We start from the raw sequence: 72,089 nt of genomic DNA, 5'->3' as shown, positions 1-72,089 counted from the left end.
TGTTATAAAGTAAGCCACATACTCAGGAGAGTAAGAAAATACCAGTGGAGAAAACCTACTTGAAAAATGTACATTCCAGATCAGAGACAGTTTACAAATTAAAACAAAACAGAGAAATTAAGTAAAGGATGATGCATAAGTTAAGAGTGCCTGGAGGCAGCCTTAGCTTTAATGCCAACAAATCATGCAGGTTTAATATAGTTATTCACTCCAGTGTTCAATAAAAAATGAGGTTACTGTAAGAATATCAAGCATATCCTTAAAGAAACTCACTCAATAAGTCATATGAAGCAATAAGTCATATGAACTTTACACTGCAGTGTAGAGGGCAAATATATTATACATCTGAATAATGCATGTTTTCTCAGGATTTGAAACTTAGGTACAAGTTTTGAGGTAGCAGTGGAAAACTACTGTCAGTGAATTGAATCAGGACTTATTATACAGAACAGGACATGACAGTCGTGTCTATGTCACTACATTAGGAAAGTTATGAATGAACTCACTGAAATTGATCATATTATGTTAAATAGTTTTGAATATTAAAATACACAATATGATAATTTATTTTCTAATAAAAATATTTTGGATTTTTTTGTTTTACCTTTTCATAAGGTGAAAACTGAATAAAGATGGCATAGTAAAGAATTAAGAGAGAAAGAGAGAGAGAATGACAGAGAGAAAGAGAGAAAGAGAAAGAAAGAAAGAAAGAAAGAAAGAAAGAAAGAAAGAAAGAAAGAAAGAAAGAAAGAAAGAGAGAAAGAAAGAAAGAAAGACAAATTTCCACTCAGCAACCTCAAATATTTTTGCATATTTAGGAGGAAAATGAAAGCTCAAAATGCCATTAAATGCTCCAAATGCCACATTTTAGTTCTCCTTTCCCATATAAAATGCACCCCCACTCCCAAACTCTAGAATTTCATGGTTAAATATTTCCTAAAGAACAGTAGTTTGGGATAAATATTTTTTAAAACATTTGGCAATTTCAAAAAGCCTTCGGCACAGTAAAAATTGTTGCTTGCCATTATTAGTGGTAGTTCTGTTTTATTTGCTATTCTAATTAGTGTATATTTTAATATTCATGGAAAACTCTTCTTTCTGGCAAAAGTCTTAGCCTTTAACAGATGACCTTTACATTTTTAATCATGCCATCACTTTCCTTGCTATTCTAAGATGTGTGTATATTCAATTGCTTCAGGAAGAGAAAGAGAAATAACAAAATGGAAAATACTGTGCCTATGCTATCCTTCTTGTCCAAACAGTGTAAATTTAAAGATCAGATTGAATGGATAATTCTGAATAATTGAAGATTACAATCTACACAATTATCCACACAAATGACTGATTTTATTTTAATATTTCATCAGTACACATTTTCTTGCTACAGAGGAAAAATAGAATTTTAGATGGTAACATGAGGGAAAGGACAGGGAAGAAATAATTCCCTGGGTTTACTTTTGTCTTTATGTAAAAAGCTGCCAAGTGGTCCCGTGCTGGGGCATACTGTAAGTAACCTGTCCATTCCTGGAGAGGAAAAAGCCACACGTGTTTCCTTTTTACTGCTAAGGGCTGCTTTTCCCAAGGCCAAGCAGGGAAGCAGACTGAAACCAAGGTGCTTCCTGGTCACTGGGAATAAAGTAAAATTATACTAATGGCTGAGATGGACTTTTGAAAAGTCCCACCTCTTCTTACAACATGTAGCTTTTTGGAGCTTGTGAGATGGATCCTACCACTGACAGATATCCACTTTGCAGTGAGAGCACAGGACAGGTGGAATATGGGGTAGACAGACTGCTTTTCATGCAATGATTCTTTTAGTATGAAATACAGAAGCATTCTTGGCAGCAAAAAACAGAATAAATGTGAAGTGGCTTGGTCACATAGTAGAGAAAACATGAAGGTACCACAAAACAGAGATTACACCAACCACAGGTTACAGATTTCTGCTAATTTTGTTTCAATTAAGTTAAAATTCTTGTTTGCATTGAGACTTTCCTTAAAAATGGGAATTGAGAGTGTTTCCATCAGTCAACACTACTTATATTATGAAAATGTACAATTTCTTGTACGATCCCACAGGTGAATAAACCACACAGAGCTGAGGTTTGGACAGTTTCGGGTGGTCTCCATCTTAGTGAATAAATAAATAACCAATTAGGCTATTACATAAAAAGCACACACCTGATAAAAGGTTTGAGTAGCCTTGATTTTTTAGATGTGCATAAACGGAGAGGTCATTTTTCAGATCAACATCCTTAGGGGACTTTATGAAAAAAACTACTTTGGCAAGATTAATCTAATCTATTTTATATGTCTACGGTGCAGACAGTCACTTGGGCGCATCAAGGCGGTGATTCATCTTCTGATATAGACATAGAAAACAGACCAGTTGAATACTGCAGCAGAAATACCTATTTCTTTCCATTGATTCTGAAGAGATTATAAAATCTGTCTATTTATAAAGCATTCTTTCCACTGGTTTGCACAGCATAGATGTCTGAATAGTAAAGACATCTAAACTTAGAGGACATGAATTTTATCTCTACTTTAACCATGATCAGACAAGAGGCAAGTTCTGAGTTGCTCAGAATTGGAGCACCTGGCTTCAGACACTTTGATAAGCAGTTTGAAAAGCCTTTTGCTTTTTTTAAACAGATGAAGTACCCAGCTTTAAGCACCTCTAGAATTAGGCAAGATCAAGTATGGTTTTCAGACTGTCATTCAGGCCTTGCAAAAAATTAAACTTTCTGCTTTCAGAATGCAAGCCTTTATGAGACTAATCTTTGGATTCACATTTTCATGTTAATTAGGATTTTCTTTGTTTAGAAGCTGTTTCTAAACTTCAATACTAAACTCTCCACTCTGGCAGATTTGTCAACATTTGGGTAATATATTTAGCAACTGCCAGTTTACTTGCCTCTGAATGTACTTCTATTACAAGCAGGCCAAAATATGCATCCCTTTTTCAAGAAAGACCTGGAATGAATCTTGACTAAAAAGATTGTTTCTGAATTGCAATAGACCAACCAGTGATTTTTCTACCATATCCCTTTCACAGCAGTTAGAATTAACTGGTGTTGTCATTTATAGCTCATAGGCAGAGCTGCTAGAGTTCAATTTATTATTTAATTTGGAAATGACAACTACATCCTCTGTTATTTTCATAACTGGCAAAGCAGATATGTAAAGATCAAAAGACAAGAGCACATGTAACTCCAACTAATATTAGATTCTAAAGAATCACATTGCAATTTTGCTTTTATATGCAGATAACACAAATAAGGCAGAATCATTCATTCTCTAATATCCTATATATAATTGACTGTGCCTTTGTATCTTGTTTCTTACTAATTTTCATTGTCTTGCATTTCAGGCTGTTCTGAATGCATCTCATGAGACTTTAATAGATGATACTGAGCTGTGCCCCACACACTTTTTCGTTGCCAGCCACAAGGTTGTATTAGCTTATTTCATTTCTGAAAGACATACAAAGCATTTCTTAGATTCTCACTGATTTTGTAGCACCATGAATTCCACCTGACAGAGCTTCTGCCCACATTTGATATCCCTGTTCTATGACAGCTTTCCAGATAGTATGATTGAAATTCCAGTGCTAAATGTCTTCCACGACTGAGCCCCAAAACACCACCTGCTTCCCCATAGGCCACAGATGGCAGGACTGCTGTCTGCTCCTTCTTTTAAGTTACACTGGCTTGTGTTGATCAGCTTCTGAAATTATTCCTTCTCAAGTTATTTGATCAATGTCCTGTCTCACGGTTTACAACTGCATTTCTGGTATTTGTGTTTGAGTAGAAGATCCTTTCCTCCTTCCAAATTAAACTTTCTATTATCAAGGATCATTTTATTTTAAACAGGGTATAATTAAAACAGGGGATAATTAAAAGCTTAGAATTAGTGTTACCTAATGACACTTAGCTGAACTCATCTGCTTTATTTGTTCATTAAACAATTGGCGTCTTCTTCCTCCAGAATAAAATAAAACATTTCCTATAACTAAATAGTGTAGTCATTAATGCAAGTAAAGACCAGCTCCTTGTGCTGCTGACCCTGGAAGCAGCATTTTATAAACAGAAAGCAAAATCAGCTACTGGGAAGCTATGATGCTTTTGAAGGCACCACCTCAATTACATTGTTACTAGTTTCACTATATACAAGTGATTCTGAATTACTATGTGGGTATACCACACCATTATTATGTTAATAATCCTATAGTCAGATTCAGAAAGTGCTGTGGAAAGACAGTGCAAAGTAGGAGAATTCAACCAGTGATGGCATCACGGAGATTCATTCACCCAGAGGAGTGGGCTCTATGTGTGAGTATGGGTGTATGGGCTGCCAGTGTCTGAGTTACATCAGGCAGCTCTTTGAAAAAATTGGGAGTCTGCTGTATTTTGGATTAGTGGATGTGGGACCATGTTGTTTATGTCAGTGTTTTTCATTATTTTCAAGCTCTGTCGCACAGTTTCTGAGTGTGTTTCAGAACCTATTTTATCTTGCCTCTATTGTCCTCATTTAAGCTAAGATAATGTGGGGGTTTTCCTTCATGCAGTAAAATAAGTAAGTACAGCTAGAAGCAAGTGCTCTCAAAGACTTTGATAAGAAATGATAAGCACACACAGATGAGGTACTAACAAACATTATGTAATGGCCTGGCTTTAGTCACTGTGGTGTCTGTTTTATTTCAAGGCCTTGTACTTCTGTTTCATGTGTCTCTATATAACAGCTGACTTGAGGGTTGTCCTGGGTTTCACTGCCTGATTTTTATTCAAACCTTAAGAAAAAAAAAATATCACTTAAACCAACAGAACCTTTGACTTGATTACATTAAAATTTGCTGCAAATTAGATTTCTGTTTGAAAACTTTGGCCAGCTCTACTGATTTTGGATACCTTTTAGGACCAGACTGTTTAAGTGGCTGGATATCTGCATTCAGAGCATCTGTGTATCTGAGCATCCTCTTAAACATGCTAGGTCCCTCCACTGCAGCTAAGTCAAGATTGTCTGCTCAAAGGCTCAGCAATCCTAAGGGAAAATGCAGAGAAAACATGAAGAATTCTGCTGATGAGGTGCATTTCAAAGATTAGCTGCATGAATTTGTACCCCTAATGACTTGCTGCATGTCTGAACTGCATTAGTGTACTCAATGTAATCAGGGAAAACAGGTAAATACTTATCTAAACTTTTAAAAAGTCATGGTGAAAAAAATACTCAAGATGTATTATTGACATAAGGAATAATAAAATATCCCTTAATTATGACACATAAAACATTTGCCATTATTGAAATTGTTATGTGCCTCAGTTACACTCAATAGTCATTTCTCCACAGCTGAGCTAGCTGAAAACTGTGGATGTGCTTTATGTTAAACATAATAGCAAAAGGGTGAATCAAGGTAGCCGAATGAAAAGAAGATTAATACTTTGGACTAATTTCCATTTGGTTTTTATTTTCTTTTTAATTCACGCATGAGTAGATGTGCATTATTTGTTGAGATTTCATAATTTTCTCTATTGTAGCAAAGCTGCTTGCCTTGATAATTACACATATTTGGAAAATGACTAATAATTTTCTTATTAAAGCAAAATCATTCTAAATTCCTACTGCGTTTCTCAGATTTTTTTCTTAGAATCATTGCATATTCTTTTCCAATTCTCCTGCTTCTCACATACTAGAAACTATGCATTTCAATAACTGTTCAAGCTGGAGCTTCAGGAACAAATTAGAGCCTCAGAGCAGGGCACAGAGAGGATGGGTTATGCACTACATGTACACATCTGACTGCATTATTAATTGATCATAATTCTTTACTGATAAGCTCTTCAACCAAATACCTTTCTATCCCAAAGGAAAAGAAAACAAACAAACAAAAAACAACCCCCCATACCCGAAAAGTAACAGAACAGAGAAATAAAGCAAACTAGTTTCCTTGTTTCAAAATAAAATTGGCCACTTAATATAATTTCACATTTAACAGTACGCTAATAAAGTGAGTCTCACAGTAATAAGCCTGGTTTTGATTCTTCTTTAAAATAGAAATATTTTGATTGTTTCAAATCAGAGTATGTATTGTGGAAGTATTGTAGATGCTGAGGTAAAGTGTTCTTTTGTATGAAAGAAACTAGTTTTAACACTCAAGTTTGCTAAAAATAGCGTAAAATCCTTTACCACTGTTACCAGAACAAATGAATTAAGTGAAGAGCAACATTGTCCCCTAGTGGTCAAAGAAATATTTTATCCCGTATAAAACAAAGGTTGATTCCTGCATTGAAATATTCAGTGTGGTGGATTTACAGAGAACAATACATCCCCAGCAAATATGGACTCTGCTAAAATCTCACATGATTCAAATGTGATAGTTCTCTCAAATAATTGAATTTAGTTTTAATAGCAAGTACATTATTCAAATGGCACAGAAATTTAATTTGATCTAGTCTAGCCCTCAAACAGAAAAGATATTTATGATGATGAAGACAAATCATATATATATATATATATAATATATATACGCACATTCACGCAAATATGTACAAGCACGTGTAAATAAGATGCAGTGAAATTGCAGGCAAAAGACAGTCTGCAAAATGATGAAGGAAGAAGGAAGGAAAACCATAGACTTTACTCAGTTTGATACAGGATGATGCATGTCAGCTTTTTGTTTCACTTGGCAAAAGACCAGAAATTGTGCATGCACAATTCTCACTGATGTGTGTCATGACATGCAAACCTGAGCAGTAACACCTGGGAGGAGTCCCCAGAAACTGTCCTCACAAGAGAGGGTCCTGGTGACTTTCATCTGTACACACCAATGTACAGAACTAGGACAAGCTTAATAGTATTCCATGTCTTCCTAACATCTTTCAGTGGTATGAAGCAGAAAAGCTGAGAAGAATCAAATAAGCTCTGCCAAGAACTTTCAGGCATTACTGCTCACTCTGGGTGTCTCAACAGAAAGACTGCCCTGACAAACTGGCTGCTCAAATACAGGACCAGCTGCTGGTCCCTACTCTGGAGCCAAATGCTCTTAGGTTGCCAAGAACCCCACTAGATTGTTCAAACTAGGGTCCATTGAAATACTGTAAAAGATAAAAAAAAAAATGCATGGTGAAAATTCCTTGTCCAATAAATTGACAATTTCTTATTAAATTGATTTCTGCTTGAAAAATCCCTGACATTTCTAGTGATGAAGTTGCCAAGGTCTGACAGACTTTCACAGATTCTACTGGTACATGTTCTCTCCTTCTTCAATCATTAAACTTGTTCCCTTTCTTCCTCTTTTTATGCCTTCTCAGTCTAAATAGCACTTTCTCAAAATAAATTCTTTTGAAAGAGAATAAAGAAATTAGGAACTCTAAGAAATCATGAAACCAGCAATATTTCCAAATTTCACAGTGCACAACACACTACTTCTTTCTACCCCCTGTTTTGCAGACTCTTGTTTTCTACCCAGCTAGTTTGTATTGACATTTGCTTGAGGCTAAAGCTGTATTTTATTTTGCTTTGAACATGGGAGAGAAAAAGGTAGAGACAGCAGTCTTCACAACTCTCCTTGGGCTTCCCAATACTTGCATTATTATGGAAAAGGAAAAGGCCAGCAGGTAATTGATATGGTAACAAGTCAGAAAATTGTCTATAAATTAGCAGAAACAAAATAAATAATGAAAATATGCAGCTTGTTTTCTTCAACCACATAGAGATGAACTTCTTCAGCCATTACCTATAAGGCCAAAAATGAATATATTTTTCCCAGGAAGTAGTGTCGTGTTGAGCGTTCCCATGAGGAAAGTTTCATTCAGCTCTTCTACAGGTGAATGAGTGCACAAGAAAAAAGTTAGGACCTAAGAGATTGTCATTGCCAGCAGCTTCCAGTCCTGGAGGTGCAACCCATAAGGAGAGTTAAACAGACAAGGTCCTTTTCCTGGGTCCCATCAGATTTTGATAGTTCACGTGTGCTGAAAGGCTCAATCTTTGCAGAGAAACCAGACACAGAACCCCAAGTCTAAATCCATGTTTCACATTGCCTGGGGTAAGGCTGGAATTGCCCTGACATCACAGACCTAGATTTTTTTTCTTAAATAGTCGGGCAGTGAGCTTCATGGAGCTTCTTGATGACACATTGTGTTCTAGCAAAATCATGGCTTCTAGGGGAAAAACAAAAAAACCAAAAAAACCCAAAAAAAAAAAAAAAAAAAGACAAAAGCTGATTGCTGTGTTTGTCTTACACATGGTCATGCCAATCTTTCAAAGGGAGATGGGATAGTTTGGGGTGGTCAGAGTGAAAGCCCTTTGCATGTTGCTGCATGCTTTTGTGTACACTTTGTATTTGGGGTTTTCTCCAAGGAAGACATCCATATCATGTTAAATCAAATTGTGTGTGCATTTCTGAGGGCGAATACTATGAAGAGTTGATGAGAGCCTCAAGTCAAGGCTTTAAAGCCCTCATGGAAGATTGTGCAACATCAAAATGGAGTGGGAAGAGTCTTCAAGACCTTGTAGCAGTTTAGTGCAAGCTGTAGACATCCAATTTCATTCATATGGTGCTCAGCTCTACTGTCTTCCTGCTCCTTAGTTTCCAGTTCTGGTCTACATCTAGACACCTGTAAGTGTACAGGAGTGGAGGCCCTGAGATTTACTACTCACAGCATTGTGACAGTCAGGTTTTTGCCAAAGTTTCTCCTGATATTTTAAAGAATTTGCATGAGGAGCTCTCTGTAGCTCTTTATTATGGTATAAAGTAGGGACATTGTGAGTTAAAATCTTTTTTAGCCCTTTCCTACCTATTTCTCTGTCTGAGACAAATGATTTTATAAAAACAGTAGTTCTCATTGCTTAATATAGATTCTTTCTTCTGACTTACTCATATTTATTACTCAATATATATATTTTCTTCTGACTTACTAGTGTTTTTTCAGTGAAATTTATGATTTTTTTTCTTTCTATAATATCTTATAGAAAAATTTTCATCCCTTCACTAACTAAAATTAAAATTCAACATTTGTAAGCTGTTTGGTTTTTGCTATGGAAATGAGATATTTCATTACAAATCATAAGTTAAAGTGTCAGCACAGTTTTTAATATGTTTCTGCATACATTGTACTAATACTTAAAAGTTAGTTATGCATCTTTTCTAAAGAGTTAGCAAATCTTTCCTAATAAGTCTAACTAAGTCATTGAATGATAGTTTATTTCCACATTAGGTAAGGCAAATAATCCCATTTATCTTCTCCAGAAGTGGTAGGTACATGGTGAGCAGATGGGAAATTAGAATTTACAGCTAAGTTCCTAATGCTAAATTAGAATTTTTAAGAAGAGCCTCCAGTTGCATAATTCATATTTATTCTACATCATAAAATGAATCTCAATTTATGTAGTTTTAAATACATCATGTAAACAGTGTTACACTGCCAACTTTTCTAAACTACACAAAAGAACATTCAAGCATACTATACTGAAGAAAAATCCTTTTCTTACTTTCCAGTAAAAAGTGTTGATTCTAAACAGACAGCAATATTACAGGAATGTAAATGTACCAGTAAATGTGGATTAATTTGCATGTAAATGAGCAGTCCAAATGTGGTCATTGTGTCATGGCTGTGAATAATGATTAGTGTCCTCTATTTAAGTAAAAGGACCACACCAACAGACCCTCTGGAAAGGAGCTGTCACTCCTGATGCCTTTTCAGTCTTGACCATCACAAACCTGAGGAAACCTTCAGCAGAGAAAGCCTAGAGACCACTTATTCCAACCCCCTGATCATCACAGGGCAATTTCAAAATTAAATCCAACAACATAGTCAGAGCATGTTCTTTTGGGTCATATCTGATGGTGTGCTAAATAATTTCAAAGACAGGTTTCCATTACTTTTCTGGGCAAAATAGTGTAAAGCTATATGGAAGTGAGAACAAAATGGAAAGACATAAAGGATAATAGATGATGGCAGAAAGAAGTAATTAATACTTTGCATAAAACAAAAAGGTAGTTAAAAATCTAACTTTATGCAAAGTTAATATAGGAAAACAAACTAGACACAGTAATATTTCAAATAGTATAAAACAGTCTGCTGAAAGTAAGAGTCTACAAGTGGAAACTTCAAGTCCTTTTCAAGTTCTTTTTTCTGGCTAATGTAGAATTATATGTTTATAAGACTAGATACAATCAAGTCTGTCATCTAAGAGCAGAATATATATCTAAGGAAAACATGAATATTTCATTTAAAAAAAAATGGGAAAAAAGCTCTTTAAGAAGAATATTATTTGTTTTTTTTCACTTACCCTTTTACCATCTTTTTCACTGAAATAGTATGTTAGTCTTTCACAGGGAACCTGTGCACACTTATGCTTATAGACCCCTGCCTGGTTGTAGCTCATGCCAAGCCTGTTTAGGCTTGTCCTTGTACTTGCCATTACCTGATTGCCATAGAAATTTTCCCAGGTAGATGTCAGACTAATGTTTGAATTCTGCATGGCTACATTTTAGATATATTTAGATCATTACAAAACTCTATGACAATATTGTTAGCATGCTAGCAGAAATAAACTTCTCTGATAGGCTTAGAATTTCTGCCAGATTAACAGAAATTTAGCAGAAAAAGCTGATGCTTTTTTCCTCTTAATAGATAGCAGTAGTGTTAGTGGTTCCGGAACGGGATTGAAAATTTCTAGTTGTTCCACTTACTCCCTAGGCATAGAAAGGAATCTTAAGTTTACACTTAAATATTTTATCTTGGCAAGTTCTGACTGAAGTTAAAGGACCATTAGCTTTTTCATTATGAATCCAATTAAAATGTCCTAGTCTTTATTGATTTAAATAGTATTAAGGATATTACTTAAATATAATTTTGTATTCATCATAGAGCTAATTTGAAATCTAACCAGAAGTTTCATTTGTTATTTCCCTCTAAACATTTTCTCAACTTTCCAAATGATCCATAATCCTTTATTTTGCATTCTAGAGTTTGTCTGTGGTTTGGACTCTAGTAATTGTTTATAGACTAATATATGCTCTCGGGTTTATTTTTCCACTGTGTTGCAGTGAAGGGAATAATACTTGAAGAACCATCCTACAGAACACCACATCTGCCCACAGCCTGAAATTCTATCCTGTCTTCCTTGACAAGTTTTGGTCCTCCAGGAAACTTTTAGGGCAACTGTCAATAAATCTTAAATCTTTCTCTAAGAGTGATGACAAAGGAGTTCAAGTAACAAAAGTTTCGGTCATTTAAGAAATTATTTCTTAGACTGGTTTTGTCCCTCAGCCACAGCACTGCAAGGAGATTTTAGCATATACTCTAGCCTCAGGTTTTAGCTTTATCAGAAATGTCTTCATTCCAGCATCATTGAATCCTTCAAAAGGCTTTTCATTTAAGCCCAAACCTCAGGCTGCAAAAAACCCAAGAAGATTAGGTTAGGTTAGGTTAGGTTAGGTTAGGTTAGGTTAGGTTAGGTTAGGTTAGGTTAGGTTAGACAGGGCTGAGCAGTGCTAAATTGTGTTGGTTTGGGTTAGGGACATGTTATTCCATGGCAGAAAAAAAAAAATACATATTTCAGAGTGTAATCTTTACACAAGAATTTAATATGTGACTTGTCTGGATTTTGAAGGTGGAGAAAGCAAGAAGGGTACCTCTCGGATAAGATATAAGGCAGCAGTACTTGCAGACACAATTGGCAGTTTTGTCTGAATTCTGGGAGGCACTTCTTCAGTGTCCTTGGATTTCCATACTAATTTTGGAAATGACATGCCCTATCATAAATACAGTTTTCCAGATTGTGACCTCTGATGCTCAGCAGCACAGAGACATTGGCTGAATATCCAACTCAGAAACTGAAGTCAGATTTTTGAGGCCAGTGTTTCAGATACACTGAGAACAGGTTTTCAGTAATGATAATGAGAGGTTCACTCAGTAATTCATCATTACTGAACAACATCTAAGCAAGTTTGTAAGGAAAATGGAAGGACAAACTGCATCTGCAATTCAGTGGTTTTCATATCAGCATCACTGAGGGCTGAATAGGACATCCTGAGGAGCTGGGATCTACAGGCTAATGTAGCAACATTGTGGGCAGAGAGGAAAAGTTCATCTTACCTCTAAGAAGGTGACTCACAGCAGTCCATCTCATCATGGTTAATAGACTTGCCCAGGAAGTGGGATCCCCTGTCCCATAGAGATGCCAGGTGACAAACTTTCATGCACAAAAGTTACAGCCTATGTCTCCTGCTGGCGCAGAGTTCGTGCTTCTGGAGATGGAAAGAGACCATGCTAAAGCAATTCTAAATCTCCAGTTTACTTCTTGCAGTTCTCAGCTGCAAGATGTGAACCTCTCCACAATTTTGAATAAAGCAGTTATGCTGCATCATACTGGACTAACCAATCCCTATTTTTGCAAAACAATACTGTATATTTATTTTTACACTGGATTATTTAGTTTATTTCTTTAAGGTTTTCTTTCTTCTGAGGGCACTTTTTTTGTTCACAACTTTCTTGACCTACACAAACATGAAACCTAACATAAAAATAATAAAAATACTTAGAATCCCTTGCTGAGTTTCCACACTATAGAAAAATCAATTTAATTCTTCCACTCTTACATCTTGTACATCGTACTTGCATCTTGTAGATGCTTTTCATCTAACAAGTTGTTCTCATTAACAAACTCCTAATATTCAGAAGCTGCTAAACATTGACAAATGCAAGCCTGGCACAGACTTGAAAAAATTATTTCTGAAAACAGTAGAGATTCTTAATGTTTATTCAGCTTTTCTTGCCGTTTCTTAGTACTGTTAGTTTCTTAGTACTTACTACTGTTTCTTAGTACTGATATGACATTTTGTTTTCTAAAGAAAGTCTATTTGCTATCAAGATCCACATTACCTACAGATGCATTTCTAATTAAATTCAACTGTTTCCTTCGGAGTAGCTCAAGCCTAGCTTTACATTGGATTATTGCATTCTGTAGCTTTACATTTAAACACATTTCATTGCAGATAATAAAATTAAGGTAGCAAAGATGTTTTATCTGGCTAAAGATTCTGCTAGGTAAGGAAAAGGTTCATTCAGATTACTGGGGATTAGCAAAGTATATTTGTGTAGCGGAGCTGTGTGGTCAAATGGAAAACTGATCTTTAATTCTGAATCTCCCTTCTTACAATACAAAAGCTTTCTTTATTACAACACAAAATAAGTTTCTTGCTACCTATTCACATGAACAAGAGAAAATCCTATCTCTCCTATGTGATTCGGTTTATATATTATAATTGGCATTATTATGATGCCACAGAAGAATAAAGGAAATCATTGGACAAGTACTAGCACACAATTACTACTAGGAAATTACTAAAAGCTAAGAAAAACAGCTAAGTGAATCCCTCACAAAATGTTAAAAGAGAATTCTCAAAATACAAAAAAAGCATTTTAAATCTTTCAACAATGAAAACTGGCATATTTTAAAAATATAAATATACTTAAAAATATATATATACCTTAAATATACACTTTTTTTCCCTCTTGATGCACTTGGCCACTTTTTGAATTTTATTTTACTAGGTTATCTATGCATCCTTGCTTCATCAAATTTATTCAATTTGAAGATTAAAGCCTTTTGAGAGGAAAATGCTTGACACATTAATGTAAAATTATGCTTAAGAGTAACCTATATGAATGCATACCGAATTTTATTATATACACAAATAAACACCAGTTTTAGGTTTCAAGAAATGTATTTTTTTCAGTTCTATTTACATAAGTTATACACCTTAAAATAAACATCAAAGCTACAAAAAATTCACAGCAAACAACCTTAGATTCACTGACACTCATGTATAGGTTTCTGAGTTAGTATAAAATGCAATTAGCTGTCCCTTGACAGATCTTCTTTCTCTATAGCTGAGAAAAATAGCACGCAATGTTAATAATTTTCAGGACTGTAATGAAGGATTTAAAAAAAAAAAAAAAGTATTTGAAAAACAAGATTTGGGTTATTAAAATTTTTTAGCAGTGAAAGTGACAGTGTAATGAAAGAAATATAATTATTTAATTTCCAATCCAAAAAATGAGGATCAGAGCTAACAGTAAGAGCAGCTAAGCTGTATGCTGGTGTCCACTATCAGTGACTTCCTGGGAGTGCACATTTTCCTTTGTGCTTTTTGGAACATAATGCTCTCCAGGCTCAAGTGGCGACAGTAGTTCCCCTCTTCTATGACCTCCATGTACCTCATCTCATATTTTTTCACATTCATAATAAAAAATCTTTCACAGCATTTACAAGATTTTCTGAGTGGTTCTTGTTTATTTTTTCATTAGTGGAGGATCTCAGCTGTCTTTGTAAGATTCCTCCTGTGGCTTGAAAAATAATTCGTATCTTTTGGAAACTTTTGAATTTAGTGGTTTTCTGATGCAATTTACCCTTGACTTTTTCATGTCTAAATGACTTCTACCCTCATTCAGTAACTCACCATAGTTTCTGATTATTTTGTCTGAATTTCTGACTATCTAGATTGAAGCCAACAACTGGCCTTTTATCTTTTACCTATTGGTAACCTCAGAGAGAATGGCCACAATGGAAATGTCATTATTCCTAGCTGGACAGAGTCAGGTTAGCAACTGGAAAAGCAGGGGCCTTTTTTGTCCTCCACTTGTGAATACTGCTGAGAAATTGATGTCAGGATAAAATAAACCCCATTAGAATGGAATATGAATTGAAAAGCATCCAGGTAACAGAAATGAGTTAGGTGGAGGCTTGGAGAGCTGGATGTAATGCACAAAAAAGCTAATGACAAAAGTGAAGACTGAAGAGTCAAGGAGCAATAACAAGAAGATGATATGATAACTTCATTCCCTTGAGAACTATCCACTGTAGCACAGCCATGACAATACAAATTGGTTAGCAAATATTGCTTACTCCAATTCTCTCTTTTGATCATACAGCTCTTTCAAAGATACCTCTCAGGATCATCTGCCAACTTAAAGAAATTATCACATTTTGTGAGAAATTTTCTCAACACCCAGCAAAGTCTGATAGCACATGAACTTACAGAGAAAAGTAAATTTCTTTATTTTCCTCTCTCCTGAGACAACAATCAATGACTGGAAGTTCAGGTCTTTACTCAGAATGTGTCCTATATTCTTTTCATAAATTTTATAGTGAAAATGCCATCTCTTCACTTAAAAAAAAGTCCTCACCAAAGTTTGTTTTATAACCCTTAATCAAACAGAAAAAAAACTGCTTTATGGAGTATTTATGAGATAGTGTCTGCATAGAGAGGTGATCTGAGTAGTTTCAGATTACTGAATGACTATTACTAGTCCTTTAATAGTGTTACAAACTGCTTAAAGAATCAAAAGTGTCCTGATGTGAAGTATTTGATTAAAGACACACAGTTAAAGTGCTGTAATCTGCATTTAGTAAGGCAAAATGTTATTTGCCCATTTTACGCCAGTTCATTGGGGCGCGAATAAACTTTTCTTTTACCACAGTGACCTACTAATTATACAGTAAATAGAAGGACATATTGCCTTTTTTTAGCTGTAAATTTATGGACAGACAAGAAATATGATAAAAAAAACATGCTTAAAACTAGGCAGATGGAAACCCATTATGGAATTTTTCAGTAAAAATATGCTGTTTTGCCCAACTTACATAATTCTGGAGAAATACAGCAGCTTTTCCTGGTTTGTTTTCCAATGGGAAGAAGGCTCAAAACAAATTATGAGTTCTCATTAAATTAATTAAATTCATATCCATCACTTGTTATTAGCTGGTGCTTTTAATACACGAATTTAACTTCACAGAAGGGATGAGAATATTGTGTCCTTACTCTGCACGGGGCAAAGGCTCTGAGAATCCCTAGGAAAGAGAAGAAATTAGAAGGTACAGGGGATGCATGGAGAGACAAGGTCAGATGCTATCAGATCACCTGGAAACTGGGAGCAGGTGGATATGGATGTCATAGGCTAGAAGAACAACCTGGACTTCTGCAGGTGAAACTAATGATCAAGCCCTTAGCATGAGACAGTCTGAAGGGTTCTTGGAGATAAAGAGGAGAAAGGGAGGGGATAAATGGGAGCAGGAACTGAGAAAGCAAGGAATTCCCTTGTGTTTGCAGTGGGCTTGATTTAAGTTCCTTGTCCTTCCCACCCAGGTCTTACTGATCCTAGGGTGGTTCTGAATTGTATCCCTTATCCATGTGTTTTTCAGACTCTCTCCTCATTCTCCCAACTTTCATGCAAATTCATATACATTAATGCTCAGCAATAACACTGAAAATAAATTATAATTTCAGTAAAAATATAGTCATTTGAATTACAAATATGAGATATGGCTTGTAAGAAAATGGAATAACCTCAAAGAAATATTTTGCTTTGTGCCTAGAAGGGCTCCAGTTTCCATCTGTGTCATGAGAATAAAGACATGAATATAACCTTGAAATTACTATCCATAAGGTCAGATATAAGATCCACCAAAGCTAGATGCAGGTGAAGAATTTTACTTCTGACAGCTAGTTTTGAAGTCTCAACTTTTTTGAGCAGTATTTAATTTCTTTGTATTTCTGTTCTAATGAAGTCATGGCAATGGACTTCCTCAAGGTTCTTACTGGTATGTTGTCATAGCATTAGCAGAATACTCATCAGAGCAAGTTTTAGATACATAGCACAATTTAGCCTTCCTTTCCTCAGCGCTGGCACTTGACCTTGTGTGCATGTTCATAATTCTAAATAAAATTTATGGCATTCAACATGAATGCATACAGTGTCTATGTAGGAGGAAAGCTTGGAATGTTAAAGATCACTTCAGGAAAACTGTATTTACACACATGCTGACAGTTCATTTTCAGGTAGGAGCTTCTCAGCTGATTTGTACACAGCAGCCTCAATCCCCAGTCTTCCCACTGTGAAATTTTAGACAGCTCCTCTGCTGAGCCCTTGCCAAACCTATTAATATTTATACATTCCACATACATTTCAGTCAGAGCATGTAAGTTGCAGATCTCTCTGATTTAGAAGCTATTAAGATTCATGACCCCTTTAGCTATTTCATCTATAGTCCTAAAGCCTTTGCAATCAGCTTACACTTGAAGAAGAAAGGACAAATCATTACTGTTCAAATATTGTCCTGCACAGTGTCCATTTGTAGTCCATCAAAGAGTAGTTAAGAACTTCAATGCATTCATTTATCTCAGAGACACAGATATTATAAGAACCATTTTTTTCCTTGGAAGAAGAGAGAATAGGAATGGTATTTGTTCAGTTGCATTTAATTTTGGATTAATGGCCTTTTTAGCTGTGGCTGCTTCTCTGCATATGAAATTAATCTAATTCATTTTTTTTTTTTTTTGTTCTCACATCATGTCATGCATTTGGGTACATTGTACAAGGGTACATTGATATTTATCAAGGATATCCATGTAGAAAATGCACAGTATGCCTTCTGAAATGTAGTGGCGTCTCCACCTGAAAGAGTCAGCATCCTCCCCTTCTTGAAGGGCTCTATGCATCCTCTTAGAATACTGCAGTGTTCCATCACAGACTTCTTCAGAATCCATGAGAAATCTCAAAGATAGTTTTTTTCTAAATTCAAGTAAGTGTTTCTTCTATAACAGTTCAAGAGTGACTTAGATCTCCACAGTTCTCAATAAATGCAATGGATGATGGAATTCAGCACCTCTAAAGATTTGTGTTTGAAGTCTGTAGAGGAATACATTGCTGTAGAAGAAAACAAAGATGAAAAAAAAAATTAAAATAAATGTTAGAAGTCCAAGGATACTCAGATTTTAAAACAGAATTTGTAACTATGATCTTAAGAGCCTATTGAGAGCTTCTATTCTGTATACTTAGGACTGGATGCTCTTTCACATTGGGACATCAGTGAGTATCATCATGCAGTCAGTATCACCACTGTGTTGCTTTCTTGGACTGTTATACACTGGTAGATTCTGAAAACCCAATCACTAGTTTTTTAAAATTTTAGGGGAAATTTTTTTCCTGAAAAAATTTAACTGCTATTCTTGCACAGGAAAAAAATTATTATTTCCTTAAATGTCACTCTTAATAAGTTTTTTTTTTATTTTGTCTTGTGTGGAGAAGCACATTATGTTCAGAAAAGTAATTCTTTCAGTAAATCCAGAACATTGTTAATAGAAAATGATGTTTCTAGATCTTGGTTACAGTCTAAAAGGCCAAAATAAAACAATAATGCTTGAAATTTTTGAAATTACATTAAAGCCTGTTGTTAGTCATTGTCTTCCTGGGATCCTGAGTACATACACCATAAAAATTGTGGAAATTTTCACCACTGCTTTCAACAGGAAGAAGACATACAGCATTTAGAGCATATGAAGTCCATCATATATATTTTGCACCTTGTTTTATACTTTTTATGTCTAGAAATACTCAATACTATCTTTTATTTAGATTATTTGTTCTCAGCTGCTGCCTTCTTACAGGAAGTCATAAAGTTTCTGCCAGCAATGTTATTGTTTTCTGTGTGATAAAATGATGTGTTTGGCAACAGTTTAAATTGTAGTTTACTAAAAGTTTAATTCCTAAGCATTTTGTAAAAAGATTAGTTTTAACAATGTGTTACTGTTAACAGTAAGCAACTATTGGCCTCCTAGTGTGAGACAGGCCAACATTTTGTATAGAACTTACAGAGTGCAACCCTCTGACTTCAATATGCCTACACTAGTTTCCATCACTTCACTCTTCAAACTAAGAGTCTGGTTGACAAAGTGACTGAATTATGACTTGAGATGACACATCTGGAATTCTATTAACAGCAATGGGAAGATCAGGTTCTAAGAGGAGCTGTTCTGAAAACAGAATATGCATTTGGCTGGAAATTTTGAAACTGTGACATTATTTTCATCCTGCTTCAGAATGGACAGGTGAAAAATACACAGTTGTTATCAGATGTCAAGGGTTAAAAAGATATTTTTTAGAAGAAAAATAATTTGAGTTATAAATTTTGACCTGGGATCCTGGCTCATAAGCAAAAATCTGGCAAGATCTGGAATATTCTAATTTCCTCATATTGAGAGGAAAAATATTTCCACTGAAAACTTCTTATAAATGTACCTGTTGACTCAATACATCATGTGATAAAGACAGGACAAGAAGAGAAAACTGACAGACATACTTAAGCCTTCCTAAATTCAGGAGCAAGTGTGTACATGCATACAGTAATGTTTGAAGAAAACGGGAGGAATTTTAAAAGGAAGATGCTGTGGGTGCCAGAACACCCTCTATGGCTGCCAGAACTGACCTCTGTTTGATCTGTTGGAGTATTTTATAAAGGACCTGATTGCATGCCAGTATGACAAAAGAAAAAAAAAATTCTTACTGAGTATTCAAGAAACTATAAAGTCCTGGAAAATTAAAATGAGGGGTCTGGAGAGCTCAGAGCCCTGGAAAAGGTCTGAACTGTACTGAGTTCAGTGATGGGGTAAGAGGTGATCTAATCTCTGAAATAGGACTGGAAACTAGTGGTGGTGCCCAGTTCCTCCCAGATACCTGCTGCTTTCCTGGCAGAAGCTCAGAGCCTTCAACACCAACCTTGAGTATGCTTCCAACAGGCTTATCTTGGTAACTTTTCAGAACTGGTCCTTAAAATCTCAAGAGCCTGTGGACCTCCATTTCAAAAGTACTGAGTCTCTTTCAGAAGCTGGCTCTAATGTTTCCAACTTTAATTTCTCTTCTTTGCACAGCAGTCCACTTTAGATAGCAGCAAGGAAATCTTATGTCACAAAATAGTGTTTGAACAGCCACATCATGGAAACAGAATTGAGACCTGACAAGCCATCTGCTGCATTTACACTGTAGTAACATGAGGGGTTTTTATAATTTTTGCTAATGAAGTAAAGGAAAATAAATTGTTACCATATAGATCTTCTGAATAATAGCTTTAAAGTATTACAAGCAGCATTTTCTGATGTCCTTAGGACAAACATTGAATAAATATAAGTTTCCACTAACAGGCAGATTTGATGCTTTTTCTGACAGTGAGAATTACACATTCCTGGCAAGGTGAAAAATCTTTCTATCTAGGACTGGGCTGGCACCCCAGTGCTTCCAAGCCATTATGCAATGGGCAGTTGGCAGCTGCTGGCTTTTCTGTGATTATGCAGAAGATATGCTACTGTTGGGAACTAATTTATAGTGCAAAGTGGGGCATCATAGCAGAACTTCCTTCAGAGCTCTAAAGGGCAAAAAATAAGAGCTTAATCATTGGAGGGCTGTGAAAGCTGCCCCTCCCCTTTTGCACCTTCCTGCAGTGCAATGTATAATTCACACACAGCAAAGCACAGTTGCAGCTGTGCACAGTGTCAAGAAGCACAAAATCACTCAGTGAAGAGATCTGTTAGAATCTGATTCATGCTGTCTCTTTAAAATGCTGATTCCTCAGACCCTTCTTTCATTTGCTTTACCACCTGCTATCCAACTGACAACTTCTGACCTGCCTTCCATTGCAACCAAACATTCTCTTTGGTAACAAACCTGAATTGTGTTTTTCAAGGAGGTTTTGCAGTACATCATTAACTATTTCAGTTGCTTGATATACCAGGTCAGCATTGTAATTATGTAAAGTTCCTGTGAATTTTGTCATAAATTAGCAGGTTTCATTTTAGGGTCTAAGTAAGCTCCAAGTATTCAGAAGTGCTACAGAGGAAGGGAGAAAAGTGAAAATAATATATGCACAGAGTGTTATACTGTTATCATTGAAAAACTCTAATTTCATGGTAATTCACATGGTAATTGAGCTAGGAAATGCTTGTAAGGATATGCAGCTAATATTCAACAAGTGGTAATAAGATGTATTTACATTACTGCAGCACAAACTGTGCAAATGCAATTCTCTGGATGTCTCAAGGACACACTCACTCTGTGAGACAAACATCTAAATATAGTTTTCCAAAAGGTGCCTATAGAGAGGCATTTCTTCTGCTAGACATATTAAAGATGAATTAGATTTGGAACTGATCCATTTTGTTATAAAACTACTCCATATGCCTATTTTGTCTTTTGAAGCCCCAAGCAGAAACCTTCATATATGATAAGCCATCTGGAGATGTGTTATTAGAAAATCATTACTGTAAGCTGTCCCTGATCCAGTTCACAGGTGTATAACTCAGTTAATTTCAGTGACATTTAAATAGTGGCTGGTTAGATACTTAACTTACTCTTCATAGTAGGAACATTGGTCTTGATAACAGGGGTATGGTGTTGCCATTTCCTTTAAGTCACAGTCATTTGGCAATTTGCATATTTGCATCATACAAAAATAATTGATCCTTAAAACTTTTCCATCCCCAGGTCTGTGTTTTCTAGCCTACATATAAATGTGAACAAATTAATGAAGGTGCTGGGTTTGTAATAAACAGGTAAAATATATACTTAAATTACCTGACATGGTTTGTGGTATACTTTGGACAAAGAAACAAATGCTAAACTTCATTTTCTGATTTTTGTTCCCTGAAGAATTAATTCAAATGTCATGTAAAGTAAATAAAGCCTGATTAGCTTCTTCTGAATAGCTTTTTTAAACAATTACATTAATGAAAGAAAATTAAGATGGGTTGAAACAGGTATTGGTTAGGCCAAATTTACTCCATTATTGATCTTCCCCCAGAAAGAGAGAGTCAAAAATAGTATTGTGAGATATTTTACTTGCAAAGATGAGTTAAGCCTCAATTCTACTTAAAAATATTTGAATACAAGAGGATATGTTGGTGGCAGGGCTTCAGCTGGCAGGGATCAGACCAGCTCCAGTTAAATTATAATATTTTTCCACCTTCGAGGTTTTCAAATGTGCCTCTTAAAGGGCAATGGAATGTGTTGCAGCTTTTGCTCCCATCAGTTTCTCTGAGAAACTTCAAAAGAGGATTAAGTCCTGGACCTAACACAAAGGACACAGTCACTAGTTTCAGAGAGATTTTTAATGAGATGTTCCAAATAAAAAATGCACTTATTTTTGGTTTTCATCACCAATGATTGCCCATTGTTATTATCTGAAAATAAAGAATATAGGAGAAATATAACCTGATATATATGAGGAATAGGGAGACAAATATGGTATTTGCATGTACCATTACTCAATGGGTCCTGTTTGGGTTCTAAATGGAAAATTAATAAGAAAAAAGGATAATTTAAGTACTCAGAATTTCCCTCTAGATGACCTACTCTTTAGATTAGCTATTCGAAAGAAATTCCTTACTATGAGGGTGGTGAGGCACGGGAACAGGTTATGCAAATAAATGGTGGATGCCACATTGCTGGTCATGGCCAGGCTGGATGGGGATTTGTGAAGACCGGTCTAGTGGAAGATGTTTCATCCCATGTCAGGGAGATTTTAACTAGATTATCTTTAAGGTCCCTTCCATCCCAAACCAGCCCATGACTAGGCTGAATGCTGTTCATTAAAGCTTTGTGCTGATGATTACTTTTGGGCAAATACCTATTCATGTTAGCAAGAAAATTCTAGGGCTTATGCAGTGCAGAATATTTACTGTTGAAATAATAAGGACATCCTTTAATCAGATTATCATATCTCTGAAATTTAAAATTAAACATTAGTTGCATTGTCTTCTATTGTCCCCTCATTCTTTACCTTTAGGTTTTCTTCTTTGCCTGAATGATAGGGTTCCAGTTTTATATAAGTGCATGTATATAGATATAGATAGATAGATAGATATAGATATAGATATAGATATAGATATAGATATAGATATAGATATAGATTAGATATAGATATAGATGATATAGATATAGATGATATAGATATAAATATAGATATAGATGTATGTATACATGCACAATATACGCATACATATACATATACAAAAAGCACTTATTAGAATATATATTGATTGAACAGTTATTTTACAAATGTACTCTAACTAGCTGCATGTAGAAAAATATTTGATATACAAAAAAGGAAATTTGTCAAGGAGTTTTGACACCTCAGATGTTTATCAGTGGCACAGAGTCATGTCTCTTCTTCCCTTCCCTCTTTTTAGCTCTTCCCTACACAACCACGAGCCTAGAGGAGCAGAAAACCCAGCTGTAGTACCAATTCATTTCCCAGACTGCACAGCTCAGAAAGTGTTTTGCCCATGGCTGCTAGCTCCACCTCTGGGGTTGTCTGTTCCTCTCCTATGTGACACAACATGACAGATATTGAAGCATGTATGATCTCCTTTTAAATTTTCATGTAAATTTCTAATTCATTCAATTAGCTTCATGAATAAGGTAACTAGATATTAAGGATCATAAAGGTGACCTACCTGTGCAGGCAGAACTGAATTGCCCTTAAACATGTCCATCTGTATCTCTCAGAATATGAGTTACGCAGATAAGTTATTATAAATAAATAATCTGATATCCATGTTAATGATTATTATTTAATTATGGTGTCTTACTCCTTGCAGGCATATTTATGAGTTATTTTTTCTGTGTTATCCCAGAGAACATTATTAATACACATCGAAGGACACAGTTTAGCCATGAATACTAATGACCCATTCAAAGTAAAGTTATGCATTAAGTTCTATGAAGATGTAGGTTTCATTCATCAATTGCACTTAGACAACCACTATAGTTATGTTGTAAGGAAGAATTGCTTACATAATAAGGAAGAATTGCCTTTCCATACTCACTATAGCAATTTTTTAATATGTAAATATCATTGTCATATGTGTAATGTAGATATAATGTATTATACCAAAAAACCTCACCTTATGCAGTATATTTGAAGTTGTTTTATAGATTTTATGAGTTGCTATTCAACACAGTAAGAAGGAAGGTATCACTTTCAGCAGCAGGAAGATAAAATTCAGTTAATTTCTTCTAGAAGGTGGAAGAAATTAGTGAAAAATTAATTAACTTTTTAACAGGAAACTTTTAGTAATTGTATGTGCTTTACCAAATTTATAACATAATTTTTTAAGCTACTTAACAATTTGGAAGCAGTTGTCTCACTCAGTAGTTGTTCTGGTTTGGCTGTCAGAGCAGCTTACTTTTTTTGCTTGTAATCAAGAATCAAACCAAAACTGAATGTATTCTAGATCCTTTCAGTGTGATACTTGACTTAGTATCAGTGGGTCTATTCAAATGAATAGATATAGATAGCGAATGTAATTCTGGACACCCCAGAGATGCATCATCTAGACTGCAGATGCTGTTGCAAGACAGAAGCCCATATTTCATAGGTCTCTGTGCACATCTCAGGTAATTCAGGATGTTTTCATGGTGCTAGATGCCTATGCTTATGTTCACAACCTTCTTTCTAGGTATCAAAAAGCTAATAAGTTAGTTGTCCAGATTTTCTGTGTGATTAAGTGAAAGCCAGGAGCATTTCCAGAGTACAATATTTCTTTTGCTAAAGTGGAAGTCTAAGATAAGATGGATGCCCATTAGTTATGTCTTACTGTGGTATGGTGCAGATAACCAACCTCCACTTAGACATTTCAGGCATGCACTCTGACTGGAGATGCTCCAGACTCCACAGATGTGGCCTAGGAAAAAGCATGCCATTGAGAATGAGCAGGATATCCTACAGAGACTCCTAAATTGTACTAAGCATCTGTGATTGCACAGATGAACTTTAAAATGGCATTCAGAATGAGATTCAGGCACCTTAATATTGATGTCCGTATTGTCTTCATTAGAATTAGTTATTTCAACCCCAGCATGTTCAGAGGTGATGCAGGGCATAATGTTTTGCCTGGATATAGAAACTTAGAGCTCTGTAAGACCCCTAAGAATATTTGATACAACCTTGTTCATGTCTTAGTAGAGACTCTTAATAGAGACACATGTTCCTGTGAAATGGCATTTGGAGTCCAGGTCTCACATCCCAGGGCAACCTAAATGGGTGAGGGAATGCATACCACTGACAATACAATGATATCGAGAGAAGTTTAACCAAATGAACCTAACTGCTTATGTTTAGAACACTGAATTGCAACTTTCACTTCTTATCAGATTAGTAATTCTGAGGGGACCTCTTAGTGTATTAATCAGGAGAACTGAGACATTGCTCAGTATCTACAACTGCTCTGTAGTCACCTGAATTTAGATACATAGTCAAACAAGACACTGGAAAGAAAAAATAAGCCACATTCCAGATGTTAGAGACTAAAATCTAATTTGGCATGTTTTAAAATCATGTGTGCTTTCTCACTCCAGTCCCTCTACCAAACTTCAGTCTAGAGTGAAAACTTGTATATGTGTGTGGCTACACACAATGTCAACAACTCAACAAGGTACTGAAGAGGTAAGTGGTTTGGGCTTTCATTTGCTTATGGATGACTTTCAAAACTTGTCAGTGTTGTCAAGCATTCGTGGGATGTTCTGCTTGAGTGACCTGACTTAGAATGAGTCCTGCATGTTTGGAAGTAGTCTCTGCATTAATTCAGCTAACATTTAATTAGTGCAGAGCTACTGGTCATTGATAGGAGGCACTGGAGTAGACAGGTGTACTCCTGGAGGGGAACTTCTCTGGAATTTATTAGTTTAGTGAGAAATCTCATAATTATTTTGAATCCTGCTGTGTTCTGATAGAAAGAGAGAAGTAGAGTTGCAACTGAATGATTTAAATCCTGTTTATGCTCAAGTTTCCTGGAGAATTGAAAGTGCTTGAAACAGAGAAAGAAGTCATTACCAAAAAGGAAGATTTAGCAGAAATCTTTAAATGATAAAGGCTGTATCTTTCTCTTTGATGTACATGCGAATCTTCCACTGAAGTCAACTGGAACAGCATTCATACCTTCAGGATCTGGATTTGTTCATAATCCTCTGAATTTTAAATTCTCATTTTATTATATCAAGTAAGGGAGAGAGGATTAGTTGGCAGAATCTGAGAGCTTTGATTTTTTTATGGGATTTGTACATCTAGTAGAAAAGTAAATGAAAAATTGAGAATTCATTACTCATTAAGATGAGCATTTTAAAATGTGTCTTTTACAAACCTTGAGTTTTGCATCAAGAACCTTCTTACTGTTTTTATCATTAACCAGTGGGTAGGAAAAAGAGATTAGCATTTCCAACAAAGATAATAACTTTCTTTTTGATTGAATATACATAAACAAGGATCACAAAATCTACATCTTCGCATTTTGTCATTGGCCTTATGCAGAGGAGAGTCTATCTACTCTGAATTGTAAGCTGCTTGAATTTCCCTTATCACTGATTTGATAAGCACCATGATAGTTTTACAACATTTTATTAATCCATAACTGTTGATTTGAACACAGGCTTTTCAAAATGTCAAATATGTAGAGATAATAACACACTACAGAAAAACTTAGCATAATGTTCTGTTAGATCATTACCCCACATAATTATCAGCAATAATTTAAATGTGTTTAATCTCCCACAGACAATTCAAGTAAATTTTTCATTGTTAGTCAATTAATGTATTTTCCACTTATTTTAAAAGAGTCTATTGTTTCAAACATGTTTAATTATGGACATGTGATGTTAGAATTCAAAAAATTTTAATTCCTTAATTAATTAAGGCAAAATGGATTGAATGAGCATAGGATTTATTAAATTATCCAGTTGCAGACTATTTGTGTATTTGTATAAGAGAATAAGGAAAATGAAAGATTAAGCACACACTTTTGCAGTAATATGAAGGTGGTATTTGAGACAGCAGTGAGGACTAGACTTCTTTGGTTGCTGCCTGATGAGTCACTGAAGGATTTTCTCAGGCACAGCTTTTCAGAGGGTCAGTCCAAAATTTGTCACTGGAAATAAGGGGTCAAGGATATAATTGCGAGTATTTTGGGATATCAGGATGAACTTGTGAGGCTATGTAAACCTTGTTAAGAGGTGTTTAGGGAAAGCAACAAGGGTATGGAGAGGAGCAGACATGGGAGAATGAAGGAGAAGTGGGAATAAAAGGGAATAAAAGGAGAAAGACAGATTTAAGTTGGCCAATTTGTTATTCTGTCTGAGCCTAGAGCCCTGTTACAGCCTGTCGAGTTTTGCAACAAAGTCTTATTTTTTTTCAGTGTAATTCAGACTCCTCTATGTGTGATTGCTGCAGTCTAAGGGCCAGCAACAGGAGAAAAGGTCACGATGCCAGTAGGTCTAGGTCCCAGCAGCCAGAGGGGACAGCATGTAGAACAGGGTGGCTAAGTAGCAATCAGACCTGTGGGTTTGTCTTGTTCCAGTGATTTACACAAGAACACCTATATTGAAGAGGTCAAAGTTAAAAGCTATTCATTCAGGTATGCATATGTAATTCACTAACTTTGAGCTGGACTTGCTCAAAATCAGAAGGAGACCTGCATCTGGAAGGACTGGAGGTCTGAGTAAGTGATAGGCAAGGAAGGCTGAGGTCTGGGCATTGACATTAGGCATAAAATAGAGAGCCCATACAAAATCTAAGGGAACTGCAACAGTGGAACTGCCTGTGAGATGAGTTCATACATAAAGCTGCAGTAGAAGATCAGACTGGACAAGCTGCTGAGTGGGGGAAGATCTGCACACAAGGAGAGGGGCCCAGGGTTTGGGCATAGGCATTTACACAGAATTAGAGACAATTCTGCTACTCAATGCCATTATTATTGTGGGTATGAATTTGGAGAGTGAATTGGAGAATTTGGAGAGTGAAATGGGGAATTTATCTGTGAATTCTCTCCTGAATTTGGATACTATTTGTGTGGGGCTGGTTTTCAGTAGCAAACTTTAATCTTGAACACCAGAGGGAAGTAACTGGATATGGCCTTCTGCATCTCTGTTTTCTGGGAGTTTTCACTGTGGTACATATTCATGTTGCTAAAAACAACAGCCTGCATGGCCAGCTGCATTAATGTGCATGTGTGTGCTCCAGCCCCTCTGAAATACTCACTGAGTGCTGCAACTGGCTGGACATGTACCTGGGCACAGCAGCAGCCTCATCTTCTGGGATGGAGAGACCCTCAGGTCTGGACTGCTGTGACCAGAAGGAAATACCTTCCATATCCTGGAGACTGCTCCCTTCACAACATTAACACTCAGCGCCTTCATCAGCTGTTGTCCATTCTGCTTTGTATATCTCATTCAAGTTTATTGTATCTGGCCTTTAAAAAATATTAATTACTTTTACTGCTACAAATGGAATTAGAAAGCCTGATAAAAATGAAACTGGTAGTTTTTGATTTGAGAGGTTTATTTTTTAATCTGAGTATAGATCTTTTTTCTTTAAAAAACCATTTCTTTGAGAGGAAAAAAATCCAAACCAATCTAATCCCAAATAGTAAAATATAAACCTTTGCAGAATTTGACAGTTCTGATTTGCAGATATTGAAAGAAAATTCTACTCATGGAAGCAAAATTTTTTGCTTATACTGATATTTTGCTTTTGTCTAAGCATCTGCTGCCAACAGACATCAAAGATGGAATACAGACTTGGATGAATGTTTCTTCTGTTCTTACATTATAAAACTTATTTCTGTTCTTGCCACTCTTTTGTCAAACAGCTATGAAGATCCTGTTAAAATTATGACATCAAGTTGCTTGGATTGAAACTAGAACATAATACCAGGACAGTTCTTCCTTACCATACTGACTTGTATAAATGTTTTTTGAACTAATTACATCATTTTACACAGATTGCTCAAGTCCAGCAAATAAATACAATGTAAGTTACTAGGTATTGTAGAGTCAGGTCCACATCCAGTGAGGTATTTAAAGACCTAGCATCTACTTAGTTCTTCAATTGCCCATTTAAACAGCTAGGAACTTAAATATAGGCCAGCATAATAAATTATCAACTGGACTTCAGACTCAGTTCTGCACTGTGATTTCTGCACTGTGATGCAAACTCATCTTCTATAAAGGCCAAAATCATTTTGTCATGAAACTGTGGCTAATTAGGATGCTACCTGTTGTCTAGACAGTCACAGCTGACCTGAAACCACTCTTGGAAATAATTAAAATTGATGGCCTTCAGCCTTTTGATGATCTTTGCAACAAGTGACCATCAACTCTTACAGTCCACTAGACTCTGTATACTCTCATACAAAAGACTCTTAATAAAAGCCAAGGAGCTGGTTTTATTAGTTACTCAATGTCATTAGCAATATGTTTCACATTACTGATCTTGAATTCACTAAGTAGCAATGCTTTTTCCTTTTTTCATCTCCCAGCAAAATTGCATTTGAAGTCTCTACATTCTAATGATATAAAAGCCAAGGAGCTCCCAGTATAGACTGAGCCTACTGCATTATACCCTGAATTACTCACAATTTGCCTGTGGAGTGTGTGAGTGCACAGGCAATAATCCACTATTGCTCCTAGGCCAGACTAATCTATGATTCCATAAAAGCTGAGAAAAGTGGCAGGGCAGCAAGAAAGGGGAAGAAATTTTAACCTTAGCTCATACAGCTTTAGCAGAATGTCCACTCATATCCTGGCAGCAATGCCAAAAGAGCAGTGCTACAGAGTGTTCAAATTTCAAAATTGCTTGCAACTTTTCACTCAGCCATTTGTGTTGTTACAAGACAAATATTTTGTCCCTTTACTCCTTGTTCCTTTTTGCATGCAAGTCAAATTGCTGCAGAACTTTTTTGCTGGAGGATTGAGGACAGGGTGTAAGAAGTGAATGGGGAAAAAAGGGCTGCAGCATAGCCCAGCGGGCCCCTGTCACCACTTCCCAATACTTGTCATCAAGATGACTGAACCAGATTACCAAGATGATAAACACAGGCCAGACTCTGCCCTTTTACATAATGATGAACCTACATAAATTCAGTGCCACTAATTAGATTTACACCTGTGGAAATCAAGTACTCTTTTGCCCTTCTAGAGCTTTCTGTTTCTCCTAGCCTCAGGGCACTATATTGAACAGCCTCCAGGCACCCTCAGCAATGTTCCTGCCATCATGTCACTTCCACAGATGTTAGGAAGTTGAAAAGAAGCCTTCTGGGTATGTCTTTTGTACACACCTTGAAAAAAAGCACATTGAACTTTGTCCAAAAATCAGTTGTGTGAGTAGGAAAATGTCTGTGAGTATCAAATGCCATCAGATTTCCCAGCTAATATTCATTGCTGAAATAAGATTGCAACAAGTACTTTCATCCTTTGAATGCCACTTGACAACTTTTCTTTACTACAGTGTTTCTTATTTATCTAATATTTGGCATGCATCATTGTTATAAACAAATTATAATAATTTCTGCTCCATTTCCAACAGTTCAAACACATTCTATTGATTTTCCCTCTCTTATTTAGGGTGTCTTAATGGCTTATCTCCTTGGCTGTCTTTGCCATAGTCAGAGCAACTTCTAGACCAAGTACTATCCAAGTTTTGCTCAAAAGAATTAGACATTAGATTTGAATCCTGTAACTTGAGTTGCTTATTGAGATCTGCTGATCAGTCTGCATGCATCCAGTGTGAAATTATACCTCTGGAGAACGTGATGTTGTTGTTCAAAAATTTATTACTTAGCTAGATGAATGTATGATCTTCCAGAAAAGCATCAATCACCTAGACACACTAAAATTAGTGGATTTGAAGACAGTGGCAAAAGTTTATGTTTAAGTATAGAGAGGCCTGGCTAAACAATTATGTCTCTTTCTATAAGGTTGAAAAGCAGATATGAATATAATTTCAGAGAAGATCAATCACTATTCAGGACCTCACAGGCATGGATAGTAGGCTGTGCATTAGCATCAGAAAAAGGTTTCATTGCCACTCTGAGGATGCAGTGTGTCTTGCTGCAAAGAGAGAAGTGATTTACTATCTTTTTAAAATAAAAATATAACCCCTTTGGGCAACACCAGGCACAAGAGATGGTTCTGTTCCCATCTTACAGAGAGAAGCAATGCTCACAGCAAAGCATGTTTCTAACAGCATGTTAACAAGAGAACTGCAGCAGTTCATGACACTGTTTAGAAAACAGGGAGATTTTATAGTATTTTCTGATGGAGAATTTCTGTAAATATTATGGAGAACTTTAGTCATTGTGTATTATTTTTTTTTGAGTGGGAAAGAGGCTACAGGATGAGGCTACTAATTGCCAAATACCTAAAGAGAATAACAACTGATCAAGTTACAGGTAAATAATTACCACTTGATTGCAGTCTCTAAAGAACTATTTTAAAAATTAAAAAAAAAACAGTAACAGATTGTTTTTACATATAGTCAGCTGTTAAATCATCAGAAAAATTTTTTTACAGTACAAGAGGTTAGCTTTTTCTTTTCACTAAAAAAAAAAACGGGGGGGGGGGGAATGGGGTAGTATAGATGGATACAAAAGTGACATTACACTTTTGTTGTGTTTGGAATGGTTAGTATCAGTGTTTTATAAAAAGATTGGTTTGTGTTTGTTTTTTTTTTTCTCTTCTGTCAAAGGACAATTTGATGGTTTACGATATATATATACTCTTTTCCTTCTAAAAAGAAACAGGAAACATAGCATTTAGTTGTGAAAGAGACTAAAAGGAAAGTATTTTGTGGCAGATGGGATTTTTATGAGCTGTTTGTCACTATATACCAGTCTTGTTAAGGAGAAATCGTTTTCTGCTTCATTACACTAAGATAGCTCTGTTTAGGGTTCCATTCAGCTGTGAAATTACTTTAAAACTTCTATAAGGAATAGAGATGGGATTTTTTTATAAAAAAAAAAGAGATTGCTAATACAGTACAAGGAATAGAAATAAAATGGTCAAACACACTGTTCTTATAGTAGCAGAGGGGAATATTGCAGAAATGTTGCATTGTATACTTACACTTAATCAGCTGTTTTAAGATAAAAAGATGCTTCAGAGAACTATTATTTTCTACACCAAAAAAAAAAAAAAAAAGGCAATGTTCACATTAGTCTACATAAAAAGACTAAAAAGACATTCGGGGAAAAATTAAAATTATGTTGGATTCTTTGTGCTGCTTTTGAGGAAGATAAAGTACAAACAAAAGAATTAGATTGAGATAGACACAAATATAAGTATGAAAACACTGGGCCAGATCATTTGCCATTCATCCATGGACCCTGGCAGGATTATGCTGTTCTTATACTTTTCTCAAGTATAAGCTCTGAATCCTTAGAACTTTGCATCTTGCCCTGGGCAATTACAATTTAACACAGTCCCTATAACCTCTCTCTGTGGTAATTCTTCACTATGACTATGTTTCCGACCCTTTTTGCCATGTCATTTCTCTCTCTCTTTTTTAATGCCACATCAAGTCTTTATTCTATGATATGAACTTTAAATAATCTGCAATAAAATCCCTCTATTCTTAGTGTATCTTGTCATGTTTTGAGGAAAGTTCATCAGGAAAGAGACTTGCCACAAGGCAAAGCTGGGTTGCAAGGACATGGTTGATCCATCTACAAGCCAGGGGTCAAAAACCACCTATTTGGCAGATCTTCTTTGTCCTGCCCTGCTTGTACTGGTGTCAACTCAAAATTTTGGTGTATGCTCATATAGAAAGGTTGATCGCTGTCAGCCCCTCACTCTCTATATATGTTTTAAAATTTAGTAAATCCAAGTGTCTGACTCTAACTCCACAGTCTTCAGGTCAGCTTCTGGGAATGGTCTACTCTTTTATAGCAGCTGGAATCTTTCCCTTAACCTTCAAGATCATTGTCAAGCTCTCTCCTGCTGATATTGCACAGGTTATGTGGAAAGACACATTCTCTGATTTTCCTACTCTTTCTACCAATAGGTAAGAAAGAAAGGAACTTCTACTTGCTGTAAGAGCATTAAACATCACAGTGTTCTGGGAATGATGGCACCTGGAGAAGTCCAAATTATCTATTTCGTCACTGTCAGTCACTCCCAACCTCCTACTTCAACTGAGACAATCCACCAGTATTGTGGGATTCCTCAGCAGGAGAATATCTAAATTTTCAGATGCTACTTCTAATTAGTCATATTCCACAGAACACTTCCTTAATGTTGGAACATGTCAACAGGACATCTATATGTGTGGTAATCACACCAGACTCTGTTATAACAAATGGATAAAATAGGCACTTAATGGTGTTATTTGTCTACCTTTGGATGACAACTTTTTTGGATGAGCTGAAATATGAATAAGTGTTTCATCTGAAGAGGAACATTTAAACAGGAACAACTTGTTCTTGAGAAATTTTTATGTCAAAACCCTGGGTATATATTTTCTTTATGCAGATGTATTTACAAGAGTGACCTGAGTAGGAACTAATTTCCAATCTTTTGAGGGGCCTTGGCTTTTAGATTTTCTTGTGTATTCTTCCTACCAGTTAAAAAAAAATCTTCTAGTGAAGAACTGATTATTTGAAAGTGTCTATTAGGTGTTAAATTAACCTGCAAACAGAAATCCACTGGTCAACAATTCAGAAGGAAAAAAGTCATATGGATTAGCTTTAGACATTCCTTGACTAGTGAGGGAAAATAAAGGAATTTAACCTTTATTTTTATTTTTTTTGCATAAAAAACATTCATTGAATAACTGTGCAATCAGAACTATGTCTTTTTATCAAAGGTCCATTTCCTATCATAGAAATAAATAAATAAATGAAAAGCAACATAGCAAACTCTAGAAAGAGGTTCTGACTACCTTTTTTTATTTTTATGTAGTACTAAAATTTTTTTCTGTCATACAATTCATTACTAAGATGGACCACAAGACAAATGCTCTGGATTATTCTTATTTTTGAGGAGCCTTTCTGTATTGTTGTCATCTCTGTAGAAAATTGCTGTGCTTGCTGAGCAACTTGTCATGTATTTGGGGGTCATTGTTTCTTCTAGTCATGTAGTTAGTTGTGAATGGGAAATTCAGGGATTGATGCTTACTAATACAGTTACACTTAAAAGTTCTGTAATTTTCTCCCAGCATGTGAGAATAACACTAAGTTATTGAGCATAACTTTTTCTCTCCAAGTGAACTAAATTTAGAAAAGGCAAAATAAGTAGTACCAAAGGGTAGAAAAATATCACTGCTTCTTGAGCCATTGAAATCAAAATAGATCCTATCTTAGACACACTTAAGAGTCTGAAATTAGAGTCTTAACTGATAGGAAAAGACATAACTCTGTGACAGCCAAAGGCAGTTTATCTAAGCTGAGGATCTCTTTTACAATATTTTTCTCAAATTATGTCCCTAAGCTATTAACATGACTAACAAGGAAGTCAAAATCTGTCCTTTGGCCACCAATTATGACCTGATGTGTAGCACACTAACTGAAGTCATATTTCAAACTGAGCATACTTACAAACTGTGAAAAGGCTTGAGAATCCAGTTAAGGAAACTTTAAATGACTAAACTCACAATTTGAAAGTAAAAAAGCAGTTGGTTTGCTTGCCTGCAGAGAATGTGCAGGCAGATTTTATTATGAAAAAGCTCAAGTCCTCTAGGCTTAGTGACAGCTGAATTCTACAATATGCTCCATTTGGTAGTAACTCTTAGAAGATATATGTCTCCTTTTCCTGCTAAAGATAGGTGTTACGTCTTCAGTATCACTGGTGCTGAGTATAAAAGCTTCCATCATAAAGATGAAGAGCTAGATAGTTACTCTCAGGTGGCTCTACTAGATAGGTTTTCATAATCTTGCTATGCTTCAGAATGTCAGGCATTTCTTTATTTCAAAAAATGTAGAAGGATAAAACTCACAAGAAAGGAAATTAGAATTAGAGGAACAAACTAAGCTTTTGAGCAAATCTATTTTCCTTGCTGTCCTATATCAGTTCACCTGCTTCTCTACTTTCTTTATGCTCCAAATTTCTCAATGCCTCTCTGCAGTGTCTAGAGGAAATAACTGAGTTTGTTTGTTGTTTCAATTTTGTGTTTTTTCTCTTGCAAACTGATGGATTTTTTTACTTGGGATGTTACAGCTGTAGATTTTTGAAGTTAAAAATTAAAATCTTCTCTTTAAATACCATAGGTCATTTATTCTCCCTATCCATACAGTTTCCTAGGGCTGGAAGTGCTGTCTTTATCTTCCACAAGAGCAGCAGCAATTATGTATGGATCACTGAGAGACTAAAGCATGCATTTTTTAAGAATTGGCCACTTTTGGAAAGACATATGCATTTCCATAGTTTTTTTTTATTACTTAGAAGATAATTCCACAAAGAGAATATAAGTTACCAGTTAGAAGACCTTGATTGTAACTAAGTGCTGTTAGCAGGTGTAGGTGTTCTCATTGAGACTGAATCTTCAACAAAGATTTTGTTTAAATGTGGAAACAAGGTCCACTCTGTTAAATAATATTGCTCAGAGAGCAAATATTGCTCAGAGAGCAGTTATAAAAGAAGACTGAAGTACCTAAATTCTTTTTAAGTGCAAAGAACTTCTGAATCCAGAAGTTGCCATTCTATAATCTCTTCAGTGAACACAAGATTTTTATCTGAAACTTCCCTACATTCTTTCTGTACCATTGTGCCCCCCATTACCTTAGGCAAGCTGTCAGGTGCCTTAGCTTCAGAGTTGCATAAAGGAAGTCTGGCAGTGACTACAGCCCATGAACAACTTGATCTAATAGGGATCCACTAAGGTAGAGTTCATCACAAGCAGTATTCTTGGCAGGGGTCTTGAAGCTTGGGGAAAAGTAAGGACCTATTCAGACTCAGAGTAAAGTGACTCAACTCATTTTTCCCCAATACAGTATTCCAGTGCAATTCCATCAACCTGGAATATTGCAGCTCTCCTCTAGCCATGTTACTAGGCAGTCACAGCTACCCCAAACCCCATATCAACCCTACCTTGTGCATATCTTGTGCACCACAGGCAGTGTTATCTCACTCTAAGAAGATGAGTAGACAAGGCTCTTAGGAGCATGGTTTAGTGGTGAACTTGTCAGTGTTAGGTTTACAGCTGGACTTGATGATCTTGATGGTCTTTTGCAACAGAAATGATCCTAACCTTCTGTGATTCTATGACTTGAACACCTACATTTGGATAACCAAATCCTGCCCTAAATTACAAACCTTGCTGCTGAAATATATTCTTTATTCTCTCTCATTGATTTGGTGATGTCTTATTTTTCTCTTTTTTTTCAATCACTTGGATAAATTTTCAGTTAGGAGATGACATATTTTCTAAATTCACAAAGATCACACATCTTTGCAGGAAGCCTCTGAAACTCTGGGGTCAGTTTCTGATCAGACAACAACATGCTCAGACAACATCTGCTATAAAGGATTTGGAAAAAAAGGAAGAGACAACATAGAAAATGTTTATACAATGTAAACATAAATGCACAAAGAGGTATTTATTTAAGGATGTAGCAGCCTTCTGTTGCAAGAGGTAGCTGGGCAAAAGAGTTGGACTTCCCATTTTTTTTGAGAAAGGATGAATAGTTATCAAAACTGAATTTGAAGTAAAGCAAATAAAATATTTGTCTATATACTGAAAGCTCCAGTCTCAATTCACACTGAAGATAAACAGCTTGGAACACAAGTGTACAGCCCATGAGTATATTTCTCTGAGTGGGTGAAAATGAACGAACTATGTAGAATTTACTCTAGGATACTGAAAACCTATTGTCTCTACTATCTCTGCAGGCCTTCCTTACTCTTTGCTGTCCTGCTCTGGATGGACTGCAATGGCAACTTTACTATTCACCTTTTTTTTCTCTCATAGAAGAACTCCAGAGAACTTTTTTCTCTCATATGGACAACTCCAGAGCCACTTATGGCAGCTTGCTATTGTCAGCCACAAGCCATGGACTGCTGCTTTCTTCTGCATGCCAGATAAACAAGCTGAGACTCAAGTATATGTAGGAGAAAGTAAAAGATTTTTGAGCATGGATAGTAAAGGGACTTAGTCTAAAATAATTGACTCTTCTTCAAGCATAAGCTCTAAGTGCTGGGGATTAGTGTTCTGTTTATTTTTTTTCCTTTTTTATAAGTCTCCTGTTGTCAGTGTGTTTCTTATTTAATTAATACCACAGACAGTAAATCATTTCCTTGTTTCCAAATTTTGACAGCTTTAGCCACTTTTAGAGCAAGAGCTGTTGTAGTGTGAAAAAAAATCCAAATATATGCTTCAAAATGATTATTTCACCCTAGAGACTTAATTTATACAAAACAGATTACCAGAATACAATAAAATTCCCATTAAAACACAAGTCATCAATTTTCTGTTGAGTGAAGCATAACTTAAATTATGAGGATTTAATTATAGTAATGATTATACTGTTGGGGTTGAAAAGTGATTCATGTTCTGAGCTTGATTTTTTTGTGCTTCCTTTTCTGTATTTCTCATTAGCTTCGCTCTATATGTTCCCAAAAATCTTTCTCTTATCAGAGTAACAGAGTCACTCCACAAGTGTGATTTTGTTTTCCCAGAAGCTGGTTAAATTTTGATGGTATTCAAATACAATGTTTTTGAAATACAGAGCATGTCTCTGGTTAGTGCAGTAGCTCGCACTTGACACCTAGGGATATGAAGGGATTGCTCCACAATGGTTTAGCGTGCAAGAGTCCCATTTTGAAAACACTTCCTACTTGCAGATTTCCCTGCCACAGGAGTGTGCTGCCTCCAGCTTCCCTCTTCCCTCCAGCTGATTCTTGTCTGCAGGCTGACCAACAACTTCTCTGTGGTTTCTCAGAACAAATATTACACTTTAGCATATTTTTCCTCTCTTCCTATTGCTTAGAACACATTCCTCTTTGTCTGGCTTTGCCCTCTGCCTGGAGGGAGAGCTGGGCTGCCAGTACCCGACTCTGCCCAATGTGTGCCAGCACCCCACCCTGCAAAATGTGAGCACTTGTGGAAACCTCACAGCCTGTTGCCTTGGCATCACCTCATCCATGCAGGGGAAGGAAGGAGCTGGGTCAACAGCTCAGCCTGCCCAGGTGTCCTAGGGCGATGTTATGGTGTTTTATCTCCAATCCTGTGTTCTGTTTATGTTTGATATTCTGTTCTGTGCTTTCAGAACTGACTCTGAAAGTGAAGGTTTGTTTTGCCTTGTTCTCAGCCGGTTCACCTCCCCCCATGGTCTGCTGTCTAGAAAAGGCTAGTGCTGGCTGGCTTGCATGGCTTGCTTGCTTTGCTTGCTTGCTTTTGCCTTTGCTTCCTAGTTAGTTTAGCTAAGCAGTCCAATACTTTCCCTGGACTGTTTCTTTTCCTTTCCTTTTCCTGAATACCATCTAACCTGCTTCGAACTGGGATCTGGGAAACACTGGGAACCTGCATTTTGTGATCTGCAGCAGCCATCCTCAGTGCCCAGAGCAATCCCCAGTGTCCAGACCCGGGCGACGACCACCCCCAGGAAAGACTCCCTGGATTTGTTAATCTTTTTGTTGTCATCTGGTGTTGTTGATTTTTTTTTTTTTTTTTTTTTTTTTTTTGCTGGGGAGTGCTTTGTTTGTTAAATAAATAGGTTATTTTCCACTTCTCTCAGAGAAAACTTTTTCCTGAACCAGGTGGATGGGGAGGGGCCGTGGGGGGTTTGTTTTCTGAGGGCTCCTTCCACAGGATTTTCCCCAAATCTGCCCTAAACTAGGACACCAGGGAAGGATTTGGCAATCCCTCAGAAAGCAGCACTGCAGCTGCAGAGGGGGGAGTTGCAAGTCTGAACCAGAGTCAGCCCGGTGTGGCTGCTGGCGTGGGATCACAGGGTGACATACTGGCGATTGAGGCAGGAAGGGGCTCAGAGCCCATTGTGCAGCTGGAAGCTGGGTCAGCTCTGAGCTCACACCTCAGAAGCTGAGGTTGAACAGTTCATCCTCACGGCTAAACAAAAGAAAATCACCCAGAATCTTTCCTTTAAATTTACACCCTTTATAGATGGCTGCCAACATACCTGTCAAGGGCTAGTTTTCCATCACCTCTAGGGATATAAATATTTAGTCCTGTACTCTCAAGGACCACAAGGCAAAAAGAAAGCTTAATTCTGATTTTGCATCCAAATTAATGTTATGAATTTCCCAATTTTAAGTGATTGTCAGGCTTCCTAGAAAATATATATCTTTGTAATATTATTTCTCTTTCAACTATCTTTAGTAACTCTGCTACTCCTTGATAGCCTTTATTTTCAGAATCCAAATATTTTTAGCATGCTGTGTTTTAGGGGATTAAAGGTGGCTTTTAAACTCCTATATATTTGGATTACCATATACATGCTGTAGGAAAAGTTAGATGGACATCTTTCAGTTCAAAGTTGTGTTCTGCTCAAGCAAAGAGACCAAATTGATGTATGCAGGATTCCAATTTTAACACAGTAATTTAAATCAGTATTCATATACTGAAAATCATATGAGAACCTTTCCAATCACATAAAACTCAAATTTTTTCCTTTGAGAATCAGATATTTTTATTCTTGAGATTTTTTTAAAAAACTTCCTTTGTATATTAAAAGCCAAAGTTCCCAGAAGATTCCTGACATAATAGAAACAATAAACCTCTCTTGGTAGGATTTTTTGATTTTTTTGATCATGACACAAGTACAAAAAAAAAAAAGTAAAAAAATAAAAACAAAAAAAAAAAACCTAACCAATTTAGTAACTTTTTAATGTCTTTAGGTAGGAGTTAATTTTGGTAGAAATAATTCCTACCTTTAGGCAGGAATTTTGTCTACCACCGGTAGACAAAAAGACTGCTAGGATGGTAAGAAGGGCTTATTTTGTTAAGACTAGACCAGAGAGGTAAGCCAGGTTTGTTTCATAAAAAAAAATAGAAAAAGAGGGTTCTGAGTGAGCCCTACAGATGGTGTAGGTGAGTTACCCATTAGGGAACAGAAAAATTATAGGAGTAGAATGGAACTGATATAAGATTATCAGACATAAAAAACCAGTCAGGAATAAATATAGTCTTGTGACTAAAAGATTTCTGAGAGACATAGAATCTAGAGTACTCTCCAAAGAGCTTGCTTTTACCTTAAAGCTTAGCAAATACATAGGAGGTATAATCTGATACAATACTTGTCACTTTCCCCAAAAGATATCTTCCATTCCCATAATCTCACAATTCTATTTCCTAGCAGGTTATCTGCTGTCTTAATATCTAAAGAATTTGTATTTATAATGGACAGCCCTTTAATATTTAGCAACTCTAGGTGAAAAACATTGTTGGGGTATTTTAGATAATCCCAGAGAAACCCCATGTCCTCCACTGTTCAAAGTACCAAATTTCTTTTTGCAGACCTGATTCTTAGAAGTGTTTGTTTGACATTGTTGATGGGCACATGCTTTCAACCTGCTTATTCATGAAATGGAACATCCTCTGCCATTATCACAATGTTTCTTCTAATGCTGTCTCTTAATAAAAAACTTCTTTTACCTAATTCAAAAATTCAAAATTTTTTGGTTTGACAAGCTGCCCTGAAATTGACTAAAATAATATAAGGTAAAAAAAGGATGTTCTAACAATGGGTCTTGTGTGTCCCTTAAGCCTGCTTGATGCTTTTATCACAATTTGTAAGTGGTGTTGCAAATTCATTTGACTATGTCATAAAAGCCTGATGCTGTGTAAATCTGTTTGCAGTATTATGACACATATTTTTTAAAAAAAATTATGTAACTTGAAATAACCAGTAATATCTAAGTACTGAACCAGCAAACAAAGAAATCTACAAGCAATCTGATCCATTTCAGTGTTTGCAAAGTGTTAACTACATTTGTCTTTCAGCTGCAGTCCTAATCTGAATACAAAAATAGAGAATATTGGGATCTAAAATCATGTGCAAGAAAATGGTAAAATAAATTAAAGTGCATGGCAAGAAAAACAAACATCTGTACCTAAATGATTATTATAGCATATATTCAGAATAAATTATTTGATCTTCTGGTCAAGAAATCGAATAAATTTTGTACCATTCATCGCTCTCCTGAATTTACAGGAAATATAGTTGGTGCCTTGATAATGTGTTTATGGCAATAAACCAGACCTCTCTAGAAATACACCTAAATGAAATGAGGATTTCCAGGTGTTATGAAATTATATGCAAACATCATCACTTCTACATGTGAGGAGTAGCACATTAGAAGGTATTGTAATATAAAGGAAAAATACAGAATAGGAGATATTCATTTGGTTGTAATACTTTCAAGGTATATTCTCCTTTTGGGAATATATAGATACATAAATTTCAAGGCAAACTTTTGAATGCATGAAATCCATAAGTCTGTTTATCTTAACCTTTCTTTATTATATCTGACAAGTTTCCTAGTGTTCATCACTTCCATAATTCCACTGATGCTCTTTTACTGCATGTCTTGATAAATTTGTCTGATCCGCATACCATCTACAACTGCCACAATAAAAGCTGTCAGTAGCTGAGGAAATGTGCCTTCTATAAATAGTAGATATATTTCTCTTTTCTTCTCCTATTATCCAAAACCTTTTTTATTCTCTGCCACAGCACACAGTTTATTAATGCCAAAATTACAATATTCTATTTGACAGAGTAGTTAACACTGGCACTTTTATAATGGAAAAATAAACTAAATTAATATGTCATTCTGAGGTGTTGAAGGTGGGGTGCAGCTTTAAAACCTTGTGATTGGAATGTCTTCTTAGGAAAGGCAAAAATAAACTCTATGCAATAAAGTTCAATTACTTTATTTGTACATTTAATTGGCAGAGGAATAAACTCAAATACCAGAAAGAATCTTAACCAGGAACTTTAGTTTATTTCCTATTTTTAAACTATTTCAGTCTATTTCTATTTTAAACTATTTCCACTCTAGAGACTGACTCATTAGGGGAACTTTTACACAGTCCAGTGTTTGGGAAAGAATGGAAAAGACTAAATTGTACCTCAGTCCTAGTACTTTAGGGATCATAAGACTAAAGAGAAACTCTATGTGCACATGTGTGAGAGTACATTGTCACAACTTCACAACCCCTGCCATACTGTCTTAGTTTTGCAGAGAAGAATATTAAACTGTGCTAGTAGATTTTCCTCACAGGAATTTATCTCTATCTTTATCCTCTATAAGATTATCTAATCTAGAGGCACGTATTAAGGAGCATTTTATGCCTTCTATATTATAGATAGATAAATATTGCACAGTGTAAGCTGTTAAATTCAGCTTAGACAAGAAAAATTCTTAATTTTAAATCTGAAAAATCCTCCAAGTGATTTTCTACACTAGTGAAACAACAAGACTAAATAACCTATGCCAGACTAGGAACAGGGTTTTTTAATTTATATAACTTCCTATAAAAGTCCACATGCACTTTGTTGCATGTAACAATAAAAAGCATTCACTGCATATACCATAAGTGACATAATATTTTACTTCTCATCATTTTTCTGAGATTCTACTTCTCATACTACAAAAAGCTTGCAGGCACTCTGCAGTGACAATGTAATAGTTAGCATTGAATGCCTTTTTCTTCTCCACTCCCTCACTCAGTACTTCAGTGCTTCCAATATTTATACTGAAATATGTCACATCTATTGGACAAAAAGAGGTTTTGTGACATTTCAACATTGCCTTCTCAAGTAATTTTTTATTAATAAGGGGGAAATTAATTAAGCAAAAGTTTCAATTTATTTTTGCATTCCTGTCTCAGGAATTTGTATAAAGGATTAAGTATACTAAGATGTGGGTTCCTTATCATTGAATGCAGACCTATATGTAAACAGCAGCTGAGGAACTGTTCTTCCTCATGGCCTTTCTTTTGCAAACTCTAATCCCAGGAGAAATGTTGAGCAGCAGCACCAGGGTCTATGTGGATGAGTGAAAGAATGCATTTGCTGAATGTCCATAGCACTGACCAGTGCTAGGTATTTTATGTCAGCAAATTCACATACGAGTCTCATCCTTGTCACACTTCCAGTCAGGTCTGGTGATAGCAATTCATAGGAACAAGAGCATTGACAAATTCTTGTCATCAGTCTACTGCAGAGGTACACAGAAAAGGTGAGAAATCCATCGTGGTAAGGGAACATTGTAAAATACTAAAGAGTAAAATTCCTTAAATGAAATATTAACCTGTTTACCATTTTATTTTAATATCAATCTGTTTACCATTTATACCAATTTAACATTTCCATGTTATTTTTGTTTAACTAAACATGCTTATATCTAAAGATACAGTAAATATTTTTAAGCTTCTCCATGCAATCCACTCTACACCAGCTGGCCTCAAAACTAGATCATACTTACTAACACTTTTAATTTATTATATAGTTTTATACTGAATGATTCAGAGGGCTCTGTGATTGCTTTATGCTTCATAATTTCAGAATGCATTAAAAAATAACTCAAGAAGAGGAATGGAAACTTCTAAAGATCCACCAGAACCAGAACTCTTTGAAAACCACTGATGTAGGTTCAAACAAAGCTTCCATATCTCCAAGCCACAAGAGACAGCAAAAAGGAAACAAAGGAGAAAACAACTTACTTTCTGGCAGTAGCTGGTTCTTTAGCTCTAGATTGTAAGTCTTTTATGACTTCAATCAACGAGTTCAGAAAATGTTAGCTAGGAGAACCATACAAAAAAAAACCCAAAAACCAAAAAAAAAGCCCTTAAAAAAGCCCAAAGAACAAACAAAAACCCAACAATTTTGAGATTTACTGTTCTGGAGTTCTTAAGTTTACTAAGTGCTTCTTTAGGATTTGAGTTAAATAGTTACATGTCAGAGCTTCTTACAGTTTGTTTTTTTCAAAATACTGACCATGCCTTAACTTTTCCAAAAGTTTTTGCAGATTTCTCACAGTCCAATAATTACATAATAGTACACTGTATTGAAGTTAGTGTAAATCAGGAATGGGAAAGTAGGGAAAGATTTTCTTGAACAAATGGCAAGTTCCCTAAAAATTGAGGGTTTGGAATATCTGGAATTTTTCACAAAATCAAGTCAAATGTGCCAGCATATTGTTTCAGATAACTAAAAACATGGATGGTAAGCAATAAAATTTATTGAATTCTGAATAAGTTCCTGATCGTTTTTTAATTCTGCCTTACACAAAGCTTCTCATGAAGAGCCTAAGACTTTTGAGTGCTCTATTCTTATGGTCCAAAGACAGTTTTGCAGGTATCACACCCTATTTTGATGAGCTTGGACTACCATGTCTGACACGTGAAATCTATCACATTAATCTATCGCTACATACACTGAGTAGACTGACATCCTAAGGAGTTCTAGGGTTATCAGCCCTCCTTTCAGAAGAGCTGAGACTGTCAAGCTAATATGTGTGAGTAGATTCAGTCAGCGAAAATGTTTCTCATGAATTTTATTTTCTATTGCAAATTTTGGCCAAATTTTAATGTCATATTCTGAGGATTGAATCACTCAACTCATATATTGCAAGACATGTATTTTATATAAGAACAGATTTGCAATATAGCATACCTCTCTGAGTTGTTACAGCTAGGCACTATATAGGAGATTGACTGATCATTTCAAGCCCTCACTCAGCATACAAAGTATGATGTCTTCCTTCATTGGAAAAGGGGAGGGAAAACAAGTACAGCAACAAAAAAATATTACTTTCATTTGCAATTGAGGCTCAAGTAATTATGTTTGCAGCTTGCATTTTAAAATTTTCTTGCTCCTCAAGGCTTTAGTCTGCTTTTAATTAAGACTTGCATGTTGGTTGAAAAAATAAAGCATATTTGCATAGAAATAATCATGGCAAGCAGAAATCTTAATTTTAAGTAATTTTAATCACATTCCTGGACTGGTAATTATTTCTAGATGATCCATTTGAAGTGAATCCTTGCTGCAATTGAGAATATTCACACCAATTGATGTTTTCCGTGGGACTGAGAGATCATGTGCATATGGATATCTCCGGGAGGGGGCAGAGTATTTTTTATCACAGTCTAACAATTAACAGAAATTCTTAGTCCATCTTGCTTGAGCTCCAAAAACATTATAATTACTTGTAGCTCTAGGTAAGGTAAATATTTGATGTTATAGTGGTGAATCAGTTTTAGTGATATACAAGTCAGCTCATGATATATATGCTCTGAGCATTAGCTTTTAATAGTACTATAGATACTAATAAGAAAGGCAAGGTCAATTCTACTGCATCTGCTGTTGTTGCTTCATGCTACAGGCAGATAATCTGGGAGACAGAGCCAGCAGAGCATCCAGCTAATGAACTCCCTTGAGACTGATGCTTTTCATAACCTGAAAAACAGAAGATTGCTATTAGCAACCTCAGTGATGGAAAAATAGTTAAGAATATATTTTGCTGCTAAAATGTCTTAAAAGGTGACATAACTAATCCTCTTCAATGCAAAGCACCTATACCATGTTCTAATTTAAACTTATAATTCTTTTGCAAGCTGAAAACACTGAACAAAAACTGGATTTCTTCATACTTCTTATGAGTGTTTCTTTATATTTGCTTCCTCCTGAAATTTTCAAACAAGGAAAAATTGAAATAATATAAATTACAGAAACCCCTCCCCCCCATTTTTAACTGTGAAAGAACAAGAAACTTGAAATCTACTAATGCTGTGACAATTCCTAACTGACAATGATGTTTTGGGGTCATGTGGAATACCTGTCTAGCCCAATGTAGCAGAATTTTCCAGAGCATTTTTGCTTCTCTATTAAAAATAGTAAGAAAACTTCACTAATAGATGGAACATCAGAAGAATACATTAGCATAGTGCATTACACTCAGAAATATTAAGTCAGCTGTTTTGGGGTACTTTGAAAATATTGCAGAGGATGTTTGAAGGAGGACTGTTGATATTTACAGACTGAGAGGTACCCAAAGGATATACCCAAAGGATATATCTGAGTTTATAAACTTTGCAGAGTTAGGTAAGTTGCTATGTTTGCATCCCACTGCAATTTCTGCTCTTTAATTTAATCTTATATTTAGCTGAGCATTTTGTAGGATTTTTTCACATATTTTTATTTTACAGATTCACATAGCACAGACATGAAAAATGCAAACATGTGGGAAGTCATATGGATAAGTGTTTAATATGGAGGAGGTGAGAAGAGGAAAGGAAATTATGACAAAATGAAGTACCTTACATGCTCAGAAATGTCTTCAAATTCCTGTTATTTCTGTTTGGGGTTATGTCTGAGAGATATCAAAATAAAATGATGAATGAAAGACATTGCTGAAATATTAGTCGAAAAATTTATGGCAAATTAGGAAACAAAATTACAGAAAATCATTATTGCACAAATGTGCGTTTGTGAAAAAACATCTTTATCCCAAGTGTGAATGCTGGCATGGGGAAAAATCCCAAGAAGAATATAATTCTGCTCATCTTACTTTGCCTACATAGCAACTCTTCAGGAAATTAAAATTACTTTCTCCAAAAATTGGGAAGGAGTCACTCAAAAAGTTTTTGTAGTTTTTGTAGTTTCAGGCAAGCATGGGAAACTGAAAACTTTGCTGGAGAAATCCAGATGAAATCAGTATGGAAGACAGAGGTTTAGGAGTGAAGAGGAGGAAATAGACAGGAGGAGTTCACATTTCATAGTTCTTAAAAATCATTAATTTTGCACAGGGATAACATAGTCCTAGACAGGATTTACCACTGAGATCTGTTGGGATGAGAATAAGGAAACTATATCAATTATATTTAAGTTTCTTTTAGCACACACATCAGGACTAAACTCAGTTTTGCCTTGATGCAAAAAGGCTTAGGTTTTTTCCCCCCCTTTCCCCCCCCTTTAATATTTTATCTTTTTGTTTCTATGTCAGAGATAAAAGGCCAGAAAAAGAACAAGATCTATATTTGGAGGGGAGGAACAAAGGACAAGACAGAAAAGCTTTCTTTGCTAGCTTGCAAATAGTGATGGTGGATAGGGAGGTGATAACAACCCTTCTCTCTAAATGGCAAAGTGCAACCTGAAGTCCCACACATGGATTTATAACCTCCAGTGTGTTTAGGATGAACCAAATGGAGAAGTTCTGTGGAAAAAGGAAGGACCAGACCATACACACTCCAATGTATCTCAAAGTTGTACCTGGGTCAGAATTCACACTGGATCTTCTTACGCCAGGTCCTCTTGAGCATATAGCCCAAGAGACTTCTACCTATCTAGTCTAATATAAGATTTGTGCAATTTTTTTAATGTTCAAAACATTTTTAGTATAACATACACTAGAGTGCTTGATATTGAATGTTAACTTCCAGGTCAGGTTCCATATCCTGTGCAGCAAGAACCACAACTTACTGGGCTTCAGCTCAAGTGCAATTTATAATAAATTTAGCAAGAGTAATTAACACGATGTTATCTGTAGTCCTTTTTCAAGGGATTTATGTAAGGTGTACAGAAAGGACAAGATTAGATAACAGGTCTGTACGTCTTTGTGTTTAACACAGGAAGTCAGAATGAGACAGAGGCCTCTGGATGCAAATCTCTTCACTAGCTTCACTTACTCAGAAGGGGAAGGCTTAGGTATTCAACATGTTTCAATAAATATATAACTCAGTCGTATATATTAGTTGGACCCCTACATTTGTCATTTTCTCTGTGTGTATTCAATCAGAAATGGCCAAGAGAGCTCACATTTTAACTGGACAACTGGCTTTACCTAATTGCTTCAAATGGAAACAGAGAATTAAAGAAAGTAATTTCTACATATTACTTTGTCATAAATAAAATGTTTGGGCAGTTACATTCTTCAGCACTATACAGAAAGCTCTACATACTACTTTTCATATTCTTTTTCATTATATCTGAATAATTGGAGGGAAGAAAAACCAAATTATTGGAAGTAACAATGAAAAAAGAAGAAAAAATGGGTTTCTTTTTAAAATTATCCTTCATTTAACTTTTGTTAGTAACTACTATCTAACTAACACCATAATTCTGCACTGCATTTTAGTTTCAATTTGTCATTGGTTAAAAAATGAAGTGACTGTGAATTATCTCTAATATCATGAAAGAGGTACCTAAAAATAATAAAAATTAAAAGAAGAGCTTTTAGTAAAAAAAATCTCCATAGATCTTCATTACATATAAATGAAATATAGAGTTGGAGAGCTAAATGCAATTCTTAAAAAGGCCTGTCTTGATTTTTAGTTCTAGAGACATTATACATAAAACAAGATAAAATGTGCATTTTCTATCAGCCTTCTTAATCATCATAGTAGTTACTATTGGCCAGAGAAGTACTTATGAAGTATGGCATTGCTGTTGGCAAAACTATTTATCTGTATGACACTGTATGTCACTTTTGAACTTCGACTTGACATCCATAAAATTACATTTTCATCACACTGAAAGATCAAGCTTTCTTTGCTGACTCATTGGATCAACATTTTGCAAATTACTGGATTTACCACTTGAACCATAAACCCTTGTGAATAATTTTGTGCATTGATGTCTGATAGCCTAGGGCACAGATCATAATTTCTGAGTTAAAGAAGAGGTGTGAAAGCAAAATTAATTTCTTTTTTGCATATCAGACTACTATATACTATTCCAATTTCCTTTCTCATGTGGTGATTGTTAAATGTCTTACATACCATTAAATTAGATGCATTTACAGACACTTTAAAACTACCTAATTCCCTCAAGACTTATTTTATATGTCTTTATAGTAGTTTGAAAGATCAACCGCCCCAGTAGGCTAAAGCTTTTAATTGATAATGGATTTATTTTCTTGGTGGGAAGTCTTTGGCTTGATTTCCAGGTAATATTTGCAAACTCAGCAGATATATGAATTTCAGATAAGTATGAAAATAGAAAAACTGCTTTTTTTTTTTTTTTTCAATTGACTGGAGTGATTGGTGGTGTTTCATCTGTCTGAGCATCTGCAATTTCAAGATGGATGAGATGCAATACACAGCTGGACAGCTGATCTCAAAAGAGCAATAGCCCATTGTGCCCTATACACCCTGGTTATCTGAAATGCTAGCTTAAAGTCTGCACAAAACTTTTATATTAAGAAGTTTTAAGTAAGCAACTGCAGGTCTTGTCTTTTTTTGGATGACAAAATATTTCCAGCAAAACAAAGCTTCACTGAAAAATGTTAGTTATTCAGGCTTTCTGAAATGTTTCCCTCCAAACATAATTTTTTACTCAAGCTCAACCACAGCCCAAGGGAGGCTATCAGGTGACTGTCTAGGATTCCTTTGAAGTTTACACAGTCTGGATGTTGACAGAACTTGCAGAATCCCTTGGGATTTAGTTTAGCCCAAAATATCTCCATTCCCCCAGATATCTGCAAATGCTTTGTGGAACTGATATTCTAAGACCACTTCCACAAATATCTTTTAAGAAATCTTCCAATGCTGTTGTCATTGTCTCTTGCAGGCAGTGTTTTATCCAAGAAACAGGAATGACTTACAGTAATGTCTCACCTAGAGCTCTATATCAAAGGACAGGAGCGGGTACTGTTTACTCCATTAACCCACTTCACTGTGGGTTATGTCACTGTGTGATGTCACTGTGTGTGATGTGGTTTCTATACAAAAGTGCCACGTCAGTCTCAAGCTTGGGTTTTACTTTCAGACACGTACTGTCCGCATGCTCATCCATCCTCATGGTGCTGTGCTTTGCACATGTAGCTAGGACAGTGTTGGTAAGGCATGGATGTCTTGGCTACAGCTGAGCAGCGCTATAAAGCATCAAGGCTCTTTTCCCTCCATGTCCCCGGAGGTCAATAGGCTGGGGGTAGGCAAGGTGCTGGGAGTGGATGCAAGACTGCTGGCCCCAAGTGAAATGAAGGGATCATCCATGCCATTTGATGCCATGCTTAGCAACAACAGCTAAGAGAGGGAGAGGAAGACAGGAAGCTGTTGGAACTCAAAATGTCCCTCAGACATTTTTGGAGGTTCCAGGCCTTGGTCAGAAGCATTGAGACCCTGGCAGGCAGCTGGAAAGAGCAGTGATTTTGAGTTTGAGCCATGGAATGATTTACCAACTTTGCAGGTAGAACAAGAAGTCACAAAGGTTTAGATGTTATAGTAGAAGTAGTTACAAAGTAGAGGGAAGAATTATTTTAGTATTGTACAAGGGGATTTTAACACCTGCACAGGGGGGGGGGGGGGGGGGGGGTTACTTTGTACATGGGGGTCAGAGGTTTTAAGATGGAGGAATGTAGGCCAGTCTTGTTCTTTCTCTTTCTTCTTCCTTGCCTCCATGTTCTTGATGTTGGCACTTATGGATTGGTTTAGAATAGAAAAGCACCATTTAATATAGGTAGTAGGTATTGGGGAAAAACTGTAAACATGGAACATGCAGTATATCATATAAAAGATAGCAGCAGCCATGGGCAGGGGGAGAGAAGAAGACAGCAGACAGAGAGGATGTCAGGGTGTGTGTGTGTCTCTGCCTGGGCCGCTGATCAAACAGCCGGAGCCCAAGAAGACAATCTTTTAGATAACCAAAAATAAACTGCCTTGAGACCGAACAACAAGAGGCTGCGGAGTCTTTCTTTGGAAGCACGGGTTGGAGGAGATACTTTACCACCACACGAGACCCCTGAACAAGGCTGGGGTTCTGACAGGAGGCAAACTTATTTTTGCAATGCAACCACTACATATAGAGAGGCCTTCCTTCCCAGGGAGTTTCTGGAGATCACCTGCTAATGGGAAGTAGAGAATAAATAATTTTGTTTTCCTTTGCTTCTATGTATGGACCTTTGCTTTTCTTTACTAAATCACTTTTTATTTTTTTTGATCCATGAGGTTTTCTTCTTATTTTCTTCCCTTGTCTTGCTGCGGAAGAGTGAGTGATAGAGCAACTTGGTGGCATACAGGGGCCACCACAGTTGCATGCAAACTCACTTCTTTATTGCATTCTTGAAGGCAGCTGGCAAAACATCAGAGAACATACTGTGTCTCCACCATGTATTTTTTTAGTTTATGAAGGTATAAAACTTCCATTTCCCTTGTGCTTTTTACATGTCAGGGCAAAGAAAGATGCTTGCCAGATGCAAGCATCAAGAGACATTCTGAACATCAATAAAGTCAGCTTCTTCTATAGGTGAATAAAATGAAAAAACTACCTACAGATGTAAAGCTAAGGATGAGTTGAGGAAAAGAAATCAACAGACCTATTGAAAGTTAAGTAAAATTGAGAGCTGATTTTATGTTTGACTGGGCTTGAACAGCAAGGAGCAAAAATTATGAAATAGATTATGAACACAAATTTGTCTTCTGTGCCTTGCTATTATGCCATTATTATTATGCCTTACTATTATGATATTACACATGATTTGAGAAAATTTACTCAGGATTTGGGCTCTGGTTCCCTTCTTTCCTCTTCACACACCTATTTTTGCATGTAAAAGACTCCCAGAGAACTTGAGGTCTGTAATCCAAGGTTTCAATCAGTGATGGATTTTCCTATGTGTGAGTACAAGTCATGGTACAGCCTCACAAGTGGGTCAAGTTGATCTTCCAGAACTTTTTTCACTCACAGTCATAAAGCAAACACAGATTTTCTCCTCGGCAAAGGGGATACATAGGCCTGTCATTCAGATTAATTGTATAAGATTACTTCTTCACTGCTGCCATTCCTGTATCTTCTTTGACCTTAAAGGATACATAAATTCCCTAATACCCTTGAATTCACGAGAGTGTAATGGTCAGGATGAGGAATGTGAGTCTTTTTGTTACTTGAGAGATGGTGTTGGGAGTGGTCTGTGCAGTTTTGGGTATGTCTAAGTTTATAGTCACCATAATTGTATAATATTAATATTATAATTTTAACCAGTAGGCACTTTCTATTTTGTTATCCTTTCTGAATCACTCTCTCATATAATACGGGATCTTTTTTTTTTGTCATGCAATTTTAGTAGAAGCCATTTGTACTTGTACAGCTTCCCACTAAATCTTAAAGTTGTGAATTGCATTGCTTGTATCAGTGAACCTTTCTGAAATCACCCTCTTCTTTTCTAGTAGCTATTGTCAGGAATAGCAAAAACCATATCATGTGCTTGCTTAAAGCTTTTTTCCCCACACTTATTAGAAAATTCATCTAGCTTTACCACTCAATTTGGTACCTGATAAATTAATGTACTCTTCGCAAACTATGCTGTAATCCACAGACTGAACCAAGAACATAATTTGTTGTCTGTGCTTTCTGCAGAGATTTTCACTTCTTTTTTCCCCCAGTTTCCTACAGCTTCTTAATAGATTGAAGCCATGCATGAAGGATTGTTTTTCATGAAGAAAGCATGTGGGCATTGTTGACTGCTGTGCCAGATTGAAGCCAATCTGTTGTCCAGGTTCTGACATATATCATCTGTACATGGTTTATATATGTAGTTCGCAATGATGATGGTTCCACTTGCTATTAGCAGCAGCACTCTGTCAGCAGCAGTCTGTACGTGACTTTGTTTTGCTAATAAAGTACACTCAGACACTTAATACATTGTCTGAGTGTTCTGTAAACTGATGGTGCTTTAAGTATTTCAGATACATCCTCAGAAACAGCTTCATGATTTCATTTAAAAACTTGTAATCACCAATTGCTTTGGCAAAAAGTTATTCTGCAGGATGCCCCCACATCAATTATTCCTTTTTCTAGGTAGCTAATAAGAACTATGAAATCATGAAACTGAGTGTAAGTTTTATCTCCTACTGGATGTCATAAAATTGCATCTTTCTGCTCGACAGTTAAATTAATAACAGTTACATGGTGCGGTAGGCCTCAGTCATGGAAAATTCTGTCTTTTCCTGGGATATCAAAGATTTATTTTTTGCTTGTAATGTTCAGACTGGAGCTTTTGCAGTCATACATTTTCCTCAATACTTCTAAATTGAAATCTCATCACAGTTGTTGCTTTCTTCCCCTTCACAGTAAATCTGATATGAAGGAATCACATGTTGTCAGTGGGATTTAAGAAATTCCAGAATCCTTTAGAGTGCTAAGTTAAGAAGTGTGCTTGCTGTTGTACTTTATGAAGGCACAAAGCACCTTTCCTTGTAGCTGCTAATGAAAGTCATTATTGCATTGTAAATTCACTCAAACACACTGCATCCTAACTTCCCTGTCTAGATGGTTTCTAAACAGACACATTTATTGCTACTTTATGGTATCCCTAGCTACATATTTGAGACTGTGACTAAAACCTGAATGATTTTGTTACATGACAAATTTTAAAATATGCATAGAAAGCAAAATCATTTGAATTCAGGACATCAAATATGTCAGTGCATGTGGCAGGCACATTCTTCTCTCTTTCAGGATTTTTCATAGAGAAGCACAGAGGAAATAAAGAGAAAACAATTTCTATTTCTGCTCCTTGTTTTTCCCATGTGGAATGTGTTTGGAAAATTGTTTACTAGGGGTGATTGCTTGATTAGATTCTAGTGAAGATTGTTTGAGCCGGATGGCCAATCCAATCCACCTGCGTCTGGATGAGAGCGAGAGAGAGAATCTCAAGTTGTGAGTTAGTTAGATATGATAGAAAAATGGGTAGGTAGTTCTAGTATCTCCTTTAAATAGTATATTAATGTATTATAGTATAGTTATGATAAAGAAATCATTCAGCCTTCTGAACTGGAGTCAAACATCATCATTTCTTCCCACTGGGTTCACCTGCATTTACAAGTGCACATTTTCATTATTTCATCTTGCAGCAAATAAACTGGAGTTTTTATGTTTATTTTATTTTGGGTTTTTTTGGCCTGCAGTGTTCCTTTCTTCTCATAAATATGAATGATTCAATTCCCTGGTCTGAACCCGTCAGAAGGTGCCTTGCCAGCACCACAACCTCTACTCAGGCTATATGGACACTGTGAGGAGCCTTCATCCAGCTAGTGATGGCAGGACAGAGATCAGGGCATGAGACTTACACTTCAGGGATGTGTAGGTGACTTGGCAGGAGCATTGCACTTCTTACAGATTGCTGAGAGCTCTGGAGCACATTCAGCCCTGGAACATCCAGGTGTCCCCCAGAAGACGTGTGCAAGAGTGGAACCCACACTCCTGGGATGGGATGTGCATGCAACCCTCATTGCTGGGAGTACAAATGTGACCATTGGTATTAGAAGAGAATCACAGAATCACAGGATGGGCAAGGTTGAAAGGAAGCATAGTGGACTATCTGGTCCAACCTCCCTGCTCAAGCAGGGTCATCCCAGAGCATACTGCACGGGTTTGTGTCCTGTCAGTTCTTGAATATTTCCAGTGAGGGAGATTCCACAACCTCTCTGGGAAATATGTTCTAAAGCATAGTCACCTGCACAGTGAAGAAGTTCTTCCTCAGTTTCCAAGTGTTGCCTCTTGTCCTATTGCTTGGAAGCACCAAGCAGTGCCCAGCTCCCCACTTTCGACACCTCCCCTTCAGATACTGATAGACATTGGTGAGGTCACCCCTCAGTCATCTCTCCTCAAGACTGAACAGGCACAGCTCCCTCAGCCTTTCCTCACAGGAGACATGTTCTATTCCCCTGATCATCTCTCTCACCCCCTGTGGGACCCACTCCAGGAGCTCCACGTCTCTCTTGCATTGAGGAGACCAGAACTGGACACAGCACTCCAGATGTGCCTCAGCAGGGCTGAGTGGAGGGGCAGGATCACCTCCCTGGACCTGCTGGCAGTGCTCTTCCCAATGCAGCCCAGGAGTCCATTGGCCTTCCTGGCCACAAGGGCACTGTTGGCTCATGGACAGCTTGTTGTCCACCAGGATCCCCAGGGCCTTCTCCACAGAGCAAACATAACATTTTGGGAAGCATTACATTTGGATAGAAATTCATAGGTGCATATTTACTTTTATAAGCATCTAATATTGTGTTTTACCTTTGGTATTGTGCTTTATCTGTTGCCTGCAAATATTGATCTTGCTCTCATTGTTCACTGATTGCTGGTAAATTTCATGTTGTTAATAAATTGATAAACCACTTTTATTCTGATTTGGTTAAACTGTGTGGACTGAGAAGTTTTTGCCTTTTGCCATGTGGTGTAGGAGGTCAACTACATCCTGCTCCTTATTTTAAAGAAACAAATGGTTCCTACTAGGGCAGGAGCTAGACTCCCCCTACCCCCAATACAGCTTTCTTCTCAGTTCTTACTTTAACTCTGCATAACAGCAAGAGTTTTCAATACTACTGACTCATTAGTAATGAATGTGAATTCATTTTTACCCTTACTGCATGCTGAGAAGAAATGAGTTAAGCCCAAGTACAGCCTAAGAAGCTGATAAATCTAATTTTTGGAGTAATTTCATGCTGTAAAATAGAGGACTACACTTACTGGAAAGTAATGAGTCAGATCAAGTCATTTTCTGATATATTGTGTGAAACATATATGTGTGTTTAACTTCAAGATAACATTTCTGTGTTAATTCAGACAGAATTTTTTCCCTTTTACAGTGTAGTTGGTTATTGTTCAATGAATAAATTTTCATTAATATAATTCATATATATGTACTTCTGGGCTATATTATAGTCTTCTGAATGTCATGAGGAATAGTGTTTACTGTCAGATTAAAAGTACCTATTAAGTACTTCATAAGCACAAGCCTTTGATATGATATTTCCAATAGGGTGATTCCTCAGGTAGGCAGGAACTTTTTCCTCCCTGGTCCTCTAGCCAGACCATCCTGACCTTAACAAAAACAAATGTAGCCCTAGCCAGGAGGACCAATTTTCATTCTTTTGGGCGATATCTGTCCTGAATCACAGTTTTAACCAAATTAACATATTAATCAAGTTTTACCTGTCATTTTCAGTATTCCCATTCAGCATGAAATTATTTCATTTGTTCATAGTTTTTAGAAAAATGCTTTCTGGGGAAGGCCAGGTCTGGACAAGGTCCCAGGCCTGCAGCTCTGCTGATGTAATTGCAAGTCCCTGCTGGGTATCCAGTCATTGTGGCCAAGGAAGCTGCTGGTCTGACAGCAGAAAAGGATAACAAGAGGAGTCAAAGAAGTAGAGAGACTGGAGAGACTGGAGAGAGAAATTAGAGGAGGGAAGGAAATGGAACCTGGGCATTGACAGGCAATTGATCAGGCTGGAAGAACAGGAGTTTGGAATGGGTATTTTTTTAAGACAGGAACTGGGAACAGAAAGTGGGACAAAAAAGCAAGAAGCACAGAGGAAATGAGGAATGACAGTCACTGGGTAACCAAAGCTGTGACTTGGCAGAAAGCTATGAGCATTATCTGCATGCAAGTGAAGATCTCAAGCCAGCAACCCAGAAAATAAAGAAAAATAAGAGAATTTAATCTGTTTGTCATTTGCTGTATGTCGTATAGAAGCCCTGTAGCAGCCAGTTAAAACACCCAGGCCTTCAAGGTAGTATACATATGCCCTCCTCTGGCTACTCTTTTCAAAACCCTTGCTTTATTATTTATACTTGTGTTTAAGTTATTGCTAAAGAGGAATCAGGAATGCTTTAGAGAATTACTACATAATCCTCAGAGCTCTAGCCATCCTGTGTACTATAAAAGGAGCAACTGTGCAAAAAAAAAAAAAAAAAAAAAAGTGATTATGTAACAAAAGGCTACATCCAGAAGTATATAATCTGCTGAGAAAATTAATCTGACCGAGGTGTTTTTTATCTTTTGAATCTTTCACTTTGCAACCTCAATAATTTATTTTCTTACTGGGAAGTTTCTTGTCTGAAGTTAAATATATGTGTTACCCTAGAAGCCGCAAAGTGTTTACAAGACAAAAGGACAACTGTTACAAGGATGAAACCACGTACTGTATCACAAAACTAGAAGTCAAGCATATGCTGATATGCTTTCGTCACCACTTTGGAGGATCAGGCAGCTGGCAGCTGGCAGCTGGCAGGGCAGCTTTACAGGGCAAGGATGTCTTACCAGGGCTACTGCTGACCATGGGAAAGGAGCAGCAGCTGATATCTCAGAGAGACAAATAACTAAATTGGAAAGCAAAAGGCAGGCAAAAAGTAAAAGGAACTAAATCTTAAAACATTTGCAACAGGACTTGGGGGTGAGGACAAGGGCTTTGGCAAGAAAAGCAAGTGCTTAATCATCCATGAAGCATCTTAAACAGCTGTTTGGGTCTTCATGTAGATATTCATACAGTCTGAAAATTTGGTTAGCCTTTCAATTAACAAAATATTTTATGAGGAGTCAGTTGTATCTCCAAGGTCTCATCTTTTATGTTGGTTTTAATTACTTATTAAACAGTTGCAGTCTTGCTGGACTATACATGCTGAAAAATAACTTGGTTTTTCTGAAATGAATCATCAAAAATAACTTTGTACAAAATTTCCCATCAGATCAAAGCACAGGAATAGCCCCTGACTCAATAATGTGTTAATATCCTAGAGCAGGGTAGATTTTTATTTTCCAAAGGTTACTAGTTTTCTCAAGATACCTTTCCTTCAAAATTGCTTGTGACATAAAAGAAGAAAATTTTCTTCAAGAATTACCCAACCATAGTATTTCCTAGAATTAGGCAGAGTTCCTTGTCCTCTGATGGCACTGTTCTGTTGTACAGAAGTTAAGCACAGTGACAAGTCTCTCTGCTCTCAGATAAGGAGATTGGCATGGTACTCTAACTAATTTGCAAGAATCCTCCACCAAGACACTACCTACACCAACAGCTGCACAAAAACTGAATGTTTGAGATCAGCCAAAATGAGTGCTCACAGATGTTCCAAACACTATATTACCCACCTCCTGTCCATTGGTATGCCAAATCACCCTTTGGTCCCAGGAATAGTTCACACTACAACAAAATCAAAGGGTTATTGGAAATTAATTTCAAATGATGAAAATTAGGCATTGATGAAACTTCAAGGCAAAAAGTGATGTTTAGAAAATGCAATGCAAAAAACCACATTGGTTCTCCAATTATTTTGCTAAATAAAAGTGTAGGGAAAACATCTCATGAAATTGAGGCCAATATTTAATTAAATGTATTCATACATTTGGTCTAGCATTTTAATTCTCATTTCACTTTTGTGCCTAGAATATGTAACTGAACTATAGCTGATGCTGAAGGGAAGTATGATAAAATGTCATTTTACATCTTTTATTTTGGATTCAGCATCCATATTCATCAAGAAACACTGTTATAATAGAAGAGAATATATTTAAAATATCTTTGATAAATCTTTCTCTGGAGAAATATTGATAACCTGACTTTTCTAGTGCTTGTTGTTCAAGAACAAACATTTCCAAGACTTCAGAGCTGTGCTATTTAGATAATGTTTATCAATAGTATTGCAATAAAATATGTGGGGTTGGAATTAAAGACCTTTTAATATGTTGAAAAAAAGTATGCCATTGGTCTGGAAATGAAAAATTAATCCCTAAGAGTACAGAAAAGGACCACCTTTGATGCTAAACTAATACTGGAAAGGGTTGGGGAAATGAGGAACACTAATGCAGCTTTAATATTTCCATATGCTGTTATCTCATTTAATAAGTATACAGAAGCATTTTGTACCTTCTTTATTGTGATCAATCCAGCTTCCACAGTGACTCTGCATCACAGCAATCCTCCACTGCAAACTTCCAGAGCATGATTTATTTATTTCATAAATATTAACAGACAAAATCTGCTTAGATTTGTTTGCTGTAAATCACAGCCCTAACCTCAGAAGTACGTTTTCTTAATGACAAACATAGAAATTCAGGAACAACTTATTATTTTGTATGATATATTGAGCAAAGCTTTCCTTCCAGCTTAATAAAAATGATGTCTACAAATATCTTACCTTGTAATTAAACCAAAGAGACAAACATAATTGTATAAATCTTATAAAACCACATTACTGGTTTTCTCAGCTAGTCTATTTTCTCTTTATTTCCCTGCTGAGTTGTTTCCTTAATGATTAGATTTGTATTGATGATCATTTCTCATTAATAAGTTATGCAAAATTATATTACGAGTATATCAGTGTTTTTTCACACTATTTAATTCCTACAAAAATAGATTAAATTTTTTATGCAAAGACAGGTGCAAATTCAGATGAATGCTAGAATGGGTGAATAATGTTCAATATCTATATTAATTAAAGTTCATGTCTTAGTTTATACATTGCCTGTAGCAGGCTGCAAAACATATGTAAATGTATGTAAAACATATATTTATTTTTAGCTCTATAACCACTTTCTCGAAATGATTTTTTCTTCTGATTCATTTGTAAACAGCTTATTAAAAATATAAAATAGGAAATAAAGTTTCATTCCACCCACAAGGTAATTTCTTTTATTTGATTAATTTCACTTCTGCATTTGGTTTTCCAATACAAATGCACATTTTTAAGTAAAAAATTATTTTAGATAAATAATTTCCACTAAAATAGAAATCAAGTTTAATCAAACAGTGTATATATAAACACATAAGGATGTGTTCAGCATTATTGTGCTGTGGAATATCTACAAGCAGGCTATATTTCCTAAATCTCATTAGTTATTAAAAAAAAATTACTTTTGACAACTTTTAAATCAATAGGTTTCTTGTAAAGATTTCTCTGTGATTATATAAACAGTAAACAAAAAAATATGTGTCTACTGACCAGCAAAGTAGATGTGCTTTCCAGCACACCATGTAGTCCTATTTTAATTTTGCCCTGGTTTATCCTCACAAGTACCTTTCATGCTGAAGCCAAGCTACAGAAGAGAAAGCACAGTGTATGCCCCAGCATGGGCTCAAGGCTGGGCTGAGAACTCAAGAGTTAGAACACACTGCTGGGATAGATGTGATCTCTCCTGCTTAACTATCATTGTTCAAAGGAACACTGTGTTTTTTTTATTTTCTTGCCTAAGCATGCAATATTTCCAATCTTTTAAAAACACTGTGCACTTCATAAATGTAAAGTTAAATTTACACAAGGACTTGCAGGAAAGTTCAATATTGAACTATCAAATAGTCAAATAGTAAAATATGCACTAAAATAAGGTGAAATATGAGTATAGATAAGCCAATTAATCTTTTAAAGTTTATTGCTAATGTTTGCTGCTTATTGTTGCATAACAGTGCCTGTGAATCTCAGGAAATCCTCTAATATCACATGAGGATTTTTATATCCCCTGGGAAAGGCATCTCCCCAAAGACCCTTGCAAAGTTTGTTCCCTTATAATATTGTCAATGTGTGTGGGAGACTGTTGCAGTTTTAAGAATATACCTCATAGTCAGCTGTGTCTTGCTGTTTATTCATCTTAAAAGAGCAAATTAAATCTTGGAAAAATAAGGAAATATCATTTTAAGATTTGCATCATGCAAGTGTTGTGAGCAGACAGAGTTGTTGGGTTTTTTTTAATTTTGATTTTATGCTGGAATTAATTTGCTGCCCTAAACGTACTCAGAGATACTGACAGATATTCAGGGGTATGGGCACATCCAAACACAGAGAGGCCCAGCTGAGCACTACTTCTCTCAGCTGGGAATTGGCATAGGGACCACTGGATACACTAAGACATGATGGAAAGGTGGCAGGAGTTTTTGGCAGGAAAATACATCTGTTTATTAGTCTGTTGATTGCAAGATTTGCCTTCTTAATAACTGGATATGGATAACTAACCTGATGACATGATATCCAAGTATGCTGCTACAAACTGATAGTGCTGTCTTTTCTTTCACTTCTCCAAATATTGCCTGGATTTGTGAATTAAAATTAATATTTCAGCTGGAAGCACTTGCTTTGTCGCCTTTGATGAAGAAGGTTACATATTTGTATGCTTGGTTTATTGTATCAGTTCATGCGCTGCACAGAAAACCGCAGAGAGGTACCTGTGAGACAGAGGAATGTCATGACCCTCTTAAAAGAGCTTCTTAACATGATTTCATTGGATATGCAGTTTTTCCATTTATTTAACAGTCTGCCTGTTAGCATTCCAGTTGGTATTGTCAGATATCGCTCAGAACCACCAGCCCACACTCTGAACCTGCTGTTCTGCCAGATCTAGCAAGGAGTATTCCCCAGTAGAGAACAACTTCCTTGTTTAATCTAGACAAGAGATAAAAATGGATTTTAGTTCTACTTCATTCAGATAACATAGTAATCTTTCTTTCAAGATCAAAAATACAAAGCTTAATTTCAAAGTAAATGTTATGTTCCCTTTTATTAATGTCTAAATTTCATCCTATCAAAAATTAAAGAAATCTAGTTGCTCTTGTCTTTTTTTTACCATTTTGTTGTAATATACCACCCAAGATCCAGCCACTATGTCTTCATCTATTTAATCTGACAAGCCACATATAAAGATTCAGTTCAGTGTTTATCACAGTATGAAAGTTATAAAGGTCTGAAAAATGTGGTTTCAAACATAATAGAAATGGTGACATACCCTAACCTATTGTGGCAGCAACAACATTGCTATAATATAAAAGGTTACTAAGACATATTGGCAGTCAAGGCTGCTTGCACTGCTATGATTGCTCTTTTTATAGGTATGGTAATGCAGCTCAGTTCCCAAGTACCACGTGTTGGCAAATGAGGTTATAGTAGTCAGAAAATATTCTTTCACATGAAAAGACTTTTTTATTGGTGTCTTAAGGCACTGGTAATGACATTTTCTGTGCTGCAAGGCCAAGTCTAGGAGAAGTTACCAGTCCAATCAGTGTTAGTTGTATCTCTCACTCTAGGAAGAAAAGTGCTGTTGAGAAGAAATGTTTAATGTTGTTTAGCAAAAGGGTAAAGAGAATTAAGGGTGTAGAATGACAAGTTTTGAGGTATGATAATACCTCCTTCTATGTTTCCTCCAGAAACAGAGAAGGAACTTTTAGAATATGTGATGCTGGTATGCAAAGGACTGCCAACGTACAAAAAGCAAAGTGATAAAGAGGATACTATATTTAAAATGTCAGCATTATGTTCACTGGGAATAGAATAAGGCATATGTAGGTGGAAAAAGAAGAAATATAAAAATCTGTTTTATATATCTTGCTAGTGAAATGAAATTTTCAAGGATGCTTGCTCCTAGAGATTACTTAGGGCTGCATAAATAAGTATATAACAAGTGAAATTAAATAAATAGTAATACAGTAGTGTAATTGCTGAGGTGCCAGAGAGCAGGAGAAGATAAGAAAGAAATCTGCCAAAGACTTGGGCATTTCAATAAACATTTTGGCATAGACATAGAGAAAGTCTCCAAGACCACTCACCCACAGCTAAATAAAAGAGCCCAAAAAGCTACAGTCATTCTGCACAGTGTTGAGTCCTAGGTGTCCTCCAAATCCATGAAAATAGAGCCTTGCACTTCAGAATCATAGTTCTCATTCCTGCTCTTTTCTTAAGCTTAAACGTCTGAAATATTTTAATGGTTAATTTACAGCCCTTATAGTGACATGTTAGCAGTGGGAAACTGATGGTACTTGTTTTTGAGGTGTGTTGTATTTTACTCCACTAAGCCAGTGATTAAGAGATTATCATTTTTAGAGAAACTCTTGGAACAGTTTTGGAGGCCTGTCCTGAGAGGAGAGAAGCAAAACCTCATTGAGCCTCACGCATATTGATTTTGGAAATTGTCCCTGTTGCATAAAATATCCCAACACTTGCCCAGCCATTCCTAAAGAAGTGCTAACTGACCTTAGTCATTATCCTGCCAGTCGTGTGCCAGCTATTTTGCACTGGCAATAGCTTCCATCTGTCTTCATACAATATCTTGCCCTCTAGAAAAACTGACCACAGTTCTCACACAAAGTTTCATTTGGTTATTATCTCCCATTTGAGCTGTGGTTTCAAGATTCTGATCATCTTTATCTTTCAAGACCCTAATGAATGTTTATTGGTATTAGAAAGCTGCATTAGTTTTTGTGTGCCAGTAAATAAGAGTAGTGCCATCAACAATGACATTATGCCCTCCGGTGAACATTCAAAATGTGAAAAGTAGGAGATCCTGTGTGACAAGGCTTCAGCTGTGTCATTCCTATGATTACAAATGGGTCTGAATTTTTTTTTAATTTCTAAGCTTCCTTACAACAAGCAATAGTCATTATTTCCACAGTGAGAACACAATAGCAGGATATACAGCTTGTCAATTATTCAAGTAATTTTTTCATCCAAGGAACAATAAATGAAAAATAAATGTAAGTCACAGTGTAACCCATCAGAGTAGTAGCACTTACAAGCAGTCAACATGGGGCCATCAGTCCTTCTTCCAGCATTTGTCAAGTTCCTACTGAAACAAATCTATAGAATGAAAAAATATTCCATCTCCATAGCTCTAAAGCTCTGTCAGTGCATCCCAAAGCTGGTGCTAGCTCATTTTTTGTATTGTAAATACCTGTGAATTAACTCGTGGTACAGAATCATAAAATGAAAGTAACACAAAATGATATTGGCTGCAAACAAGATGTCTAAAATAATCTTTGATGTCTCTTATACTTTCCCCTTTTTCTCTGTTTCCTCCTTAGGGACAAAGCTATAAATCATTATTTTTTTCTGCCAGAAAAACCTATTGAGGGTTTTCCACAAACCACCTAACCAAAAGCAGACACAGCCAGAATCGGGCTGACCTGTGAAAACAAATTTTGAAGGTGAGGTATACAGACTATTACTTATTGCACTCATGAGTAATTTATGTCTTTACCCAAGGCCCATCTTTCAGAGAAAGTAGTATGTATAAACCTGTGTCATGTGACAGACCAAAAAAAAAAAAAAAAAGAATGGAAAAGAAAACTAGTTTTTTAAAGATCAGGACTGCAAAAAAAAAAAAGCATTTTTGCTATTCTATATGGAAAAAGGACAGGGACTGGTGAAAAGACAGAACAGAAGACACAATATCTGAACCATAACAATTGACAGAAAAATATTAAATATACTATTTTACTGTCTTCTATAATTTTACATGTTGATTTATTCCAAACATATACAAAGGACATTGTCCAAAATTTCCCAAGAACTGGGAGTATGGAAGAATGGAATAAAGGAATAAATTGTGAGACTTTTGAAGAACAGGCATCTTCTGATGACAAGAGACTCCTCACTCCAGAGCTGGGCAAAGGGAGAAGGCACCAAGAAAAGAACAGCTCCTGCCAAGTGTGCACAGCAAAGCTGTCAAACACATCCCTGATGACCAGCAGGTTCCTCTGCAAAACCTGATTATGGCACAAGAAATGGTCTGTGGACTTAAAAAAAAAAAATTAAAAAGAGGTTCTCAAATACTTCTGAAGTCACAAAACTGGAATTGACTTTCAAAAGACAGACTGAAAAAATTTATCATTATCATTTTTCAATAATTTGACCTGCTATTTTTCATTCTCAATTCCCCAAAGAAAAATGACCTTTCCCACAAGAGGAACACCAATGTCAATATCAAAAGGTAAAGTGACTGAACTTCATTTGTTCCTTTGTGTTCTGATGTAGCAAAACCTTAAGGAATTGATATCTGACAGACTTTTTTTTTCTACTTAGATCCACTAATGCTCTTTTTTAACTTCAGTAGATAAATATATGATGTGGCTACAGACATACACAAACACATGTATGCCTATTTCTATATGCACACACGTGCACATATGCACAGTCATTATGCTAAGGGAGATAAAATGAATGGTATGAATATCTGATCCAATTTATCTTTTTTTCCTCTTCTATATATGTACTGAGGTCCCCAAATTAGATTTTACACTCTTTCAAGATTCAAATCTTTTTCAAGCTTTCTTCTTTTGTCTTCTTTTTATTTTCAATTAGCACCAACATAGCCTGAAGAATGAATTTGTCTTAGTAATGCAATTATGTGGCATGTACTTGAAATCAAGTACTCCTACAATTTATGGTGGAGTTCTTTGACCATTCCTGTGTAAGGCTGGTAACAGTGAAGTCAAAAGATCTTTGATAAAAGCAAATAGGTCCTGTTATGTTCTGTTACAGATTTAAATCAAGTAGTTCCTTTGAAGTGGAGGATTTATATTGACATAAAATCAATATAAGAATCAAAATCCAAGCCTATAAAATGTAAACTATGTCCAAAATTGACACAAGTTATTTAACTCCATTGATTTCTTGGAAGACAATATCTGAGGTGTGAAGGAGAAACACATTTTCTTTAAACATATTCTTGAAATGCTGCCTGCTGGTCTTGGCTTTCTGGTTTTTTTTTACTTTTGCAGCCAGTGAAAAATTATTAACATTGAGCTCGTCAAGAACTAAGGCCAAACTACCACATGCCAGAGTATTAACTCATCTTATTACTCAATTAAAATTTTAGTCCTGAGAGAGGCTCAGCACTCTCAGCTTTCTTACCTGTCTGCCAGGTGAAGGAGACAACTGAAGTAAACCAATATCACTCAAGCTCCTGTACCACACCTGTTTTGAAGCTCCCTTCAGCACCTCAGCCATTGCAGTTGTTATGAGCTGAATTATGGGCACACTTTAGGCTCATTTAGAAAAGGTATAGGATTAGACTTTTCAATGGGCTCATCCTACTTTGTGGGACTGTGGATGCTAGACAGGCACCACCCTTTCAAAGTGTTTACGCCAGACCTGCAACTGCCTTCTCCATGATAATTATGAACTGCAGAACAGAGGCTCTAGCACATTTACAAACCTGTATGATGTTTGAGAGCTTTGAGTGGGTTGAATCTATATTGAGTCACATAGAAATTACTTTTAAGGCATCTACAAGGCTTTACTTGCTAGTACTTGGTTGCCCATGCACAGGTATTAAATACTGCTCTGGATGTCTCAGACTGTCTTAACTGGAAAGCCAGAAGTATGAATAACTTTTGGGTTTGGGGTTCTCTGCCAGCTTTATATGGATATCTCTCAGATACAAGGTACCTACCTCAAAAGTTATTAATGCTTACTTTTAAATTAATAGATCAGACATTTCCAGTATGGAATTCATGCCATGTCTTTGTCTATCCGTAATAGGGTAAGTAAATCAGAGTGACCACTTGCTTTGTCTGCAGGTGCTTTCCTTTTTCTAGGTGACATTTGCACAGCAGGGAAAGATAATGTGATTCCTCTCAATGTTTCCAGGATGAGGTTTGTGAAAACCTGATTTTTTTTCTAAATATTTGGATCATGCTCTTGGAACCTGGAGGGAAATTCATCAACTGTGATGCTTGTGATGCAATCCATCTTCCCTATCCTTTCTCAGTTTCTCTAATAACAGTTCCTCTACTTGCAAAATGAGGAACCAACAACTCCCCCTCATCTTTAGGACTTATAAATAGCAAAATATGGAGGAGGTAAGAGTTAGTATCCATACAGACTTTCTCTACAGACTTTGCTTTTTACAAGCAGTAACTCATTAAACCACACTAAAACAGAATGCAATCCTCTTTCTCTGTGCAAAGAAATTGGCCTGGTATAAATACTTTGGCACAATTTCTTGGGCAAATGCTGCACTCCGTGTTATAATGCCTTTTCACCTCGAATAGGGTGACTGCAACAGGGATACTTGGCAGGTTCAAATTGAAGGGAAATGAGGAGCAAAGTTACTCCTGCATCAACATTGGATGGATAGGGCATATTTCTGAGTCATTTGACATGGATACAGGCCATATCTATATAATTCCTTCCTTCAGTCATTCATATGAAGTTGCTTGTGCATTCAGGAGTAGAAAATAACAATATACAATCCTCTAAATATTGGTTCTGAATATTTCTCAGTGTATCGTTCTCATGGTGAAACTAATGAGTTCTGAATCTAATAATTTCCATTTAAAAATAATTTGCAAATTACAAGTAATTCTAAGGTAAAAGTGTAAAACAGCCCTGACTAAAACCATATTCTGATAATTAACTTTCCCAGGGAAAACAAATGGCACAATTTCTAAGTGTTATGCATGGAAGACATGAGCTTCTACAGCCACCAGCGCCCAGGTCTGCTGAGCACAATGGCTGTTATGATATGTTTCTGGCTGTCTTCAGGAATAATACTGAGCATGAATTTAGGATGAGGGAAAGCAATGAAAAATGTATAAACACATTCTTTAAAAAAGAAGTTGATCTCCGCTAGAAGGCTGGTTCATATGCAGACAAAAATATGAGCATACAAGGAACTTCTTACACTATTAAGCCCCATGTCTTTTTATCGTAGGTAATCAGTTTATAAGACCTGATATATAATCCCATCATTTACTGTCTTAAATGTAGGCAGAAAATACTTACCTGAACATTAAAATGCTAAAGCTTCAGCAGGACTGGTGATATATATTTACGTTATGAGGGAACTGTCTATTTGACCCTTGCAAAAGCACAGGGAAAAATTATCAGTGTTCAAGTACTTCAACATCAGGTTAATTTATCATACATTTATCAATAGGGCTATAGACACTGGTATGAAGGTATAGACTTAAAATATATCTATCCATAATTCAGTTGTGACAGAAATTCAGTGCTAAAAGAAATAGGTAACCACAGAATAATATGCTTTTATAAACTGTATAAGCAACTGAAGATGAAGGAAACTTTTACTTCATTGCCTCAGCAGTTGTGATCTGACCTTTTGGCTGCAGTTAGTAAAAAATTCTTTGTTCTTCTTTGCATACCAGGAATTAACATTTTTCTAAACTCCCTCATCTAAAGCTTAGCAGATTGCAAATAGTTTTTCAATGTCCTATTTCTATAAGAGTGTTATAGTACAGAACTAATTGCTACCTGTAGTGGATGCAATTCTATTCACAGCAAGATAAATTGGATTTCTAAACTGTGGTTTCCATTGTGTTACCTCCACGTATCATGAGAGTTATGCTGATGGACACAGCAGTGACCCTACTTATTTATACACTGCTTTATGCAGAAAGCATCATCTTGATCTGCTCACCAACAGAAAAGACAAAAGGAACCCCAAAGTATAACTGTAGACTGCCACCTGCTGTAAAGGGTTTAAACAGTTACAGAATTGGTTAGGCTGTCAAAAAGACCTCAAAGACCATAGAATGCAAACATTAATCCCACACTGCCATGTTCACCACTAAATCAAGTACCACATCTACATGTCTGAATACTTCCAGGGACAGCAGTTCCAGCACTTCTCTAGGTATCTTGACCCAGCATCTGGCCAGTTCTTTCAGTGAATAACTTTTTCCTAATACCCAAACTAATCTTTCTCTGAAATAACTTGAGGCCATTTCCTCTAGTCCAGTCACTTGCTACCTGGGAAAAGAGCCTGATACCTTCTACAACCTCCTTTCAGGCAGCTGGTGCATACTGGCTTCTAATCGAACCCTTCCTGGAGGAATAGAAAGTAAGACTTCTAGTCATGGATTTAATGATCATTCCATTTCAATGCTGGAGTTGTATCTTGGCTACTAGGGCCAATAAACACTTTGGGTTCTTTTTCTTTGATTGTCTGGATGGAAGAACAATATTTTTTGCACAAAGAATTGTAACTCTTAACATTATTAAAAATATGTACCAGGCACATTTTTAGTTTTCATATTTCACAAGCTTATACTGTAATTGAAAGAAAGGAAGAAGCAAGAGGAAATAAGGAGTCCTCACTGTTCAAAAATGTCCAGAGAGAAAACTAAAAATAATTAAACCTTCTGACTTGGGAGGCTCAGAGGTTTGAAAAAAAGGTGGCAGAGTTTTGAGCTGGAAGCCAAACATTAATGATGGGACCCCAGTGGTAGGAACAATATTTATAAATTTATTCATTAACAATCTGTGAGATGGAACCAAGAAAATCTTCACTGATGTTTTAAATTATGCCAGACTGGGAGAAAGCACTGATATACCAGAGGGTCATGCTGCTATTGAGAGGTACCTTGACAGGCTGGAGAAACTGGCAGAGGAAATCCATCAGGTTCAGCAAAGGGAAATGCTGACTCCTGCACCTGGGGAAGAATAACCTCAGATACCAGTACTGGCTGGCTCCAGCCAGCTGGAAGACTGCTTGACAGAAAAATCCCTGGTGATCCTAGTGGGCACCAGGCTGTACATGAGCCAGCAGTGTACCCTTGCAGCAATCAAGGCAGACAGCCACCTCAGCTCTATTAGCAAGAGTTGCCAGTAGGTAGAGAGTTGATCCCTCATCTCTACTCAGCATTGGTAAGACACCCTTGGAGAGGGGGGTCCAGCTCTGGGCTCCCAGTACAAGAAAGGCAAAGACAAACCAGAACAATGTGCTGTGCTCCAGTGAAGAGTCACAAAGATTGACAACAGGATTGGAGTATCTGTCACATGAAAACACTGAGAGAGCTGGGACTGTTCAGTCTGGAGAAGCGAGGTTCCAGAGGGAACTTATCAATGTGTATCAATATATAGTGGAATGGATTAAAGAAGATCGAGTCCAGCCCTCTCTGTAGTGACCAATGACAGGACAAGAGACAACGGACGCAAATTAAAAGCCATGGAATTTTATCTGAACATAAGAAACTGAGATAAGTCAATATTGGAATAGTTTGTCCAGAGAAGCCATGTAGTCCCCACATATTCCGTATAGAAAATCTCAACTGACACATCCCTCAGCAAGCTGTTCTAGCTGCCCCAGGTCTGAGCACAGGGCTGAACTAGGGATGTCTAGTTGTCTCTTCCATCCTCAGCAATTCTGCCATGCTTAAAAGATGGCTCAACTGAAAATCCAAATGGTGGTGGCTTTTTTATTAGAAGCAAGTGTTGTTTTGAAAGATTAAGGTTGCAATACTGCAATTTCACAAATAGGTTATTAGTTCAACACAGAATTAAGAAACTGCATCTGATTATGTGTAATAAGATACATCTCAGGGATTTAAATTGAAACCTGTGGTCTGAAAACTTTACATGAACAGTATAATTTAGACCATGTTTTACGGCCAAATGTACCAATGGACTATGAGATTCCATTTCAATTTAAAGCAAACTACTGTCATGTATAAAGCAGAAATGATATTTTGAGCCCTTGTATTAAGAAAGAAATTATTGAAGGATCAGATGACTCAAAGGATTATCAGCAAGGATAAAGGACTCCTGATTGTCCTGGATCACATTGAACAAACCTCCTTATAATTTCATATCTAGGTGTCGAAGTAGAAAATGTCTTGAAACGCTCACTTTGTGTGGACACTGGCCAGTGCCTTGACAACACTTTAGCAGAGTGTGTGTGAATATCAGAGCTCATTGAACACCAGCTATATAGGCAGAACAGAATTTTCCTGCAGCTAGTAGGAAATATGCAAAAAAATTCTTTTTCGTTAACACTAGAGTCAATGAATTTCAATTTTGTGGCAATGAAAATCCAGTTCAAGAGGAAGAGACATCAGGAAGCTTACGGGAGCTGTGAGGAATCAACAGAGTTTCAAGAAGCAGTAGTAAGGGGCTGGGAGCAGTAAGACAGGGAAGAGTTAATAAGCACTTACAGGCTTTCAGAAGGGAGTTTCTCTGCTGCTCCTGGTGCTAGCACAAGGCTCAAAGTCCAAAAGTAGACAAAATAAGTAGGGTATAAGTAGCTAAATTCCCTCCTGTTGACTTCCCCACCAGATTATTTTCTTTGTATGAAACATATTTTTCCCTTGTGATAAGACTTGATAGAGCCTTAACTGAGCTAAGTCATTAAATCACTTAGTTCAGTTGAAATAAGCTTGATTCAACTAAAATCAACTAAAAATATAAAACCATAGCAAATGGGGCCAGGTGCTCTTAATCGCCACCTGCATTGTTATCTGTGGTATTATACATTAAATTGGCTTAATTGTGCTGGTTTTGTGGTGAACTTCCTTTCTGCTCTGGTCTGCTTTTCTTACTCAAATTTGCCATAAATCATTGGAATTGTGACAATAAAATTTGACCTTCAAAATTCCAGCTGAAAAGGCACAATATTCCACAAAGTTCACTTAGCATGTCACCTAGATTTACCTTCCCTGATTCATGTGGGGAAATCACATATTTCCCTGATGTTCCTCACCATCATTTAGACACATGTTAATGTCACCTGTGTCAGATTAATTGTGCAGAATTCTTGTTCAAATCATGGATTACCATGACAAAGACTCTTCCTCCTTGACAAAAAGTTCCAACAAGCCTGATTTATTTTAATTATATTAACATGGCTCAGATTTTTTCACTCAACCTTAGCATTGTGCTGTCTTCTAAGGAGCTGTGACTGTGGTAGGTACAGGAGAACCTTTTAATACTCTTGCCTTCTATTGTTAATGAATTAATGAGCTATAACTCACATCAGAGGTCAAATCTTGCTCCCAAATTCATGAAGAAACCTCACTAAAGTATAAGCAAATTAATGAAACCCTGTTACAGAACAGTTACAGGTGGTCTATTCCTCTCTGATATCCCTGGAAGGCTACAGGAAGCATTGGAAACTCAGATATTTACCTTGGCCACAGAACAAAGGAAGCAGGCATGACAATATCTCCTGACTGAAGGACAACGTGTGCAGAATGCTGTGAAGGTTGTGAACTTGGTCTGTTCTGAACTCAGAGTGAGGAGCAATAGACTAGATTAGACTTCCTGGACACTCCTTAATCTACTTAAAGATGGGCCTGAGCACCTTCAGTGGAAACAGTTCTTACATGTAAAGGTGACTTACCACAAAGAGATGGATTCCAGAACATTTAAGGCAAGTCTAACAGCACATAAAAACCCACCAATCTACAAAAGAGGTACTTCCTTTTGGAGTCAAGGTTTACAAACTGGTCCTGCATATTATAGTCTGACAATAAGTATGGAAATGGTTCAAATCTTCACCACAGAATTTACAGGCTACATATTGGGAAACATTTCTTTACTGAGAAGATGGTCAGACACACAGAATAGCTTTACTAGAGTGGCACTCCATGTCCCCAGGCTGTGAGTGCTCAAGATGCATTTTGACAATTCCCTTAATAATGTGCTTTAACTTTTGATCAGCCCTGGAGTGGACAGGAAGTTGGACTAAGATGATCACTGTAGGTCTCTTGCAACTAAAACTCTTCTGGTTTGTTCTGTTCTATTTTAGTCTACCCTAGCCTAGTCTAGTCTAGTCTATAGATCTTATATTTTTAATGTCTGTGTTTCAGACTATTTGGTCTAAAAATGCCTTTAACTTCATTTTCTCTTTTTCAGTCTGTCTCCCATAAACTCTGGCCTCCTTGTGCCCATCACTCCAGACCACTGCTATTGCCACCATATTTCTCATTTCTTCTGGATCCTAAGGTAAGATTCCATTTGGGGCAACTCCCAACAGGATGAATGAGGACAAAACAGACTACTACACAGGACTCAGGATAGTTTCAAATGGAAAATGTTAATAATTTCTGAACTGGGATTGAGACATACTGTGGTAGATGTGAGACAGTGAATGATGCTAGGGATGAAGACAAGTAATGGTGAAAGTGAGAAAGCTGATGGGTGCAAGGTGACCTATATGCTGATGGAAATGTACTGGGACAATGTGGAAAATTCCTTTTCATGGCAGGTCTCCTGGGTGTCATTTGTGAGTGTGACAGCAAAAAGAAAAAAAATAACCAACATA

The sequence above is a fragment of the Lonchura striata genome, chromosome 1A, assembly GCF_050655825.1.
Source record: "Lonchura striata isolate lonStrDom1 chromosome 1A, ASM5065582v1, whole genome shotgun sequence".
Classification (NCBI taxonomy): Eukaryota; Metazoa; Chordata; class Aves; order Passeriformes; family Estrildidae; genus Lonchura; species Lonchura striata.
Note: the sequence above shows the minus strand (reverse complement) of the source record.